General features: G+C 44.3%; 1 protein-coding gene across 3 annotated transcripts; it reads right to left on the reverse strand.

The window, feature by feature from the left end:
- Positions 1–3,770: 3,770 nt before the first annotated feature.
- LOC142776592 (uncharacterized) lies at positions 3,771–25,740 on the reverse strand. Of its 3 annotated transcripts, XM_075880512.1 has the most exons (3): positions 24,446–25,740; positions 24,292–24,381; positions 3,771–4,220 (listed from the first exon to the last, which is right to left on the reverse strand). In XM_075880512.1, the coding sequence occupies exons 2-3, from the start codon at positions 24,329–24,331 to the stop codon at positions 3,877–3,879; spliced, it is 384 nt and encodes a 127-aa protein (XP_075736627.1). In that variant the 5' UTR covers positions 24,332–24,381; positions 24,446–25,740; the 3' UTR covers positions 3,771–3,876. The 3 variants fall into 3 exon arrangements, with proteins under 3 accessions (XP_075736627.1, XP_075736628.1, XP_075736626.1); XM_075880513.1 differs by lacking the exon at positions 24,292–24,381 and having other exon boundaries at positions 24,787–25,740; XM_075880511.1 differs by having other exon boundaries at positions 24,292–25,740.
- Positions 25,741–72,089: the final 46,349 nt, after the last annotated feature.

Consider the following 72,089-nt stretch of genomic DNA (forward strand, 5'->3'; position numbering starts at 1 on the left):
TCCCAAATCATCTGATAAAGGGTGGCTGTGTTACTGGCGCAGAACCTGCACTGTGGCGCGTGTGTGTCGGGATCTATCTTAGACAGTATGTATAAATGATGAATCCTAGGACAGGAACTGTAGGTGACGCCGCGCTACCTGTGATTCCTTACTGATGTTTGGCCCAGGGGGCGGAAATTTCTGTCTTTCAAGTCTTTGGTGTTGCGGAATTTCCGAGTGCAGCACGAAATTTGGCGTTATCTGGCAGTAATGTGAAGAAATGATTTTTTTTTAAACGGAGAGCTGCTTGTAGGTGACAGCACCGTGCCGTTTCAGCGAAGCGCATAGGGAAAAACTGCCATGTTGTTGATAGCAGCGCATGGTTAGCGTATCATATTAAAGATTGCCATCTTTTTAATTGCGTATCTATGCATTTTGATTATAAAAATACAAACTACCTAGTACTGAGGTATTGATGCTGCACCTCAAATATGCGTTATATTTGCTGTTTCAGTGATATTTCGTCAGTGCAAAAGCAGATACCAAATTTAGATATATGGACGTTGAGTACGAGCCTAAACTTTCTCCGGGTGGCTGAATCGTTAGACAGAGGGACAGACACACAGAGATATCTGCGTTGAAGTATTCCAGAAAGACTATCGTCCTTAAAATTTCGTAGTGAAGGGGAATTCGAACACGAGTACTCACGGTCAAAGAAACGCAAGCGTAGGAACTACTTGGCTATAAGAGTATAAATCTATATATATATATATATATATATATATATATATATATATATATATATATATATATATATATATATAGTGGGAGTAATAATTCAATGGGCCATTTAGTCTATTTGAAGGTATGGGATATGGCACAACGGGAGCGTTGTCAACAAGGATAAATATATTTATCCTTGTTAACAACGCTCCCGTTGTGCCTTATACAATAACCTATATATATATATATATATATATATATCTATATAGGTTAACTATAACTATATATATATATATATATATATATATATATATATATATATATATATATATCATCATCATCATCATCAGCCTGACTACGTCCACTGCAGGACAAAGGCCTCTCCCATGTTCCGCCAGTTAACCCGGTCCTGTGCTTGCTGCTTCCAATTTATACCCGCAAACTTCTTAATCTCATCGGCCCACCTAACCTTCTGTCTCCCCCTAACCCGCTTCCCTTCTCTGGGAATCCAGTCAGTTACCCTTAATGACCAGCGGTTATCCTGTCTACGCGCTACATGCCCTGCCTATGTCCATTTCTTCTTGATTTCAGCTATGATATCCTTAACCCCCGTTTGTTCCCTAATCCACTCTGCTCTCTTCTTGTCTCTTAAGGTTACACCTACCATTTTTCTTTCCATTGCTCGCTGCGTCGTCCTCAATTTAAGCTGAACCCTCTTTGTAAGTCTCCAGGTTTCTGCTCCGTAGCTAAGTACCGGCAAGATACAGCTGTTATATACCTTCCTCTTGAGGGATAGTGGCAATCTACCTGTCATAATTTGAGAGTGCTTGCCGAATGTGCTCCACCCCATTCTTATTCTTCTAGTTACTTCAATCTCGTGGTTCGGCTCTGCGGTTATTACCTGCCCTAAGTAGACATAGTCTTTCACAACTTCAAGTGCACTATTACCTATCTCGAAGCGCTGCTCTTTGCCGAGGTTGTTGTACATTATTTTCGTTTTCTGCAGCTTAATTTCAAGACCCACTTTTCTGCTCTCCTTGTCTAACTCCGTAATCATGAGTTGCAATTCGTCCCCCGAGTTACTCAGCAATGCAATGTCATCGGCGAAGCGCAGGTTACTAAGGTATTCTCCATTGACTCTTATCCCTAACTGTTCCCATTCTAGGCTTCTGAAAACCTCCTGTAAGCACGCGGTAAACAGCATTGGGGAAATTGTGTCCCCCTGCCTTACACCCTTCTTGATTGGTATTCTGTTGCTTTCTCTATGAAGCACTATGGTAGCAGTTGATCCCCTGTAGATTTCTTCCAGAATGTTTTTATATACTTCATCTACGCCCTGATTACGCAGTGTTTGCATGACGGCTGATATTTCTACTGAATCAAACGCCTTCTCGTAATCTATGAAGGCTATGTATTGTGGTTGGTTATACTCTGAGCATTTCTCTATTACCTGATTGATAGTATGAATGTGGTGAATTGTTGAGTAGCCTGTTCGAAATCCTGCTTGTTCCTTTGGTTGATTGAATTCTAATGTTTTCTTTACTCTGTTAGCAATTACCTTTGTAAACAGCTTGTATACTACAGAGAGCAAGCTGATCGGCCTGTAATTCTTCAAGTCCTTGTCATCTCCTTTCTTATGTATTAAGATGATGTTAGCGTTTTTCCAAGACTCTGGTACTCTTCCCGCCAGGAGACACCTCGTAAACAGGGTGGCTAGTTTTTCTAACACAATCTGTCCTCCATCTTTCAGCAGATTTGATGTTACCTGATCCTCACCAGCAGCTTTGCCCCTTTGCATGCTCTCCAAAGCTTTTCTGACTTCTTCTATCAATACTGGTGGGGTGTAATCTGGGTTACTGCTAGTTCTTATAGTATTAAGGTCGTGGTTGTCTCGGCTACTGTACAGATCCCTGTAAAACTCCTCCGCTATCTTAACTATCCTATCCATATTGGTAGTTATTTTGCCTTCTTTGCCCCTTAGTGCATACATCCGACTTTTGCCTATCCCAAGTTTCCTCTTCAATGCTTTGACACTTCCTCCGTTTTTCAGAGCGTGTTCAATTCTCTCCATGTTGTACCTTCTTACATCGCATACTTTACGTCTATTAATCAACTTCGAAAGCTCTGCCAGTTCTATTTTGTCTGTTGTACTTGACACTTTCATGATTTGACGCTTCTTAATTAGGTTCTTCGTTTCCTGTGAAAGCTTGCCAGTGTCCTGTCTAACTACCCTGCCTCCAACTTCCACTGCACACTCCATAATGATACTCGTCAGATTATCATTCATTGTATCTACGCTAAGGTTGGTTTCCTCGCTGAGAGCCGAGTACCTGTTCTGCAGTGACACTCTGAATTCCTGTACTTTCCCTCTCAGTGCTAGCTGATTGATTGGCTTCTTGCGTATCAAGTTCTGTCGTTCCTTCTTCAAGTCTAGGCGAATTCGAGACCGTACCATTCTATGGTCATTCTATATATATATATATATATATATATATATAAAATAAATATATATTTATATATATATATATATATATATCACAAGAAAAAATTGCCGTGACACACCTGTACTCGGAATCAAACCAGTGATCCCTAGCGGTGCCTCCTGGTGAAATCCATTGGCGGATACAAAGTGGCCGACAAACTCTCGACCAGAACACTCCTCCCTGGCGGAAGGTAACACGCTGTGGAGGTTACATAACGAAAGCGCCTGTCTGCTACCACGACAAAATGCAAATCGTGCATAGCTGATAGTTTTGTCATTAGCGTTGCAAAAATGACTGATTTGGGGAGTTTACGTCCCAAAACCACCATATCAATATGAGAGACACCGTAGTGGAAGGCTCCGGAAATTTCGATCACCTGGTGTTCTTTAACGTGCAAACAAATCTGAGTACGTGGTTCTACAACATTTCCGCCTCCATAGGAAATGCAGCTGCCACAGCCAGGATTCGATCCCGTGACCTTCGGGTCCGCAGCCGAGTACCTTAGCCACTAGACCACCGCGGTGGGGCGGCGTTGCAAAAAATTCTTTTCTTCATTTGTTATGAAACTCAAACAGTCGCGGGAAATCGTAGGTAAAATACAGTTTTTGTTAACTTTTCGAAAATACATTCTCATTTTTTTTTATTCCTTAGAAGGCACATCTTTTTTAGCCAACTCGTTTTGTAGCCAACCTCAAGCAGCTGATGAACGACGGCGACCGCTTGTTTGAACGTCATCTCCAACGTCGTGCGCTTTGCACAGGCCCTCTTCTGCAAAGCTCACCAGTGATGCATGCCCGCTAAGCTTTGGCAGTTCCCGCAGTTCCAGTTCGGCGTAGAAGAGGACCTCATTCAAGGCCGAAAGGTGGTCGACGATATGGCACGTGTCGTCGGACATGGCCTTATACGTTGGAAAAAACTCCCTCGCGTCCAGTACTCCATATTGAGCCATGGTGGGGTAGAAGCCGTTCAGCCCCGCCATTATTGGCAGGGCTGCTCTTGACAGGGTTGCCCTTGAGGCAGCGTTGCCTTTGAGGCCTGCGTCAAGCAACAAAACGACACATATAGTGCTCGCTTGTAGTTGGAATCTGAACTAAATGCGTTGAATATTCGTTATGCTGAAATCACAATGGTGCAGTCGACGAGCCTAGGTTGTGGTACGACGGGCTGCGAAATCGCCTGGCACGCTCTTTTAGCGTAGCCGGTACTAGTTTGATAAGAAAACAGGCACTGAACGGAGAATTTGCTACAAGCTACAAGCTCTCCTGCGACAGAAGATTTCGAATACTTGCAAATGCATGCAAACACTTGATATATATATATATATATATATATATATATAGAAACGATCGTGTTCACGTAAAAACACTTGTTATTATTCAAGATTGTCAGTGTGTGAGTGAGAATTTATTAGAAGGCAGATAGGTCGGCCTGAGCTAGTTCGTTCTAGCCTGCTACTCTACACAGGGGATAAGGGAAAGGGGAAGAAAAGAGGGATGAAGGGTGATGATGGGAACAAGAAGAGGTAGTGGGTATGTACAGTAGCCACTTAGCATAGTACCCTACAGTCTAGTTTCTAGTCCAGTGGTTTTTATAAAGTCTAGAACAGCCTTTGTAGCAGTTTGTGACACTGTTTGGTCGTTCATTGCTTACAATATGTGGCTTTCACTTAATGGTGTTCGTCCAATGCTTGCCAACGTTGCAGTTAGCATTTTTCTTTGCGCCACGTATAATGCACAGTCACAAAATATGTGAGCTATCGTTTCACGCACTTGGCAGCGTTCACAATTTGGGCTGTCCGCACGACCGATTAGGTGGGTGTAGTGGCGAGTGAAGGCGACGCCCGGGCGAATTCGGTGCAGTATATTAGCATGTCTTCGGCTGATTTTATCTAGAAGACACAAAAGTGATACCGGGGTCTGTTTCCCGCAGGTGCTTGTTCCGGTGATCTGATAGCGACCAGTAAGTGGCAGCGTATTCGCGCATCACTGATCTCAACAATGTGTTGATGTCACCTCGCGAGTAGGGTACTTTGACGTACCTAGGAGCGTTGTATATTGCCGCTCTTGCTTCGCTATCGGCTGTTTTGTTGCCAACCAGGCCGCAGTGTCCAGGAATCCATTGGAGTGTAATCAAGTGACCGCTCCTGTGTGTTAGGTCAAATGCTTGGACGATTCCTAACGTTAACTCGTAAAATTGGCCTCTTCTTGAGCAAGAATGGATAGCTTGAAGCGCTGATTTTGAATCAGACAGAATCGTCCATTTACGCGGTGCTTGGTTGTTCACAAATTTTATGGCTTCTTGTATAGCAACAAGTGCTGCAGCTGTCGAAGATGACCTATGATCTAATTTGTACTGTCGGGAAATACCGAGTTGAGGGATCACCAAGGCTGCAGCTGAGGCGGATGAAGTTACGGATCCATCGGTGTAAATGTGCACAGAGTCGCTGTATCGGTCATCTAAATGTGCCAAGGTGAGTTGCTTGAGGGCAATATAAGAATTATGCGACTTATACGAAATTCCACGTATGTGAAGGCACACCAGTGGTTTAGTCAATGTCCACGGAGGCATTGCAGGGATTACGGCAGGTGCAAAGCCTGATGGGATAATGTGCCTATGCGTATCGAGGCATCGCGAATAGATACAGCCTGGTCGGTCCACTTGTTGCGAAGACAAAGGGTGCTGTGCATGTCGGGTAAGCAGACGAAGGTGCACTCGAAGAGGCTCACAGAACGTGTAAACCTGTATAGGGTAGGTTCGTGACTCCTCTATAGTGCCAGAGGTAGATGTGCACCGTGGCAGGCCAAGACATATTCTCAGTGCTCGTGCCTGAACGCTCTCTAAAGTACGAAGGCACGTTGCCCGCATGCTGGAACGCACAGGTGAGCTGTACCTTATATAGCCTACAAACAATGCCTTGTATAACTGCAGAATACTTTTCTCCGAAGGGCCCCATCTCAGTCCTGCTATAACACAGACATACACAAAACTGATTAGTTTGTCTCGCAGCACAGTCACATGCTTTGACCAGGACAGGTTGCGGTCAATGACGACCCCTAAATAGCGGTGGTGCTTGACCGCAGGAATCACTGCTCCGTCAGCGAAGATTAGGTACCGCAATATTGATTTCTTCGTAAATGCCAATGCAGCACATTTTGCTATTGAAAGTTCCAGGCCTTGACGACGTAGGTACTTAGATGTTATTGATGCGCCTTGTTTTAGCCTTGCTCGTCAGCCGCAGCAAGCTGGTACAGGCAGGCACTCGGCAAGCACGAGCCACACGCACCTCAACATAATCTTTCACACTGGCACAGAGCTGGCGCAACTATGCTCCATTACAATAACTCCCCGCACAAAATGAAGCCAACCTGGCGACCTAGGCAAATGACACGACCGGGGTTCATAGCACGGTTTGAGGCGTGATACGTGTACTGTTTCACGCCCACGGCAGCGTTGGTCCGAAGGTGGATCAATGGGCTCAACAGGAGAGATATTTGACAGGAGATGTTTGTCGTACCACACGGTAGGGGCCATGGTATTTCGACGAAAGCTCCGGGACACGCTGGGAGGGGTAGACGGGCCCAGAGCCAAACCAACATTCCCTGATTAGAGTGGACACTAGACGCTGATGCATCGTGGTCAGATTTCTGGCGCCATTGGTTTTGCGCGGTAAACAAGCGAGCGATTTGACGACACTCTTTGGCATAAGCAGCTGCTTCGGAAACAGGCGTCGCTTCGAAAACATCAGGTTTGTATGGAAGAATGGTGTCCATGGAGCATGATGGTTCACGTTCGTACAGGAGGAAGAAAGGAGAAAAGCCGGTGGTTGTTTGTGGCGCAGAGTTGTACGCGTACGTGACAAAAGCGAGCACTGGGGCTCAATAATTGTAGTCGTCAGACGCGTACATGGCAAGCATATCTCCAAATGTACAATTAGAGCTTTCTGTCAAGCCATTTGTTTAAAAAGGGTATGCTGAGGTTTTCTGATGGACAGTGTGACATTCCTTGGGCAGCTCGTCGACGGCGTTTGAGAGAAACACGCGTCCATGGCCACTCAGTAATTCACGAGGGACACTGTGTAGCAAAATGAGATGGTGAAGAAAAAAGGAAGCAACGTCTTTTCCAGTGGTAGCAGGCAGCGCAGATGTTTCAGTGTAGCGCGTCAGGTGATCTAAGGCGACGATAATGCACCGGTACCTCGACGATTGTTGGGTAGAGGACCATAAATATAAATTCGACGCGATCGAATGGTCTCACTGGACAAGATGAGGGTGGCAAAGGGCCAGCAGTGTTGTAAGAAGGCGTCTTGCGGCGCTGACACGTGATGCATGACCAAAGGTACTGGCGAAGGTGCCGATACATCTTTGACGAAGGCGAGAGCAAGTCTTGAATACTCCGGCGTGACCACACTGGGGTCATCGCGAAAGGCAGCGCACATGTTCGAGCGCAAATGGCGAAGGATGACAAGGAGCCACCTACGGCCATCTGTCACGTAATTGCAGTGATAAACAAGCCTTCACGGACAGCAAAGTGTCTCGCTTGACGAGAGAGGGAGCGTGAAGTCGATTCTGAAGAACTGTGAGAGAGGACGCCGAGTGAAGAATTTATTCAGGGATCCTTGCGCTGCTCGGATGCCATGCCAGTAATGCTCAACAATGACGAATCGCAGATGGCAGTTGGTAAGCAGGTGAGGTGCGGAGGCAGCGGAGAACGGTATAGGGCATCGGTGTCTGAATGTCTGCGTCCTGAGCGATAAATAACTCGGATGTCGTATTCCTGAAGGCGTACAGCCCAACGAGCGAAGCAGCCAGTAGGGTGTTTCATGGACACTAGCCAGCATAAGGCATGGTGATCTGTGGCAACATCAAACTGGCTTCCGTAAATGTAAGTGCGAAATTTTCTTATAGCCCAAATGACAGCCAAGCACATTTTTTCCGTGACGGAATAGTTGCACTTAGCATTCTTTAGGGTACGGCTGGCTTAGACGACAACGTACTCGTCGCAGCCATAGTTACGTTGAGCGAAAATGGCACCGAGGCCGACACCGCTAGCATCCGTGTGAATTTAAGTAGGTGGATTGGGCTCAAAGTTGAGGAGAACTGGCGGAGACGTGAGTGGCCGGTGCAGCACCGTGAATGCGTCATCGCAGTGGGAACTCCAGCCTGAGAAGTCTGCGCTACAAGAAAGAAGCTTAGTCAGTGGGCAATTACAGAGGCGATAATGCGAATGAAACGCCGAAAATACGAGCACAAGCCTGCCAAACTACGCAGCTCCTTTGGGGTCGTGGGCTTGGGGTACTCGGCAACGGCACGCAGTTTGGCAGGGTCTGGCGATATTCCTTCGTTTGAGACGTCGTGTCCAAGAATTGCGAGTTGGCGAGCGCCAAAATTACACTTCTTGAAGTTCAGTTGCAACCCGGCAGCCGTAAGGCACTGGGGAAGTTGTTCCAGGCGGGAAACATTAGTTTCCAAATTTGCAGAGAATACAACTATGTTGTCTAATTAGTGAAGACAGACGTGCCATTTAGGTCTCCTGAGGACACTATTCATCATTCTTTCAAATGTATCAGGTGCATTGCAAAGACTGAAGGGCATTACATTAAATTCATATAAGCCGTCAGGGGTTACAAACGCTTTTTTTGGGCGGTCTGGTTCAACCATTGGCACTTGCAAATATCCAGAGTGCAGATTCAGTGAAGAAAAAAACTCCTCACCTTGAAGGCAATCCAAGGCGCCATCAATGTGTGGCTGGGGATAAACATCCTTGCGTTTGATCTTGTTTAGTCGACGGTAATCCACGCAAAATCTATAGGAGCCATCCTTTTTTCGCACGAAGACAATTGACGAAGCCCAAGGACTGTGCGAGTGTTGAATAACACCACAATGCAGCATCTCGTCGACGTGTTTAGTGATGACGTCACACTAGGCCTGCGAGACGTGCTAGGGGTGCTGACGAAGCGGATTATGATGACCAGTGTCGATATTGTGAGCAATAACTTATGTGCGTCCAAAGGGAGGTTGTCCGTAGTCAAAGGAAGCGCGGAAATGGTCAAGTAGTTGCGCTGGTCCTGCGTGAGCAAAGTGTCCAAGCTGCGCAACAGAACGTCTTTGTCAGGTAGTGAGAGTGCCGTGGCAGCTGTGACAGCATCCACGGACAGCGGCGTCGTATCAGAAGGAGCATCGAAAGGAATGATGTCGTCATAAGTGTCAAGACTCCCAATACATTCGCCATGCATTAAGGTAGCAGGACAAGGGAACGGATTGCACATGGACACGGCACTAGAACCATTGGCAAGTGTTACGACGGCAAACGGGACGACAAGGTTCCAGCGACGAGCGCATTCTTGCGACGTTATCGAGAGGGCAGTTAAATCGGAGACGGAGTTGCACAAAATAGAGACCATGGCGACCGGAAAAGCAGAGATGACGATGTTAGCGGCGACGATCTCCTTTTTGGGTGAGGAAAAGAGATCTATGAATGTCGTGGTGAATGAAGACAAAACGAGTTGAGCACGAGCGCAGTCGACAACCACATGATTAGCAAAAAGAAAGTTCGATCCCAGGATGATTTCATGAGACTCAAGCGGAAGGACGATATATTCAACAATGTAAAGCACTCCTTGAATCAAAACACGAGCAGTGCATGTGGCAGAAGTTTAGACGTGCTGCGAACTCGCTGTGCGTAAAAAAATGTCAACCAGTGGAGTCATCACTATGATGTGTTAGCGGCATAACACTTCACTGATTGCACAAATAGTGGCACCTGTGTCGACAAGAGCAGTTGTGGCGAAATCATCCACAAACACGGATATCTCGTTAGGGAGCGAAAAATGAACCCTTGCAAACTTGTAGGTGGCGCAGCTCTTGCCTAAGGAACTGCGACTTTTAGTTTTCGTCATGGGTGAAGTTGGAACGGCAAATCATGGGGGAAGGAGACCGAAGACGAGGTGAAGGAGAGCGACGTGGGCTGAAGTCTGGTCGACGTGAGCGGGGGTCAGGAGCATAAGGTGTCTCAAGCGATTCTGACATAAGATATACTGACTTCATGTCAGTATAACTCATCCCCTGATGAAGGGCGGACCCTTCCCGAAACTGTTGGGAAATATATTTATCCTTGTTGACAACGCTCCCGTTGTGCCATATCCCATACCTATATATATATATATATATATATGTGTGTGTGTGTGTGTGTGTGTGTGTGTGTGTGTGTGTGTGAGATCTACCAGACAATATAGCCAAGCAATGTACAGGAGAATTTATTAGAATCAATCTTCAATTCAAGGTGTTCTTGAATTCAAGCAACACAAGTTATTATCCGCCACCCACTCCCACAATTTCTTACCGCATGCATCATTTCGGAAACCCCGACACGTATGATGAGAATAAAATTCGCCGACCAGAGTTCTATTTTGAGCACAAGATGTAACTGGAGCGTCTAAACATCGAGTATCTATAACACCTTTAGAAAGGTATGCTTTTACCACTGAAAAAGGCATGCAGCCTAGTAAGTTTATTTCTAAGGCGATAATTTCACTGTCAGGTGACATGCGCTTATACGAAAATTTAACCTTGAAACTTGTTCCATTAATAATAAAAATTTTTTTGGCGGTAACTTCATCGTCGATGGCGCATCGAATCGTGACGGGTGGTGCCTAGAACGTGACTGGATGTTTTGTGCGCCAAAATGGAATTTATCAGCCAATCTAAAAGAAGATCAGACAAAATGTTTCATTGTTTGAATGTGCTCTACCTACATTTCTTGCACTAGCTATTTTTATCCTATAGGAGGAATCTTGCCATCAGCTTTTGCAAAAAAAAACACCTACAACTCGGCCAATCCCCTGCATTGGGTGTGAGCCTTGAGAAAAGGAGGAGGAGAAGAAGAAGATTCCTTGCTTGGGCAATCTCCACCGATACTATAGAAAAAGTAACTACATGAACAGAATATAATCACTTCAAGTATCAATGGCGACCCCACTGGAGCCAGTCCAGAAAGCTCGAAGTTTTCATTACTAAATTTTGATGTTGTGCCCCCCCTAAGCCTGTATTTACACAGAGCTGTTTAGACAACATCACTCCTCTTCGCGTTCTGCGGAGAAATGGAATCAGTAGAAAACTATTTTTTGTATTGTCGCCGCTATGCTATACTTCAAAAATGGTTACTAGTCATTCATATTCTCAAAATATGCGTACGATTGACGGCGGAAACTGCGCTAAGCTTTGGTGCCTCAATTTTGGGACATTGCCACAGGGATGCTTTCAATGCCATTTGCGATTATATTCAAGCAACCAAGCGTATACCTTAATGATCGTCAATCTCATAATTATTATTTATTACTCCCCATGGCAAAGTGAAGTAAACGCAGCTGAGTGGTAATCACAACACCTGAAATCTCAAAATTGCTCAACTTGACTTCTCTAAATTTTTTCTCGCTTGCTTTTTTTTATGTGGTTTCACTTACATTAGTCATACCATAATACATATTCATTACACATAGCTAAATTTATCACAGAAAAACTGCACTACACTTTCTTGGCCAATCCCCTTGAGTGAGTGTGAGCCATCAGCCTAAACCAACAAACAAACGGTGGATCGTTTAACGGGTCGTCAGTAACACTTCCAGGACCAGATGGACTCAACAACTTTGGCGGCCAAGAGCACACCCCCGTTCCGGCTACCGGATTGTCCCAACCTCGGCGTACTATCGCCTGTGAGCGATTTGCAGAGCTTCTTGTCCCAACGCCAATGGTCATATCGCAGCGCCAGAAAAACCCTGATAGCCATCAACGCGTCGGTGGCAGATTCGGTGGAGGGGCGCCGTCGTGGCTGTCTAGAAACCCAAGACGACCTTGAAAACTGGAGCACCCAGAGGCTGGGACCTAAATGGGTCTCGAGCACGGAGATCGAACCCACTACTGGCGATTACATTGTGGACGTAGAGGTGGTCGTGATCAGGCGTCGTCATCACGTTACCGCGACGTATACACGATGCCTCCTCGACGCCGATCACGTGAAGTTGAAAGGGAAAGCGTTCGCTCGAAATATTTTCGGCAAGATGAGGACGACGCGGAAGGCGTCTGAACTTCAGGAGGGCGTCTTCGGAAATGCCACCAAAACCAAAAGAAACAAGAGGCGCTGTGAAATAGGGCCCGCCAACGATGCCGGCTTCAGGACGAAATGCCAAAGCCCCAAAACCCGCATCTTGAACTCGAGGAGTTCGAGGCTGGTGGACCTGTGCACCCTTGCGATGCGAGCGTGACAATCCAAGTGGATGTTTCCGGGAACACAAAGAACAACAACACGGTATAAGAGACGCCATGGTTTCTGGGTCGGGGAACCATGCCGCCATCGTCTAAAATGCGTGGGTGGCGGACGCGAAGACGGTGCTGGTCAAGTGTAGAGTTCCGGAACTTGCCAACGTGCCGTCACGAATGGCCTTCTTCGAAAGACACCGAAGAAGTTTCGAGCCTACAGCCTGCACTGATTGGCACCGATATTGCTCAACGACGTCAGCATAACGTTGAAACAAGCCGGCACAGGCAACAAGGATCACCCTCGTAAGGCCCACGCATGAGAAAGGGTGCGCCAGAATATCCTACTTTACCTGTCCAGCAATCGACCCCGCAGGGACTTCGTATGCCCTCGATTTACCCAGCATGTGGAAGGCTTTTCTAGATTGCATATTATAACTTTTATTACTGAAGCGAACATGTCTATGTCTGTTTTGTTTGGTGTAAAAACGCCCGATTGAAGAATGTCAACTTTTTTGCATACAAGCCTTGATTTTGAAGATGCATAAATATTTTTTGTTCTTGGAATAAAGTATTAACCTCACTATATAAAAACTTGTGGATATATTCTCCCTAATAGAAGTGACAGAAGACAGAAACACACCTAACCTAAACTGTGTTAATAGAAAATGCATTTCACTCGGTGCCATCACATCGAAATGTTGACCTCCTTACCACTTGGCCCCGCCACGGTGGTCAAGCGACTAAGGCGCTTGGCTGCTCACCCGCAGGTCACGGGATCGAATACCGGCTTTAGCGGCTGCATTTTCGATGGAGGTGGAAATGATGACGGCCCGTGTACTCAGATTTGGGTACACGTTAAAGAACCCCAGGTTGTCAAAATTTTCGGAGCCCTCAACTACGGCATCTCTCATATACATATGATGGTTTTGGGACGTTAAAACCCACAAATCAGATCAAATTCATACCACTTGAGTTGTAGAAGTTACTGCACCGAGAATGCAATTAGCTTGTAGGCTGCAGACACAGACGGTACATGTTTTGAGAAATGGTTTTTATACATAAACAAGTGAAATCTGATCTCTGTTCGTGTGAGAACAATAATGATTGTCGTATAAAGCTACCTTCTGGCTAGTTAGGCTAATCAGCAAATTCTCTAAAGACAAACTTGTTTAGCCACGCGCCCAACTCATGAGTTATATAACTTTTATTTCTTTGACTCTGACTTGTGTATGAACAGCCTGCTCAGAGAAGCTCTTGTTTCATTGTAGAGAAGTTCTATCGAGTCAGTTACAAGGCTGAATTGGCACACAGCAATGTTTTCATGTTTACACTGTTTACGCTCTCTCTTTCTCTCTTTCTCTCTCTCTCTCTCTCTCTATATATATATAAGGGAAAGAAATGTATACCTAAGAGCATATTATATATACATATATATATATATATATATATATATATATATATATTGACGCGTAGATATAGCTGTAGCTATTTTCTTTCAACTTTTGGCTGTCGCGGGTCTGCCTAGGAGCAGGGTTTGCGGTGGGGTCCTTGAGTGGCTCACCGGCTTTGTTGTAGGAGCGCGTTATCTTCCTTTCTGCGAGGGTCTGTTTCCCATTTAGGGGACCGCAGACGGCTTTGTATCCGCGGCGCCGGAAGGTATGTAGGGTGAGCTGTACGGTAGGAGCCTAACGGATGTCGCGGTAGCTTGTCGTAGGTTTTTACTTTAGTTTAGGTCATTTGTGTTTAGACGGACGGCGGTCAACGAGTGCAAACTTGGTGGAGACCGCCCACTATTGGGTGTACCTCTTGAATTCGTCACGCCTGATTGGGTGGGGTGAACGGATACTTCTGAGTGGTTCTTTTTGTTTGTCTCGGGGGTCACTTCGGGACGCTTCGAGGAGAGCCGAGAGAGAGTCGCAGCGGAGACGCCACGAGAGCAGGTTGCAGCGGGTGCTGCTCCGAGTTATTAGAGTTATGCCACGTACGAGTGTGTATGACGTCGATTATGAACACCAAGCCAAATAAATCGGTTTAGGAGCAACTCTATGGATCTTCTGTGTGTAGGTGTCATCTCTCCGGCGGCGACCAAGTAGCGACCAGAACATTACGCTACAAAGTGGTGGAGGCTGCGCGGTAGCGAAAACCGCCTGTACGGTGATGCCCACTCTGAGGAGCCAGAACAGCGCGGACGATGTTGCGAGAATGGCCCACCTTCCAACTGGTGCGACCTCGAGACCCTTCATTGGGCCCCCGATCTTCAACGGTACACCTGAGGAATCCGTATCGGAGTGGGTGACCTGCTACGAACATGTATCTTCACTCAACTCATGGGACGACGATACAAAGGTGAAATTTATTTATTTGGCTTTGTAGGGCGACGCAAAAAAATGGTATACAACGAAAGTCATGACCGGCGCTCCTAATACGTGGGTTGAGTGGACCACCTTGCTTGAGTCTAGCTTCACTGGCCGCCACGCAGCAGAGATAACCCGCCTGAGACTAGAGAAGCGACTTCAACTGCCGTCTGAGAGCCCAGAGCAGTATTATTACGGCGTACTGCAGCTGTGCGCCCGCGTAGACCAAGCTTTGAAAGAGGAAGATCGCGTACGTCATCTTTTGCGGTGACTCCGCGCCGATACTCTAGAGAAAATGGTCCTCGCCAACCCGACAAGTTCAGAAGAATGTTTACAAATTCTGCAACGGATGAACCATGCTGCGTTAATAGCCCGTGCCCATTTGAGTCCTCTGAACAGCTACCTCCCAGCCAACTTTACGCAGCCGTGGTCAGCGGCCATTCCTGGTGAATCAATCGCGACACAGCCCACTCTGGTGAGCGCTCCCGTTCGCGAGCACCAGGACGCCGTGACGACATGCATTTCATACGCCCAACATCACCGACGCGACGCTGCGGGCAATCTGGAATTGAAGGCCCTCGCCGAGTCGATTAAGTCACTTGCCAACAGGTTGAAAGCTATAGAGGACGAGGTTTGCCGGCCGCCTGCCCAGTGGCCTCCTTGAACATCCCGCGGCGGCGATGGGCGCCCCCGGTGCTACTAGTGCCATCACCTCGGCCACATCGCGCGACAGTGTCACAGGCAGTACGAGGACCAGCAGCGACAGAAAAGGGACGAACAAAGCGGCAACGGTGAGCGGCATTTCGACTCGGGAAACGGGAATGGCCAGGCATAGAGGGCCAGCCTGGCCGTTCAGTCTGCACATTGGCGGTAAACAAATTAATCTATCTACCTGTCAAGACACAATCTATCTACCTGTCAAGTGACAGACTAATCGTCGGCACCGGCTCTTCTGTAAATGTTGTCTCCCTTGATTTTGCGCAGAAGATCACTTCAGTTCAAGAATTGAGAGAAATTGGAATTTTAATTAGAGGCATTGGAGGAAATATCCTATTGCCCATGGGAGAAGCGGAAATACTTCTTGAATTCGGCACCGTGAAAATAAGTCAGAAATTTCTAATTGTCAAGAAATGCCCTTACGAGCTGCTGAGTGGGCTCCCGTTTTGCCGAGCAGCTCGGTTAGTCATCGGTTTTTCTGTGGAGAAAAGGCATATTGGGGGAGAAGCATTTGATCTTCAAATAGGGCCGAAGAATGTAACTCACGTCGATGTCTCAGTGAGATGCCAGGAGCAGATCCGCATAGAGCCACGCACCGAGGCGATTGTGCCTGTACAGCTTCCCATAGACGGCGTCCACAATATCGAGCCAATTGTTAATTTGAGAAACGGGTTGTGTGTGGCACGAACCGTAACGAATGTGTTGAGTGGTGTCGGCATTGTCCGTGTGGCTAACCCTACCATGTCGCCAGTAACTTTGCATTGCGGCACAAAGCTTGGCTGGGCTGCGTCTATTTATGATGCACAGCTCGGCGTTGCCGCGCCGCACTGCCCAGCGGGTAGCGGTGACTTTGAAGTGGACCTTGGGGACCATTTGCAACCTTCCGAAAGAGCGGAGCTACTCTCACTTGTGAATAAGTTCCGCCATTTGTTTACGGGAGAACATAACCCAATTCAGAAAACTGACGTCGCGGAGCATGTCATAGACACAGGTAACGTGGCTCCCATTTATCAACATCTCTACCGATATTCCACCTTCGAAAGGGAAGTCATTGGCCAGCAGATTGATGATATGCTTCATGACGGAGTGATCAGAGAGCCCAAAAGCCCATGGTCGTCCCCTGTGGTTCTGGTAAACAAGCCGAACGGCGGCTGGCACTTCTGCGTAGATTTCAGAAGAGTCAATGCTGTCACGAAGAGAGACGTGCACCCTTTGCCGAGAATCGATCGACGACATTCTTGATGTGCTGCAGGGATCCCGTTACTTCACGACATTGGAATTGACATCAGGCTACTGGCAAATTGGGATTCGAGAAGAGGATAAGCTTAAGACAGCATTTTCATGTGGGTGTGGACTTTACGAATTCAACGTTGTCCCATTCGGTCTGTGTAACGCACCCGCCAGATTTCAGAGAATGATCAACAAAGTTCTCAGTAGTCTGCTCTGGAGGTTGTGTTTGGCCTACTTGGACGACATCGTGATTTTCTATAAGACCATGGCAGCCAATTTGAGAGAATTGCAGAGTGTACTTACGGCTTTGGAAGCAGCGAACTTATGACTGAGGCCCGAGAAGTGCAGTTTTGCGTGAAAGGAGATCACGTATCTCGGACACATTCTTACGGGCGAAAACATCCAACCGGATCCCGACGAAGTGGCAGCGATCAAAAAATTCCCCAAGTCACGGAACAAGAAAGGTGTGCAGAGCTTTCTTGGTATCTGCAACTACTATCGGCGATTCATTAGGGATTTTTCTAGTATTTCTCGACCTCTGACCAACCTGACCAAACAAGATGTTCCTTTTCTCTGGGATGCGGCCTGCGAGGTAGCGATGGAGTCCCTCAAAGAGAAACTTGTCACAGCCCCCGTTCAGCGTCAGTTTGAGCCGGGACGACCAATAGAGGTGCACACGGATGCTTGCGATTACAGCATTGGAACCGTGCTCGTTCAGAGAATCGCAGCTCAAGAAAGAGTCATCGCATATGCTAGCCGGCACCTTAATAAAGGTGAGGTTAATTATAGCACCACTGAGAAGGAATGTCTCGCCGTCGTGTACGCCTGTGCAAAGTTTCGGCCGTACGTTTTCGGGGCTAAATTCACAGTTGTGACCGACCAAGCTAGCCTTGCTTGGCTTATGAAGGTCCGGAATCCAAATGGTCCTCTCATGCGGTGGTCGTTGTTGCTGCAGGAATTCGACATAACGCTGAGACACCGCCCAGGCCGGAAGAATGGAAATGCCGACACGCTTTCTCGCCTTCCTCATAACCGCGCGCGAGCAAGCGAAGAAAATAATTACCGTTGCTGGCTCTCGATCGAGTGGATATTGGGGAACGACAGAGGGCAGATCCATGAATGGGAGAAATTATCCAGCACCTCGAGCGGCCAAACGCGCCCGTTGTCAGAAAAACTAAAAGAACGGCCCGGAGCTTTCGGTTAATCGATGGTGTTCTGTATCGGAAGGCAAAAGGGTTTCAGGAAGACCGCGCGGCACTTGTTGTCCCCAGGTGTCTGAGACCGGACATCCTAAAGCACTGCCATGACGACACCATGGCAGGCCACCTTGGTGTCAAGTGCACATGGGGAAAAGTACGCTGCCGGTATTTCTGGCCAAAGATGTTCGCATACGTGAGCAAGTATGTCCTCACCTACCCAGACTGCCAGAAGAGAAAGCCACCACCCGGCAAACCTGACGGTTTTCTCCAACCTATACTCCCCGTGGGGCGGCCATTTGAGCAAATCGGCATGGATTTTCACAAAAACAGCACACATATGCGCGAAGTACTCCTTAATCAAGAATACCCGCCAGCTATCATCGATGCCGCCATTAAAAAAGCTGAAAATCTGGACCGCCAGATTCTTCTCAACCACCAGAAAAACGCCGACCAACACCGCAACAAAAACTTGCTATTAACTTTCACGAGCAACCCACCGAACATAAAGAAGGTCCTAAGAAAACACTTTAACATATTGGAACAGAGCGTGCGACTATCCAAAATTTTCACTTCTCCTCCTTGTGTTGTATACAGACGGCCGAAAAATATAAAGGATCATTTATTAAATTGAAAGATAGGTGTGAAACCTCAAATTGGGTGTCACCCTTGCAAAAAAAGCAGATGCAAGGTATGCAAACACATGCAGACAACGACAGGGGCGAAAAGAACCCACTCGGATTTTAAGCACAGGATAAGAGGTGCACTACACTGTGACTCAGATAACGTCATATACCTCCTGGAATGTGAGGTATGTAACAAGCAATACGTGGGCCAGACAGACACTCCGTTTAGAATTAGATTCAACAACCATCGGGCACATGTACGATCTCTGCCAGGCCTTCCACTTTCAAAACACTGCACATTAAAAAACCACAGCTTTGATGACATCAGGGTTACACTACTAGAAAACAACTGTCGAACATTCAGAGACTGGGACCAACCGGAATCTTATTTTATCTACAAATTTAACACGATAAAATACGGAATAAATGAACACCCAGGCACTCTGTCAGCGTTACCACCGGTAAAAGACGCAAACGCTTCTCTCTAATCAGTCCGGTTTCATTACGACAATAATATTACCCGTTAACAAAGCTTTTGGTCTATGCATCTGACAACATAGAAATGATTTGCCTCATCAAGCACAGCCGGAATGCACAGATAAGTGGTCCCGGATGTCGTACGGTCCCCCCCCCCCCTTTTTTCTTTTTTTCTTTTTTTTCTGCTTTGAGTTTTAACGCACATTCTGTTCCTTCGCTGACAAGGAGCGGACAGCTAGGTGGTTTTGTAGACTTTTTCACACATGCGCGCATGTCTTCCCAGTGAGCCGCAATTGTGTGGTGACTGTCCCAGATGTCGTACAGTCTCCCCCCCTCCTGTTCTTCTTTTTTTTCTCCTTTAATTTTTAGCGCAAATTCTGTTCCTTCACTGACAAGGAGCATTGCATATAATGAATATCGATGGCGGTGCCTAATTCACCAGCTTTTTTATTCCTCCCGACTCCACCAGCACGCACTCGAAGCGCTTAAGCCCTCCTTCCCTACTGAAAAGTTCCGTATGAAATCTTACGGAAAATATATGGACTCCGTAACATTTCCTTATGTTACATACGGAAAACATATAGAGTTTTATGGAAATATACGGAGGTTGTATGGCATTTACGGAAAGCTTCTTATGGAGTATATGGAAGGATAAGGAAATTGTATGGCGTATACGGAACGCTTTTTATGGAGTATACAGAAAGATCAGGAAAATGTATAGCATATATGGAACGCTTTTTATGGAGTATATGGAAGGATAAGGAAGTTTTATGGCGTGGACGGAGTGAGTTTTATGGAAAATATGGAAAGATAAGGAAACTTATGGAGCAAACGGAGAGTTCATTATGGAAGATATGGGAGGATAAGAAAATTGTATGGAGTGTACAGAAGCTTTCATAAGGAAAATACAGAACGTAAGGTCTTACGGAAATATACAGATTTTGTAAGGTGCTTACGAAAATGTGCAATAGTGTATGAAAGGAATGTGGATTGTTGCAAAAATGTGGAAACTCTACAGTTGTTGTCACATTTTCTGCAGGAAATCCGAGCTCTATAAAGTTATAAATGAATGCACAGTGACATATATAGTACAAAAGAATAACGCAGGCTAGTCTGTGTTGTCAGTCACCACTGTTCGCCCTTTTCCAGAATGAATACAACTTCTGCAGATGACCAGGTGCTAAAGTCTGTCACACGGAAAATGTGTCATTCAAAAGGAATGACAATAACTGTCATTTTACTTGCATGCTGTCACACGAAAACAGATCAAGCAAGAAAAGCATAACTTCAAGGGCTCATTTCTTGGTAGAAACAATAATAATGAGAACTAAATTCAATGTGAATGAACTTGTCAATATTAATGAAACTGTTCTCATGAACATTGGCAAAGAGAAATGTCGTTTCAAAATATCGACCATGAGCTTAGCTCTCCTGAGCACCGACAAAAGATATGAAAATCTATGAAAACTAATTGCATGTAGCCTAAAAATAATTTTTTATTGATAGTATATGTACTCCTACATTATAAATACAGTTATACACTACTTGCCACAGCTTCACGACAGAAACGAGGTAGGGGCAGAGGGAGTGGTCAGAAAAATAATTAAGTATGAGAGCACAACTGATATGTACGGACACATAATGGTGTTTATCATTGATGCACGGATGGTCGTGTATAGAGCTGGGTTGTTTTGAGATCTTCAAAAGCATTGTTTCGGACCACCATGCAGATTACGCTTCAATTGTAGTGCTACATAAGACACAGCTTATGGGCCAGCTTTAATGAATAAGAAGATTATAGATTAAACAAATGCTTTAAAATATATCATATCATGGCTGCATGGACGCATACAAGCTATGTGAAGCGCAATGAAGTGAGGACGCATGAGCTTCTCTTGATGCTTCAGTTCTACATAGATGCTTCAACTGTGCTGCAAAGAAATTTAACCAATGTCTGTGTGTGCAACATTGTCCATTTTAAACTATCTATATGTATATATAAAATTTCTACTGCGGGTTAAGCTATGTAGCACTCCATAACTCTTCCTTTAATAAGGGCAATTTTTCAAACAATCAACACTATTCATTTTCTGTCTCATGACTTCGTGCCCACAATTCTTGGTTTGGCTCGATCACAATTGTGCAGCCCTTATTTTGGAGGAATAAGAAAAAATCAACCAAAATATATTTTGGAACTGCTTCTCGGTGATATTGACTTCCCTCAACTGCCACAGCTTGAGATGAGTCATATAGCAAGTCTCGCCCATACCTAGGGCCTACCCTTGAAGAAGCTGACCCGGCTGTGAAATGCTAAGTTTTTTCTCAAATAAACTTTTTGGTTTGAGTTTTCTCACTTCTCGAGTCCCTTCACAATCAAGCAGACCCAATGTACCCCTTAGTCCTTAATTTTGTTATATTATAAAATAAATAAAAAAAATAATAATGAAAATAAAAATACTAATAACTGTTGCACAAAAAAACACAGTCCCACATACGTACTTGAACGCAATATTGCTTTTATTTTGTTTTAGAACCTAAGGCATTAGAAAAAGTAGCAGTACAATTAAAACGTTGAAAAAAAAACAAAAAAAATTTGACTTGGCGGGACTCGAACCTGCGCCACTTAATTGTGCGCGCGGACGTGAACTGAGTGCTAAGCTATTCGTGAACTTGCTAAGCTATTCGCGCAGAACGTTGCACTTGCGTTTAAGTTATGAATATAAATTTGCTTTTCGCACGCTATGTGTTGGTATATTTAAGTACGATATGCGATCGTATCTATTCTTGTGTGCATATGTTTTGTGATTGTATATACGTCACATGCTTTTCGCATGTCTTTCAACTATAGATTGCTGCCCCGCCGCGGATGAAAACAAGTATTTTTACACCCACACACAAGCTTGAGCAGTTGAAGGTTGTTTCCCGGGGCTCTCTTGCGATTGAGTTGGCCACCACAGGGAATTAGAGTGATACGCCATTAATCCCTGCATCTAACTGTATTCCACTTTGTAGCTCTATCGCTTGATGACAAATCGAGCGCGGGGCGCGACGCTATTGCGCACGACCATGCCTCGCGTAGTGGCGACATCAGCTGATTGCGCCGGCCAGCTTGCTTCGATTTGCTTCAGAGCAAAGAAATGTCATACCTTGAAAGATTGCGTACTGCACTATGTCGAAATGTTACTGCTTTTAGCCATCCTACGATTCATTGAGAATTGATAACTCTGATATCACTACTGTCGAGCTTTGCGTCGGCGACACGCACCGAACGTGAAACCGCACTACGTCTGTCGTAGAAGCAGTAGGAGGCTGTCGTCTGCTAGAACAAAAACAAAACAAAGACCTGCGAAAATATTCATTAGTTGTAACTTGTTTTTTCAATAACCGTTTATCACTTTTAAAGTTATTTTGCCAGATAACATACAATTTTTTTACTTTATAGCAGTGACAGATGTTTTTTTTTATTTTCTTCACACAGATATCCAAGCCAAACCCATTCACAGCTAAAGCCACATGTTGTTTGTCTTTGTCTCCGTGGGCATGCTCTCTCTTGTGTTCGCGCTGCTACACACGAGAGCACGAAATGTTAAATTTACGCAAGGAAGCGCCGTTCCTCGTTCGTGTGATGTGCTAAGATTGCGCCCTATTCCCGTGGTTGTTCGAGTGCGGATCAAGTGCGAGTCGTCCAAGAAATCGGCGGGTTGGGCGGGCGCTCGAAGGACTCCGAGGTGACGGCTGACGCCTGTGGTTGCTTCCCTCAGGACAGTGTGAAAGAAGCTACAGGTAAAGTGGCACTTTTTTATGTAGACCAAGTATGCCACTCAGTGCAAATGTGTGTTGCTGCACTCGAAGGAGGCGTCGTGAAACGGCAACCTTATGCGCCATTGCGAGTGCGGTTGCCGATTCGCTTTGACAACGCTAACGCTAGCAGAGCCATGGCGCATCGGCGCGGCCATACTGAAGCTAATTCGAGACAACTGCGGCAACATGCATGTGTATGATGATCGATTTTTTCATATGTGCAATGTAGTGAGGAAGACGCACACGGCGCTTGCTACGTTGTTGATCAAACGAAGCCTGCAGTGCCATTTGATGGAAAGCAGCAATTTGTTTACGTTCGCGGGCGATACAATTTGTAACTTGGCTCGATTCACCTAGCCAACCGCCTAAGTGGGTTGATTAGCATTCGTTCACGGTAAAGCTTTATTATGCCCCTAAACAGTGGCGTGTGCTTGTTAAAAGATATAAGGTGTGTGCCTAGTGTAGAGAAAGAGGTGTTCGTGCAATCTGCATGTGTACCTGCAAGACGCCTTTGCTTGTAACTAATAATGTACCGGCCAGCACCTACATTGTACGCCTGACTTTGAAGGAAACTTGCATGCACAATGTGAGATTTTGTAATCTGCCAGAGTTGCTTTTTATAAAATAAAACACTGCCAGCATGTTCAAAATATGTTTCGCTGCTGTGTGGCAGGGGTGCGGTTATCACGCTGTTGTGTAGTTGCTGATGCAAGCACTTATAGTTTTGACGCGTTAATATTTCTCATCTAACTCATCAGGTGTTTGGCTGTTTCAGCACAAACAAGGCAAAGAGAGAAGGAAGACGGGTAATGACAGGACCAGTGCCGACTTTTGTTTGCAGGAGAATACCCATGGTGGTGTATTTATTGTGACAGCCTTTCTGTGTTGCTTTTTTGCCCAATTTATGCAACAACACAGTTGTCAGCAATATGAGAGAGAACACTGAAATTAGCTTTTAAAGATCATGGTGACTAAATGCCTAGTAATTCACAGCACAAAGTAACAACAAAAGACATCAGTATGATCAATGTGGACGAGTACAGTCTTGCATTTAAAAAATATATTGTGCAAAATGTTGCCTAAGTAAGAAACCTTTCTATGTTTGCAAATAGTGTGACGTCACTTCGAGCGCCATGCCAGCCATTCCCTCCCTCTGTGCAAGGGCTGGTTGGCAAGGAAGTTGTTTGTGACGTTCCTGATAGACCACTGAGATGTATGCGATTTTAAACCTGTAGCCTAATATATACATAATCTTTTGCGCAGTTACATCGCTGCATCTGACACCTACAACTTATTTGCATATTTACATTGCTCCCTTAGGACCGAACACGCAAACTTGTTGTTTGCATTGTCACTTCATGAATATCGAGCGGTAAACGTGCTGAGTATATGTGAAACAAGAATCTCTGCTTATTACATAAGACATATGAGGCCTTCGATAAAACGAGTTATACCTTGATTGAGCTTGCGTACTCGTCGGGGCGATTCATACATGCAGCTTCAGTAAATGGTATCTTCCAGCCCGGTGACCTTGCAATTTTTTTCTGCACACAGCGCAAACACCGAGATGTACCCACTCGCAGATGGTCACGTCAAGTGCATATTTACCTTGACTAAAATGTCGAATCAAGTTTTTTCATCGACAGGTCCCTGCCATGAGTGCTAACGTCTTCGCAAACAAGACACATTGTTATTGACACTGCACACACCACACACAATATTCTCAGTTGAACCAATATTCTCAATACCTTTCAATGCACACTACATGCCGCAATCAACAGTGCACATTTTTGAAGACTATGCCACTGTTCCTCGCACAGGCCACCACGTGTGTTCACTTCTTCAAGATAAACAGACAGCGTGACCACACAGCTAGATGTTTGCTGACACATACTACAGCTAATGTCGACATTGTAATGAAGTGTAAGCTTTGAAAAAATAAAACTTGCCCCAAACACCGCACGACTGTACCGGGCTGAGCCACCAGCAGGAGTGTTTTTCCAGCCACACCTTTTACATGTGCCAGTGACATGATGCTGTGACGTACCTCGGTAGGGGCCTATCGCTGCATACTTTATGTGAATGAGGGTCCTGTTAGTGAAAGCAGGCATTGTTGATTTCGTAACTTGTTCATTCCCAACTGGACCTTCATTTGCACGAGTTGTCTGTCTGATATTCAGGCGAACTTTTGTGCAATAAATTATACAGTTGGCAGTCTGTGCTTGCTCCATACTGTTGTTACTGCTGTTTCTTGTTGTTACTTTGCACTGCTCATTACTGCTCTCCTACAGAGGCTAGCCAATCTTGCTGCTGTTTTGGACAAGATGCAGCTGGAAAGTGCGATATTGTTCATAACTCTGAATTCTCAAGGAAAAATTGTCGTTTCATATACAGTTAGTTGCATTCTAATCAGTACATTATAAGAAATCATTGATTAAACATTAATCCGTGTTCCTTCACATAATGCTAACAACTTTTATATCAAATTGAATGTTGTTTAGAAAAAACATGGGTTTTAGCTAAACTTCATGCTCTTTTCTTGAACAGCTGACAAAACGCTATTGAATGCTTACTTGCCATGAATTGGACTGTGTTTGAAATACATTGCAATTCTTCACCGGACTGCCAGTACACTTCACATTGGAGGAACATTTATTAACCAAGGGTTGATTAATTAAGAACGGAAAGAAAGAAGCGGCAGGCCGGGAAACTTCATATTGGCATCCGTTTTGCTACCCAGTGCATTATTATGCAAACTTGCTATAGAGTGGTTATGCGTCTTGCATGTGTGTCTGTAAACCAAGAACTTTGGGTAGAACTATATTTATCTTACAAATGGTTGCAGGACTGTGGAGGCTGTAGGGCTGCTTAGGAATGGTGGAATCCCTGGACATGTGTTCAACCTTGCTGCATCAGCTCCTTTGTGTTTTCACGGCATCTTTACAGATGTGTTGGATGAGTAAAGCAAGCAGGTTTCAACACAAAGAAAAGTATAATATGGCAGCACCTCTTGTGCGTGCCTTACATCCCAAGTATATCAAATATTTATCTTGCACCTTGTGGCCTGTAATTTTTAAAGAGACACTTCTTTTTGCTTTATATTTGAGCCTTGATGCTTTGACAGCAATGTATTTGTGTTTGACAGCAAGTGTTCTTGAACAAATAACTGATCTTAATAATGAGAAAACACCCTTCATACTTGGTCCTTAGCATAATCTAGCACATACCTGTAGCAGATTCAATTATTCATTTTTTGCTGGGATGATAATGGGCAAGTAGCAAAGGCAAGTTCAGATTGGAGTGGTCGGTGACGTCTGTTTAGGCTCTGCCATATTGCTTTGCAACCAGAGTTACTTGTGGCCCCATATACAATGAAGCCACATGACGTGCATATTAAATGAGATTACCATATCACATTTTGCTGCATCTCAATGTGTGCCAAACAAATGCAGATATCATTAGCTTGCCACTATAAAGGGATACTAAACCAACACAATGTTGAAATTCAGTCGTGGTGTTGCAGCTGTGTATGACTCTACAATGGATGGATAGCCGTGATAATTTGTTTCTATGTTGTCGCAATAGTAGTGTTACACACATTGTACGATACTAAAGAGGTCCTCGCTTATTTCGCTTTTTTTCGCAATGCTTCTTTCTTGTCTCTTCTTGTCATGTGCTTCTCCTCACTGTACAAGGAGCAAGAGTAGTGGGCACACAAGCACGTATTTAAAAAAAAATGTTGTAAGGTGAGCACTGAGAAGCTGAACACTTCCGAAAGGCTCAAAGAGGTAAAAGTATTGTTTCTAGCTACTTTTTGGGCACCCACAGCTAGTTGTGCTGCTGCAGTTAAAAATGAGTTAAATGTTAAAAATTAATTGGAGGCGGTTTGGCACCCATAATTGCAGTTACATACAGAACTAGGTTTGAATGCGTAAGCAGAATCTGTTCACTCTAAATCAATCCTAATGATATCTGAAATTCAGGAAATATTCACAGAAAAGCTCAGGAAAAGGCTAAGTGGTTGCCCCTTGAACGTGAAGGAGATACCCTTCTTCTAAAAGGTCAATAGACAGTCTAGTACTCTCGATATTACATGCACTATAAAATATTCTGGTGTGGTGCTTTTCATGCATGTTATAATGAGATGGGTTTTTAATAGAACTGTTGTCACTTTGCCCTGCGTTGCTGAAATTGTTCACATAGTTATAATACTTGAATCACTTTATGCCTTTTGATTTTATGCATATTGTTTGCTTACCCAGTCGGTTTAACTTGATTTGGATAAAAACATAAATGCTCTAAACTTTTTTTATTATACAGCAGGTTTATTTTTAAAATACGCGACCATTGATGTGAACACAGTTGGTGGCGTGCTTGATTAATCCTTCACTATCACCACTCTAACTACACCTGCTACAGTGCATAGTGTGACAAAAGCAATGGTACTTAACATTACTGGCAGCATACACTTTTATGTCTCAAAATGTGTTAAAAAGCCTGGTAAAAATGTGTGTACGTTTTTTTTCGCTCCAAATAAATATTCTGGTCTACTCAAAGTAGCTTCCGCTCTTTTAAGGTCCTCAAACTATTAGAAGTTCAAAAGAAGTATCAATGCCATATATGCTTTCTTTGTCAGCCTACTCACCACTCTAATAGTGAGAATTACCCAACAACATTACCCAGTAAATTATAGGGATGGTATAAAAAGTAATGTCAATTCAATTGTCAAAAAACGTTGCCAAGTTACGTTTTTGTTCACTTTTCTTTTCACAATTTTTTTAAAGTTACTTTTGATAACATCCCCTATAGTTTGTTTGGCATCATTTTCTGCTAGTTCTCATTATAATGTGTTCAACAAAGACAACAAGCCCATAAATTTATAGTTCTTTCCTTTACTCATGAATCTGAAACAGTGAATCTCAGTAATCTTAGCGGTGTGTGACTTGTTGTTTTTTTTTTTGATCAGTTGTGCATGTGTTCAAGTACATGTATTTAGGTGGAAGGGTGAACCATTGCCACCTCCTGTGACTAGCAGATTTTCTGAGAACTGACAGATGCATAATGCTGCCAAAGAAGTATAGGGATATTGGAAGTAATCGTGATGTAATTGCAATCGTAATGTAATTGCCAGTAGGCAAAAACCCTACTGAAAAGTTCCGTATGAAATCTTACAGAAAATATATGGACTCCGTAACATTTCCTTATGCTACATACGGAAAACATAAGGAGTTTTATGGAAATATACGGAAGTTGTATGGCATTTACCGAACGCTTCTTATGGAGTATATGGAAGGATAAGGAAATTGTATGGCGTATACGGAATGCTTTTTATGGAGTATACAGAAAGATAAGGAAAATGTATGGCATATATGGAAAGCTTCTTATGGAGTATATGGAAGGATAAGGAAAGATAAGGAAACTTATGGAGCATACGGAGAGTTCATGATGGAAGATATGGAAGGATAAGTAAAGTGTATGGAGTGTACAGAAGCTATGATAAGAAAAATGCAGAATGTAAGGTCTTACGGAAATATACAGATTTTGTAAGGTGCTTACGAAAATGTGCAATAGTGTATGAAAGGCATGTGGATTGTTGCAAAAAATGTGAAAACTCTACAGATGTTGTCACATTTTTAGCAGGAAATCCGAGCTCTATAAAGTTATAAATGAATGCACAGTGACATATATAGTACAAAAGAATAACGCAGGCTAGTCTGTGTTGTCAGTCACCGCTGTTCGCCCTTTTCCAGAATGAATACAACTTCTGCAGATGACCAGGTGCTAAAGTCTGTCACACGGAAAATGTGTCATTCACAAGGAATGACAATAACTGTCATTTTACTTGCATGCTGTCACACGAAAACAAATCAAGCAAAAAAGCATAACTTCAAGGGCTCGTTTTTAATAGAAACAATAATAATGAGAACTAAATTCAATGTGAATGAACTTGTCAATATTAATGAAATTGTTCTCATTAACATAGGCAAAGAGAAATGTCATTTTAAAATATCGACCATGAGCTTAGCTCTCCTAAGCACCGACAAAAGAAATGAAAATTTATGAAAACTAATTGCATGTAGCCTAAAAATAATTTTTTATTGATAGTATGTGCTCCTACAATATAAATACAGCTATACACAACTTGCCACAGCTTCACGACAGAAACGAGGTAGGGGCAGATGGAGTGGTCAGAAAAATAATTAAGTATGAGAGCACAACTGATATGTACAAACACATAATGGTGCTTATCATTGATGCACAGATGGTCGTGTATAGAGCTGGGTCGTTTTGAAATTTTTAAAAGCATTGTTTCAGACCACCATGCAGATTACGCTTCAATTGTAGCGCTACATAAGACACAACTTATGGGCCAGCTTTAATGAATAAGAAGATTATAGGTTAAACAAATGCTTTAAAATATATCATATCATGGCTGCATGGACGCATACAAGCTATGTAAAGCGCAATAAAGTGAGGACGCATGAGCTTCTCTTGATGCTTCAGTTCTACATAGATGCTTCAACTGTGCTGCAAAGAAATTTAACCAATGTCTGTGTGTGCAACATTGTCCATTTTAAACTATCTATATGTATATATAAAATTCCTACTGCGAGTTAAGCTACGTAGCTCTCCATAACTCTTCCTTTTATTAAGGGCAATTTTTCAAACAATCAACATTATTCATTTTCTGTCTCATGACTTCGTGCCAGCAATTCTTGGTTTGGCTCGATCACAATTGTGCAGCCCTTATTTTGGAGGAATCAAAAAACATCAACCAAAATATATTTTTGAACTGCTTCTCGGTGATATTGCCTTCCCTCAGCTGCCACAGCTTGAGATTAGTCATATAGCAAGTCTCGCGCATACCTAGGGCCTACCCTTGAAGAAACTGGTCCGGCTGTGAAATGCTCAGTTTTTTCTCAAATAAATTTTTTGGTTTGAGTTTTCTCACTTCTCGAGTCCCTTCACAATCAAGCAGACCCAATGTTCCCCTTAGTCCTTAATTTTGTTATAATATGAAATAAATAAAAAAGTAATAATGAAAATAAAAATACTAATAACTGTTGCGCAAAAAACACAGTCCCACATACGTACTTGAATGCAATATTGCTTTTATTTTGTTTTAAAACCTAAGGCATTAGAAAAGATAGCAGTGCAATGAAAACGTTGAAAAAAAAACAAAAAAAAACTAAACTTAGCGGGACTCGAACCTGCGCCACGTAGTTGTGCTCACGTACGTGAACTGAGTGCGTTAGCTTGTTAAGCTATTCGCACTGAAGGGAGAGCACGTGTTTAAGTTACGTATATAAATTCGCTTTTTACACGCTATGTGTTCGTATATTTATGTACGATATGCGATCGTATCTATTGTTGTGTGCATATGTTTTGTGATTGTATATACGTCACATGCTTTTCGCATGTCTTTCAACTATACATTGCTGCCCCGCAGCGGATGAAAACAAGTATTTTTACGCCCACACACAAGCTTGAGCAGTTGAAGGTTGCTTCCCGGGGCTCTCTTGCGATTGAGTCGGCCACCACAGGGAATTAGAGTGATACGCCATTAATCCCTGCATCTAGCTGTATTCCACTTAGTAGCTCTATCGCTTGATGACAAATCGAGCGCGGGGCGCGACGCTATTGCGCACGACCATGCCTCGCGTAGTGGCGACATCAGCTGATTGCGCCGGCCGGCTTGCTTCGATTTACTTCAGAGCAAAGAAATGTCATACCTTGAAAGATTGCGTACTGCACTATGTCAAAACGTTACTGCTTTGTAGCCATCCTATGATTCATTGAGAATTGATAACTCTTATATAACTACTGTAGAGCTTTGCGTCGGCGACACGCACCGAACGTGAAACCGCACTACGTCTGTCGTAAAAGCAGTAGGAGGCTGTCGTCTGCTAGAACAAAAACAAAACAAAGACCTGCGAAAATATTCATAAGTTGTAACTTGTTTTTTGAATAACCGTTTATCACTTTTAAAGTTATTTCGCCAGATAACATACATTTTTTATTTAGTTTATAGCAGCGACAGATGTTTATTTTTTTATTTTCCTCACACAGATATCCAAGCCAAATCCATTCACAGCTAAAGCCACATGTTGTTTGTCTTTGTCTCCGTGGGCATGCTCTCTCATGTGTTAGCGCTGCTACACACGAGAGCACGAAATGTTAAATTTACGCAAGGAAGCGCCGTTCCTCGTTCGTGTGATGTGCTAAGATTGCGCCCTATTCCCGCGGTTGTTCGAGTGCGGATCAAGTGCGAGTCGTCCAAGGAATCGGCGGGTTGGGCGGGCGCTCGAAGGACTCGGAGGTGACGGCTGACGCCTGTGGTTGCTTCCCTCAGGACAGTGTGAAAGAAACTAAAGGTAAGGGGGACACTTTTTTATGTAGACCAAGTATGCCACTCAGTGCAAGTGTGTGTTGCTGCACTCGAACCAGGCGTCGTGAAACGGCAACCTTACGCGCCTTTGCGAGTGCGGTTGCCGATTCGCTTTGACAACGCTAACGCCAGCAGAGCCATGGCGCATCGGCGCGGCCTTACTGGAGCTAATTCGAGACAACTGCGGCAGCATGCATGTGTATGGTGATCGATTTTTTCATATGTGCAATGTAGTGAGGAAGACGCACACGGCGCTTGCTACGTTGTTGATTAAACGAAGCCTGCAGTGCCATTTGATGGAAAGCAGCATTTTGTTTACGTTCGCGGGCGATACAATTTGTAACTTGGATCGATTCACCTAGCCAACCGCCTAAGTGGGTTGATTAGCATACGTTCACGGTAGAGCGTTATTATGCCCCTAAACAGTGGCGTGTGCTTGTTAAAAGATATAATGTGTGTGCCTAGTGTAGAGAGAGAGGTGTTCGTGTAATCTGCATATGTACCTGCAAGACGCTTTTGCTTGTAACTAATAATGTACCGGCCAGCACCTACATTGTATGCCTGACTTTGAAGAAAACTTGCATGCACAATGTGAGATTTTGTATTCTGCTAGAGTTGTTTTTTATAAAATAATACACTGCCAGCATGTTCAAAATATGTTTCGCTGCTGTGTGGCAGGGGTGCGGTTATCACGCTGTTGTGTAGTTGCTGATGCAAGCACTTATAGTTTTGATGGGTTAATATTTCTCATCTAACTCATCAGGTGTTTGGCTGTTTCAGCACAAACAAGGCAAAGAGAGAAGGAAGACGGGTAATGACAGGAACAGTGCCGACTTTTGTTTGCTGGAGAATACCCATGTTGGTGTATTTATTGTGACAGCCTTTCTGTGTTGCTTTTTTGCCCAATTTATGCAACGACACAGTTGTCAGCAATATGAGAGAGAACACTGAAATTAGCTTTTAAATATCATGGTGACTAAATGCCTAGTATATCAAAGCACAAAGTAACAACAAAAGACATCAGTATGATCAATGTGGACGGATACAGTCTTGCATCTAAAAAATATATTGTGCGAAATGTTGCCTAAGTAAGAAACCTCTCTATGTTTGCAAATAGTGTGACGTCACTTCGAGCACCGTGCCAGCCATTCCCTCCCTCTGTGCAAGGGCTGGTTGGCAAGGAAGTTGTTTGTGGCGTTCCTGATAGACCACTGAGATGTATGCGATTCTAAACCTGTAGCCTAATATATACATAATCTTTTGCGCAGTTACATCGCTGCATCTGACACCTACAACTTATTTGCATATTTACATTGCTCCCTTAGGACCTAACACACAAACTTGTTGTTTGCATTGTCACTTCATGAATATCGAGCGGTAAAGGTACTGAGTGTATGTGAAACAAGAATCTCTGCTTATTACATGAAGACATATGAGGCCTTCGATAAAACGAGTTATACATTTATTGGGCTTGTGTACTCGTCGGGGCGATTCATACATGCAGCTTCAGCAAATGGTATCTTCCAGCCCGGTGACTATGCAATTTTTTTCTGCACACAGCGCAAACACCGAGATGTACCCACTCACAGATGGTCGCGTCAAGTGCATATTTACCTTGACTAAAATGTCGAATCAAGTTTTTTCATTGACCGGTCCCTGCCATGAGTGCTAATGCCTTCGCAAACAAGACACATTGTTATTGACACTGCACACACCACACACAATATTCTCAGTTGAACCAATATTCTCAATACCTTTCAATGCACACTACATGCCGCAATCAACAGTGCACATTTTTGAAGACTATGCCACTGTTCCTCGCACAGGCCACCACGTGTGTTCACTTCTTCAAAATAAACAGACAGCGTGGCAAATATTTTACAACACAGCTAGATATTTGCTGACACATACTACAGCTAATGTCGACATTGTAACGTGAAGTGTAAGCTTTAAAAAATTAAAACTTGCCCAAAACACCGCACGACTGTACCGGGCTGAGCCACCAGCGGGAGTGTTTTTCCAGCCACACCTTTTACATATGCCAGTGACATCATGCTGTGACGTACCTCGGTAGGGGCCTATCGCTGCATACTTTATGTGAATGAGGGTCCTGTTAGTGAAAGCAGGCATTGTTGATTTCGTAACTCGTTCATTCCCAACTGGACCTTCATTTGCACGAGTTGTCTGACTGATATTCAGGCGAACTTTTGTGCAATAAATTATACAGTTGGCAGTCTGTGCTTGCTCCATACTGTTGTTACTGGTGTTTCTTGTTGTTACTTTGCACTGCTCATTACTGCTCACCTACAGAAACTAGCCTATCTTGCTGCTGTTTTGGACAAGATGCAGCTGGCAAGTGCGATAGTGTTCATAACTCTAAATTCTCAAGCAAAAATTATTGTTTCATATTCAGTTAGTTGCATTCATATCAGTACATTATAAGAAATCATTGATTAAACATTAATCCGTGTTCCTTCACATAATGCTCACAACTTTTATATCAAATTGAATGGTGTTTATAAAAAACATGTTTTGGCTAAACTTCATGCTCTTTTCTTGAACAGCTGACAAAACGCTATTGAATGCTTACTTGCAATGAATTGGACTGTGTTTGAAATACATTGCAATTCTTCACCGGACTGCCAGTACACTTCACGTTGGGCGAACACTTATTAACCATGGATTGATTAATTAAGAACGGAAAGAAAGAAGCGGCAGGCCGGGATACTTGATATTGGCATTCGTTTTGCTACCCAGCGCATTATCATGCAAACTTCCTATAGAGTGGTTATGCGTCTTGCATGTGTGTCTGTAAACCAAGAACTTTGGGTAGAACTATATTTATCTTACAAATGGTTGCAGGACTGTGGAGGCTGTAGGGCTGCTTAGGAATGGTGGAATCCCTGGACATGTGTTCAACCTTGCTGCATCAGCTCCTTGGTGTTTTCACGGCATCTTTACAGATGTGTTGGGTGAGTAAAGCAAGCAGGTTTGAACACAAGGAAAAGTATGATATGGCAGCACCTCTTGTGCGTGCCTTACATCCTAAGTATATCAAATATTTATCTTGCACCTTGTGGCCTGTAATTTTTATAGAGACACTTCTTTTTGCTTTATATTTGAATCTTGATGCTTCGACAGCAATGTATTTGTGTTTGACAGCAAGTGTTCTTGAACAAATAACTGATCTCAATAATGACAAAACACCCTTCATACTTGGTCCTTAGCATAAGCTAGCACATACCTGTAGCAGATTCAATTATTCATTTTTTGCTGGGATGATAATGGGCAAGTAGCAAAGGCAAGTACAGATTGGATTGGTCGGTGACGTCTGTTTAGACTCTGCCATATTGCTTTGCAACCAGAGTTACTTGTAGCCACATATACAATGAAGCCACATGACGTGCATTCTAAATGAGATTACCATATCACATTTTGCTGCATCTCAATGTGTGCCAAACAAATGCAGATATCATTAGCTTGCCACTATAAAGGGATACTAAACCAACACAAGGTTGAAATTTAGTCGTGGTGTTTCAGCTGTGTATGACTCTACAATGGATGCAAAGCCGTGATAATTTGTCTATATGTTGACGCAATAGTAATGTTACACACATTGTACGATACAAAAGAGGTCCTCGCTTATTTCGCTTTTTTTTCAATGCTTCTTTCTTGTCTCTTCTTGCCATGTGCTCCTCCTCCTCACTGTACAAGGAGCAAGAGTAGTGGGCACACAAACACGTATTTAAAAAAATGTTGTAAGGTGAGCACTGAGAAGCTGAACACTTCCAAAAGGCTCAAAGAGGTAAAGGTATTGTCTCTAGCTACTTTTTGGGCACCCACAGCTAGTTGTGCTGCTGTAGTTAAAAAATGAGTTAAATGTTAAAACTTAATTGGAGGTGGTTTGGCACCCATAATTGCAGTTACATACAGAACTAGGTTTCAATGCGTAAGCAAAATCTGTTCACTCTAAATCAATCCTAATGATATTTGAAATTCAGGAAATATTCACAGAAAAGCTCAGGAAAAGGCTAAGTGGTTGCCCCTTGAACGTGAAAGAGATACCCTTCTTCTAAAAGGTCAATAGACAGTCTAGTAGTCTCGATATTACATGCATATAAAATATTCTGGTGTGGTGCTTTTCATGCATGTTATAATGAGAGGGCTTTTTAATAGAACTGTTGTCACTTTGCCCTGCGTTGCTGAAATTGTTCACATAGTTATAATACATGAATCACTTTAAGCCTTTTGATTTTATGCAAATGGTTTGCTTACCCAGTCGGTTTAACTTGATTTGGATAAAAACATAAATGCTTTAAACTTTTTTTATTATACAGCAGGTTTATTTTTAAAATACGCGACCATTGATGTGAACATAGTTGGTGGCGTGCTTGATTATTCCTTCACTATCAGCACTCTAACTACACCTGCTACAGTGCATAGTGTGACAAAAGTAATGGTACTTAACATTACTGGCAGCATACACTTTTATGTCTCAAAATGTGTTAAAAAGCCTGGTAAAAATGTGTGTACGTTTTTTTTTTCGCTCCAACTAAATATTCTGGTCTACTCAAAGAAGCTTCCGCTCTTTTAAGGTCCTCAAACTATTAGGTGTTCAAAAGAAGTATCAATGCCATATATGCTTTCTTTGTCAGCCTACTCACCACTCTAATAATGAGAATTACCCGACAACATTAGCCAGTAAAATATAGGGATGTTATAAAAAGTAATGTCTATGCCATGTCAATTCAATTGTCAGAAAACGTTGCCAAGTTACGTTTTTGTTCACTTTTCTTTTCACAATTTTGTTAAAGTTACTTTTGATAACATCCCGTATAGTTTGTTTGGCATCATTTTCTGCTAGTTCTCATTATGATGTGTTCAACAAAGACAACAAACCCTTAAATTTATAGTTCTTTCCTTTACTCATGAATCTGAAACAGTGAATCTCAGTAATCTTAGCAGTGTGTGACTTGTTTTTTTTTTGATCAGTTGTGCATGTGTTCAAGTACATGCATTTAGGTGGGAGGGTGAACCATTGCCACCTCCTGTGACTAGCAGAGTTTCTGAGAACTGACAGATGCACAATGCTGCCAAAGAAGTATAGGGATATTGGAAGTAATCGTAACGTAATTGCAATCGTAATGTAATCGCCAGTAGGCAAAAAAAAGCTGTCCCACACTCGCCATAATGGTAACAAGCAGCGCTGACTGACTCTTTCATGTATAAATGCACATATATACCATACAAAATGAAAGTGTGATAGCCGCCATGGTAGCTCAGTTGATAGAGCATCGGACATGTTATTCGAAGTTCGCAGGCTCGGTCCCTGTACAGGGCAGGTTATCTTTTTTTCCTTCTACTTTTCTTTCTTCACAATTACAACACTTCTATTCTTCTTGAAGACTTTCTGGTGTAAAAAAGGTACCTTATAATCTGAAGAGGGAAACAGAATGTGCCAGTGCACGAGTTAGCTCTTGTAGTGGTTACAAGTAAGATATGTTTTGAAGAATAAATCATTCTGCCACTTGCCTAAAGAATGGCTACAGGACATGGCACTGGATTCACTTGGTTATTTTTGAATCAAGCTATATTGTACCGTATTTACTCGATTCTACCGCGCCCTCGATTGTAACGCGTACCCGATTTCCACCGCGAAAAAAAAAACGTAAGACATCGATTGCAACGCGCACCCATTTTTTTTTTGCTGGCCCGCACGATCACACCACTCGAAAAAACGATTCCTTTCGGGATTGTCTTCCATCTAAATATGAGGTACGGGCGAAGCTTGTACCCATCTGACGTGTAACAGAGCATTGCCGCCACTGTAGTTTTACCGTGGACCGATGTCAGCACGCGAACTTGCTTCGCCCCTTCTTCTCGACAGTTGTGGTGCCAGGCATGTCGAAGTAAAGAGGCGTCTGCTCGGCATTCCAGATTTGCCCAAGCAGGTAGCCGTTGTTGCGCCGCAAGTTTAGGACGAACCTCTGAAAACTGTAAAGCTTTTCATCGTACTTCTCCGCAAAAGTTTTCGCATATGCATGTTCCCCTTCGGAGGGAAGAGCCTTTCCTCTTCATATAGTTAATTAGCCAGCACCTGCTCGCTTTAAACAGGCTCCGCATTAGACTTTTTTTTAAGACTAATTGCATAGCCCGCACTTGGAGCAGTTCTGTCGTCATGGGCCGCTGTGCCGCTCGCTCCTCAAGCACATACTCGCGGAGCAGCTCTTCAATTTGTGGAAACCGACCCTGCTGTGGTTCACTGAAGCCTTTGCGTGAAGCTTTGCTGTCGACAATCTTCTGCTTTTGTTTCCGCCGGTCCCGCACGAACGTTTCGAGAAGGACCGCGATGCGGCCCGATTTCCGTCCGTTTCTGCACACGCGATGACTTTTCTTTTAAAAGCGGCATCGTGGTGCACTCGAGTTTTTGGAGTCGGCCATTCCACGCCGTCGATACTAATGCACTACTAGATGACGAACTCTTCAGCACACGTACGAAGTGCCGCACATCAGAAACACATAGGCAGAAATGGACGACGCGCCATGCCGACGCACGTAGGGGGCGGCCATTTTAGATTTGCCGATGGCAATAGATTGGCCGTAATTTTTTTGTTCGTACTCGATTCTAATGCGCATGCGATTTATGAACTTGCTTAACCGGAAAAAAGGTGCGCGTTAGATTCGAGTAATTACGATATTCTATTTTTATAAATTACATGGGATACACATGACGGTATCACACACTTTAATGCCACAAATAATATGCAGCGAACAATGTTATAAATGCGAAATTGCATAAGGATAAGGTGAAAACTGCACCCTCAACGAGAATGTACAGGGAGCACAGGGTGCAGGCGTCATTCCTTCTGCCCGTGCTTTTCAAGTGCGAGCTGTTTTCACCTCGTTCTGACCTACTAACTAAATTGAGATGTGTTGTTATAGTGCAAGAGGATGCTCCACGGGAAACTAGGTTTGTCTCAAACTCTGTGTGTGTCTTTCAATCTATATGGTGCTCGGTTCAAGAGTTCATGCAGACCAGATCGTGTAAAACAGGACCGTGTAAAATGGACCGTGTAAATAAAATAAAATGGACCATGTAAATAAACAGGATCGTGTAAAATGTCGTTTTCGTGTGCAACTGTAGTTGTGGTTGTGCTGAATGACCTTTCTTTATATACACTAATTAACAAACTTGCTCCTTTAGAGTCGAGTGCATCTTCGGATCGATTGTAAATGTTTGCATATGCGAGGCCTTAAGTTTTATAAGAAATTCCTCAGTGTGCCACGAGGAAATGTGTGTTCAGCGAAAATTTGCATATCATTATATACAACTCTTAAAGCCTCGTCTACAACTTTGTGCAGGTTGACCTTGAGCAGAAAACGAGGAGCGGCAGCAGCCCCCAGAAAAGAGCAAGCGCCCTCCAAGCTCCCGAAGCTCTCTTCGACAGGAACATCATGGTCACTTTGTGACATTGAAAACCATTGCAAGGAGTGCCTTATCAGTACACTGTGCTGCTCTTTCATCGCAGAAGACGAAGTTGACCACTCCAGAGGAACTTCACGCTGTGTATTGTGAGTGCTTCAGTGATTTTGTTTTTGTCCAGCCAGCAGCTAAGAAATCATGTGTCAGATTCAGCCGGGATGGCTAGAGGGAGTCGGGCAGGCATGTTTGGACATTTGTCTAGCCACGTAGTGCCAATTTTCGCATTGGTCCTGTTGGAGTTACTGCCACAATCACAGAAGCTACGTCACCTCTCTAAATGTACAGATGTGTCGGGGAAGATTAGCTGCATTAGGTTTTTCTATAACTGATAGCTGCCAACATTCTTCATTATACAGGAGTTTTGTTCCTCACTTATGGGTTTAAAGCCCTCCACAGAAAAAATGCAACACGTCTACTTCCGGAAGGCTCCAAGGCCCTACTTGTAGGTTTTTTCGGCTTGTATCATAAGCACCTCGTTTGGGTGTACATGAACATTTTATAAACATGTACAGCGAAAAATTTGGGTGGCCGGTCGTTTTGTCGTTATCATGTTCCTCGCAGTATTCTTAAGCATGTTGTGCATTACGTTGTCAATCTGGTTCATGTGCATAGAAGACATTACGAAGTTTCAGGCTACAGTATAAAAAGCCTGGAAGCAAGCTATCAATAATTTTTTTACAGAGTTGCTTAATCTCATACATGATACATCACTAATATTTCATGCGTATTCATTAATGTAAGCTCGTCTTAGTGTTATCCAAAATGAAGATGTGAGTCGACAGATGGAAACATCTAGTGGGGTAATCAGGGTGAACAGTGGAAGTGCCTCAGACAGGCTGGCCGATGTTGCGATAGGAGGACCTATTTTTTTAGAAGTCACCTTGTCATCCTTGGCGTGTTAGTTTAAATGGGGTCAGTAACGACATCATCTTTTGGCATAGGCGTGTGTGCCTGTTGGAAATCTTTGTCTGAAAAAAAAAAACCTATAACGCAGAAGAGTGCAGCCCTTGCTTCTTTTCAAGTTAGGTTGCGCTGATACAAAGTGTCTCCTGTCGGAGGTTGGGGGTAAGGGAAGCCAAAAAAGATAAATGATAGAAAATAAGAAAAAAGAAGAAAGAAAAGGGGGATGCAAAGTAAAAGTAGTGCTACACTGCTCCTACTTTGCATCCCCCCTTTTCTTGTTTTTTTCCCTTGTTTTCTTTTTTCATCTTTTTTGTTACATTTGCATTGTCCCATCTAGTGCATGAATCAATGACACATGGCTTTGCTATAGCAAAGATGCCTATGTGGTGTTGGATTGAACAGTGCATTGTACTTCATTCAGTTAATTACAGACTGATCAGTCTTGCAATAAGTGCTTCCTGTCTATCACCACACATGTTCAAATGAAAAGTTTGTGCTTGGCTCTTAGTATGCTGGTATATAGCTTGTGTCTTGGACTACTCAAAATGAATGTTATTTTGCTGCTGTTTATGGTAATGAACTTATCCAACATGAAAATATCTTGCCTTGCGAACTTTGTCGGACCTGCCTTTCTTTTTCTCTCCTATGCAGGCATTGTATGTGAGGGAGGCAGTAACAGAGAGGTGATAGCTTGAGCTTCGGAAGAATAAATGCTGGCAGTGAAGCAATTACACATCAAACACCCCAGCCATTTTGCCAACCGTACTAAATGTGTTTTGAAAAAAAATATTGTGCTCGGTTACCAAATTGAAAACAGCAAAATGCTAAAATATATCGCAGAGAACAAAATATTAGGCTTGTTGGTGCCTTCTGGACTTCCCAGGATGTCGTCTGGGTGTTGTTTGTAAAAAGTAAAAAGTGTTTCAAAAATACTGCCTCTTCTACACCAAATTCGGTCTAGGTATTAAGTAAAGGTGATTGTGTGTAGTGCATGAAGCTCAGTAATATTAGTGCAATTTTTTTGCCACATCAAAAGCAAGGAAGCAGTTCTCTTTATATGGCAAGTTATATGATTACACTTTGTCTTAAAGTAGAAATGAATTTTTGAAGTTTTCTTATGATGGCTGTTTTCTGCATTTGATATACGACAGCTTTCGTTCCGAAGTTCTCCATTGCCCTCAATAGGAGACTTCAAAGATCATTTTCCTCATTTAAACAAAAATTGTAATGATAACACTTGCCATATAACAAGAACTGTTTATTTGCTTTCAACTTACACATAAAAGTAATTTTCAATCAGACAAACACACAGCTCAAGTTGCATCTCAATGTGGACAAAAACGATTATATAGTGATATTTGTAATCTGGACCTAACATTATTTTTTTTCGTGAAATATAACTTCTGTGTAGTGAGTATTTGTGGCTCAAATATTCATACAAAGTGCAGTATTGCCATACAATAAATGCAAACGATAAACAGTTTAGCTGAATTCTTCAAAGCCTATGTAGGGGGAAAATTGCACTAATGTTACTCGGCTTCAAATACTTTAAGAAGCACCTTTACTTAATATGTAGATCAAATTTGATATGGCAAGAAAAAGCGGTACTTTGAAATTTTTCTCACAAATAACACCCGCACGACATTCTGCGAAATTCTGAAGGTACCCACGTGACCACTACTTTTTTCTCTTCAAAACATTTCTGCAAATAGCTATTTTCAGAAGAGTAAATTACATCATTTTTTAAATTATACATCTGTGATGGTCACCAGGCAGTATGGTTTGTATGTTTGGTGTAGAATAGCCCAGTGCGAAAAACAACAAATGTCTGAGCATCCTTTGACGCTCGGGCAATTTCGGAAGCATTTGTTTGTTAGCAGCAATTCAGTTAAGCCCTTGTCTTTATGCTTAGGCCCAGAAACAAAACACAAGTAACCAAAGTAGTCCTAAGAGTCATGCAGTCTCGCTGTTCCAAGGCTTGTGGAGCCTAATTTAGTGCAAGCTTCACCATTTTTTAAAAATTCAGACTCAACCAACAGGTTTTGGAGGCACAGTGCATTTTCAGCTAACTTGTTTTACACCAGTTACTTTGATAAAAAGCGGGAAGTAGAGGTAAAAGTACCATTTTAAAGGCATTGTAGGTAATAATAAAAAGGACTGCTTTCTTTTTTTGTGTGGTGCTTTGCCTGAACGCTGTGCTTTTTGTGGTATAGTTCATTGTCTAGTGAACGTAGGCCTTAAAAACTAACATTAGCCATGTTGAGGTCGATTTCTTGGTTATAGTCATAGTAGCCATATTAAAAATATATGACTTCAAACTTGATTGTTCTTTTGAAGATGTTTTCTTGCATAATGATATTTCAGAGTCTTAGTCAATTTTGTTATAAGAAAACGTGATGTCATAATAGGGTCACTTTTTGTAGAGTCGTTCAGTTCTACCTTACCTTTTACATTCCTAATAAAGCAGTTATTTTCAATATCGGTATTTAAAATGGAATGAGCATGCTGTATGTAGTAAGGTGTAAGCACTTACAGATAGCACATGCACTCAACTTTTCTGTTGGCAGTTTATTTCTGTTATTCTTGATTTATATGTAGGGTTTCACGTCCGAAAACCACGATATGATTATGAGAGACGCCGTAGTGGAGGGCACTGGAAACTTCGACCACTTGGGGTTCTTTAACGTACACCCAAATCTGAGCACACGTGCCTACAGCATTTCTGCCTCCATCGGAAATGGAGCCGGGATTTGATACTGCGACTTGCGGGTCAGCAGCCGAATTTCTGGTACTCTTGCTCCCCTATATGTGTGCAGTTCGGTTATAGTGATCTGGCTTGCACAGATTTTTAATGGCACCTGCCTTGTCCTGCTTGCTTTCATGGTGATTTTAACCTTCTTAAGCTGCATAGGTTTAACTCTCAATATTGTTCAAGATGCCAATTTTGTGCACAAACTGTATAGTATAAAGGCAGCAGATGTACATGCACACAGTATTAAATGTACATTGAGAGCTTTCACTTGCAGTTTCTAAAGTTTTACTGTGCAGGAAGCATTTAAACCATAATTTCATAAGGACATATTAATCGATTATCTCTACCATTGAAAATCGTGACAACCTAGTTATTTTCACTGTGATAAGCATGCTGTTTTCTTTGATGTGGCAGAACTAATTTATACACTCATTCCTTCTATTATGCACATATGCATAACATGAAGGATTGTGTGCCTTACATTTTCAGTTTCATTCTGTGTGTTATATTTCTTGCGCATGTGAACTAATGTGCTAACATGTGTCTCTGACATTATTTGTGCCAATTATTTTCATTTCCAGGTGCCTATGAAGGACACATAAGTTCTATGGCAGTGACCTTCCAAATTTACAGTGGTGCCGGAGCCTCAAGCAGCATTTCGCCGATCTCCACAAGGCGTTCATGAGACACCGTGCCACACTTTCACAGTGCTATGATTATTATTTATGTTTGAACATTTCGTTCTAAAATTGCTGTTACATTGTGTTTTGTGCCACCATCCTGTGGCTTAGGTGGAGCTCGTGAAATTACGGTGTAGTCACCTCATTTGTGTACCATCAACACTGCAATGTCACCACTCACAGCTGAAGCGTACAGACAAATAAAAAAATATATTGATTGTAGCAGGGCTGGTGTGTACAATAATGCTTCTCTATTGATAATAATAACTTTATAAGTTCTTTAGGTCTTGCATAGAACACTGCATTAATGTGTTGCAATGTAACCACCATTTATGATCGCTAGCATGTTAATTCAGTAGTTTTGTAATGTATTTTATTTGAAAGGTAATTTTGCTTCCGCATCACGACAATTAGAAAGATGCCGATGATTCAATCCCTCATTAAGTAGCTTCTTAACACATTTGTTTCTTTCAAGCCTTTGTTTACTCATCAAGGCTGTTTCAGATAGCAAACATATTTCACTTTCATGCAACATATTAAGAATGAAATATTCATATATATTTCTACACAGTACTTGCTTTTGCAAACAACGTGAATGGCCAATTGCTTTTACTCGAGATCTAGGATGTCCATTTGATCTTTGCAAGATGCAGCAGATAGATGCATGGTTTCTGCATTATGCTGATTTCCGTAAGCTGCCTATCGGGTAATTTAGCATGATATGGCACTTTCCGTAAGCTGCGGATGTCCGCATCTTTCTGCATGATATGGCGCTTTCCGTAAGCTGCAGATGTCCGCATCTTTTCGCATGATATGGCGCTTTCCGTAAGCTGCGGATGTTCGCATCTTTCCGCATGATGCGGCTTTCCGTAGTCCAATAATGTCGTATGTACGGATCCGTATATGCGGAACGTTTCAGTAGGGAAAAAGCTGTCCCACACTCGCCATAATGGTAACAAGCAGCGCTGACTGACTCTTCCATGTATAAATGCACATATATACCGTACAAAATGGAAGAGGGATAGCCGCCATGGTAGCTCAGTTGATAGAGCATCGGACATGTTATTTGAAGTTCGCAGGCTCGGTCCCTGTACAGAACAGGTTAACTTTTTTTCCTTCTACTTTTCTTTCTTCACAATTACAACATTTCTATTCTTCTTGAAGACTTTCTGGTGTAAAAAAGGTACCTTATAATCTGAAGAGGCAAACAGAATGTGCCAGTGAACGAGTTAGCCCTTGTAGTGGTTACAAGTACGATATGTTTTGAAGAATAAATCATTCTGCCACTTGCCTAAAGAATAGCTACAGGACATGGCACTGGATGCACTTTGTTATTTTTGAATCAAGCTATCTTGTATTCTATTTTTATAAATTACATGGGATACACATGACGGTATCACACACTTCAACGCCACAAAGATTATGCAGCGAACAATGTTATAAATGCCAAATTGCATAAGGATAGGGTGAAAACTGCACCCTCAACGAGAATGTACAGAAAGCACAGGGTGCAGGCGTCATTCCTTCTGCCCGTGCTTTTCAAGTGCGAGCTGTTTTCACCTCGTTCTGACCAACTAACTAGATTGAGATGTGTTGTTATAGTGCAAGAGGATGCTCCACGGGAAACTAGGTTTGTCTCAAAGTCTGTGTGTGTCTTTCAACCTATATGGTGCCCGGTTCAAGAGTTCATGCAGACCAGATCGTGTAAAACAGGACAGTGTAAAATGGACCGTGTAAATAAAATAACATGGACCATGTAAATAAACAGGATCGTGTAAGATGTCATTTTCGTGTGCAACTGTAGTTGTGGTTGTGCTGAATGACCTTTATTTATATACACCACATAACAAACTTGCTTCTTTAGAGTCGAGTGCATCTTCGGATCGATTGTAAATGTTTGAATATGCGAGGTCTTAAGTTTTATAAGAAATTCCTCAGTGTGCCACGAGGAAATGTGTGTTCAGCGAAAATTTGTATATCATTATATACAACTCTTAAAGCCTCGTCTACAACTTTATGCAGGTTGACCTTGAGCAGAAAACGAGGAGCGGCTGCAGCCCCCAGAAAAGAGCAAGCACACTCCAAGCTCCCGAAGCTCTCTTCGACAGGAACAGCAAGGTCACTTTGTGACATTGAAAACCATTGCAAGGAGTGCCTTATCAGTACACTGTGCTGCTCTTTCATCGCAGAAGACGAAGTTGACCACTCCAGAGGAACTTCACGCTGTGTATTGTAAGTGCTTCAGTGGTTTTGTTTTTGTCCAGCCAGCAGTTAAGAAATAAAGTGTCAGATTTAGCCAGGATGGCTAGAGGGAGTCGGGCAGGCATGTTTGGACATTTGTCTAGCCAAGTAGTGCCAATTTTCGCACTGGTTCTGTTGGAGTTACTGCCACAATCACAGAAGCTACGTCCCCTCTCTAAATGTACAGATGTGTCGAGAAGATTAGCTGCATTAGGTTTTTCTATAACTGATAGCTGCCAACATTCTTCATTATACAGGAGTTTTGTTCCTCACTTATGGGTGTAAAGTCCTCCACAGAAAAAATGCAACACTTCTACTTCCAGAAGGCTCCGAGGCCCTACTTGTAGATTTTTTCGGCTTGTATCGTAAGCACCTCGTTTGGGTGTACATGAACATTTTATAAACATGTACAGCGAAAAATTTGGGTGGCCGGTCGTTTTGTCGTTATCATGTTCCTCGCAGTATTCTTAAGCATGATGTGCATTACGTTGTCAATCTGGTTCATGTGCATAGAAGACATTACGAAGTTTCAGGCTACAGTATGAAAAGCCTGGAAGCAAGCTACCAATAACTTTTCAACAGAGTTGCTTAATTTCATACATGATATCTCACTAAACGTTCGTGCGTATTCATCAATGTAAGCTCGTCTTAGTGTTATCCAAAATGAAGATGTGAGTCGACAGATGGAAACATCTAGTGGGGTAATCAGGGTGAACAGTGGAAGCGCCTCAGACAGGCTGGCCGATGTTGTGATAGGAGGACCTATTTTTTAGAAGTCACCTTGTCATCCTTGGGGTGTTAGTTTAAATGGGGTCAGTAATGACATCATCTTTTGGTGTAGGCGTGTGTGCCTGTTGGAAATGTTTGTCTGAAAAAAAACCAGTAACGCATAAGAGTGCAGCCCATGCTTCTTTTCAAGTTAGGTTGCGCTGATACAAAGTGTTCTCCTGTCGAAGGTTGGGGGTAAGGAAAGCAAAAAAAAGATAATTGATAGAAAAGAAGAAAAAAGAAGAAAGAAAAGGGGGATGCAAAGTAAAAGTAGTGCTACACTGCACCTACTTTGCATCCCCCATTTTCTTCTTTTTTCCCCTTGTTTTCTTCTTTCACCTTTTTTGTTACACTTGCATTGTCCCATCTAGTGCATGAATCGATGACACATGGCTTTGCTATAGCAAAGATGCCTATGTGGTGTTGGATTGAACAGTGCATTGTACTTCATTCACTTAATTACAGACTGATCAGTCTTGCAATAAGTGCTTCCTGTCTATCACCACACATGTTCAAATGAAAAGTTTGTGCTTGGCTCTTAGTATGCTGGTATATAGCTTGTGTCTTGCACTACTCAAAATGAATGTTGTTTTGCTGCTGTTTATGGTAATGAATTTACCCAACATGAAAATATCTTGCCTTGTGAACTTTGTCTGACCTGGCTTTCTTTTTTTCTTTTTCTTTCCTGTGCAGGCATTGTATATGAGGGAGGCAGTAACAGAGAGGTGATAGCTCGAGCTTCGGAAGAATAAATGCTGGCAGTAAAGCATTTACACATCAAACATCCCAGCCATTTTGTCAACCGTACTAAATGTGTTTTGAAAAAAAAAAATATTGTGCTCGGTTACTGTATTGAAAACAGCAAAATGCTAAAATATATCGCAAAGAACAAAATATTAGGCCACGTTAGTGCCTTCTGGACTTCCCAGGATGTCGTCTGGGTGTTGTTTGTAAAAAGTAAAAAGTGTTTCAAAAATACAGCCTCTTCTACACCAAATTCGGTCTAGGTATTAAGTAAAGGTGATTCTGTGTAGTGCATGAAGCTCATTAATATTAGTGCAATTTTTTTGCCACATCAAAAGCAAGGAAGCAGTTCTCTATAAATGACAAGTTATATGATTACACTTTGTCTTAAAGTAGAAATGAATTTTTGAAGTTTTCCTATGATGGCTGTTTTCTGCATTTGATATACGACAGCTTCCGTTCCAAAGTTCTCCATGGCCCTCAATAGGAGACTTCAAAGATCATTTTCCTCATTTAAACAAAAATTGTAATGATAACACTTGCAATATAACAAGAACTGTTTATTTGCTTTCAACTTACACATAAAAGTAATTTTCAATTAGACAAACACACAGCTCAAGTTGCATCTCAATGTGTACAAAAACGATTATATAGTGATATTTATAATCTGGACCTAACATTATTTTTTTCGTGAAATATAACTTCTGTGCAGTGAGTATTTGTGGCTCAAATATTCATACAAAGTGCAGTATTGCCATACAACAAATGCAAACGATAAACAGTTTGGCTGAATTCTTCAAAGCCTATGTAGCGGAAAAATTGCAACAATGTTACTCGGCTTCAAATACTTTAAGAGGCACCTGTACTTTATATGTAGATCAAATTTGATATGCCAAGAAAAAGCGGTACTTAGAAATATTTCTCACAAATAACACCCGCACGACATTCTGCGAAATTCTGAAGGTACCCACGTGACCACTACTCTTTTCTCTTCAAAACATTTCTGCAAATAACTTTTTTCACAAGAGTAAATTACCATCATTTTTTAAACTATACATCTGTGATGGTCGCCAGGCAGTATGGTTTGTATGTTTGGTGTAGAATAGCCCAGTGCGAAAAACAACAAACGTCTGAGCATCCTTTGACGCTCGGGCGATTTCGAAAGCATTTGTTTATTAGCAGCAATTACGTTAAGCCCTTGTCTTTATGCTTAGGCCCAGAAACAAAACACAAGTAACTAAAGTAGTCCTAAGAGTCATGTAGTCTCACTGTTTCAAGGCTTGTGGAGCCTATATTTAGTGCATTCTTCACCATTTTTTAAAAATTCGGATTCAACCAACAGGTTTTGAAGGAACAGTGCATTTTCAGCTAACTTGTTTCACACCAGTTACTTTGATAAAAAGCGGGAAGTAGAGGTAAAAATACCATTTGAAAGGCATTGTAGGTAATAACCAAAAGGACTGCTTTCTTTTTTGTGTGGTGGTTTGCCTGAACGCTGTACTTTTTGTGGTATAGTTCATTGTCTAGGGAACATAGGCCTTAAAAACTAACATTAGGCATATTGAGGTCGATTTCTTGGTTATAGTCATAGTAGCCATATTAAAAATTATGACTTCAAACTTGATTGTTCTTTTGAAGATTTTCTTGCATAATGATATTTCAGAGTCTTAGTGAATTTTGTTATAAGAAAACGTGATGTCATAATAGAGTCACTTTTTGTAGAGTCGTTCAGTTTTACCTTACCTTTTACATTTCTAATAGAGCAGTTATTTTCAATATCGGTATTTAAAATGGAATGAGCCTGCTGTATGTAGTAAGGTGTAAGCACTTACAGATAGCACATGCACCCAACTTTTCTGTTGGCAGTTTATTTCTGTTACTCTTGATTTATATGTGGGATTTCACATCCGAAAACCACTATACGGTTATGAGAGACGCCGTAGTAAAGGGCACTGAAAACTTCGACCACTTGGGGTTCTTTAACGTACACCCAAATTTGAGCACACGGGCCTACAGCATTTCTGCCTCCATCGGAAATGGAGCCGGGATTTGATACCGCGACCTGCGGGTCAGCAGCCGAATTTCTGTTACTCTTGCTTCCCTATATGTGTGCAGTTCGGTTATAGTTATCTGGCTTGCACAGCTTTTTAATGGCACCTGTCTGGTCCTGCTTGCTTTCATTGTGATTTTAACCTTCATAAGTTGCATAGGTTTAACTCTCAAAATTGTTCAAGATGCCAAATTTGTGCACAAACTGTATAGTATAAAGGCAGCAGACGTACATGCACACACTGTTAAATGAACATTGAGAGCTTTCACTTGCAGTTCCTAAAGTTTTACTGTGCAGGAAGCATTTAAATCATAATTTCATAAGGACATATAATCAATTATCTCTACCATTGAAAATCGTGACAACCTAGTTATTTTCACTGTGATAAGCATGCTGTTTTTTTTGATGTGGCAGAACTAATTTATACACTCTATCCTTCTATTATTCATATATGCATAACATGAAGGATTGTGTGCCTTACATTTTCAGTTTCATTGTGTGTTATATTTCTTGTGCATGTGAACTATTGTGCTAACATGTGTCTCTGACATTATTTGTGCCAAATAGTTTCATATCCAGGTGCCTATGAAGGACACATAAGTTTTATGGCAGTGACCTTCGAAATTTACAGTGGTGCCAGAGCCTCAAGCAGCATTGCGCCGATCTCCACAAGACATTCATGAGATAAACACAGCGCCGCACTTTCACAGTGCTATGATTATTATTTATGTTTAAACATTTCGTTCTAAAATTGCTGTTACATTGTGTTTTGTGCCACCATCCTGTGGCTTAGGTGGAGCTCGTGAAATTACGGTGCAGTCCCCTCATTTGTGTACGATCAACACCGCAATGTCACTATTCACAGCTGGAGCATACAGACAAATAAAAAATATATTGATTGTAGCAGGGCTGAAGTGTATATAATGCTTCTCCATTGAAAATAATAACTTTATAAGTTCTTTAAGTCTTGCATAGAACACTGCATTAATGTGTTGCAATGTAACCATCATTTATGATCTTTTGCATGTTTATTTAGTAGTTTTGTAGCGTATTTTATTTAAAAGGTAATTTTGCTTGCGCATCACGACAATTAAAAAGATGCCGATGATTCAATCCCTCATCATGCACATTTAGGAATATTGTGATTTGTACACAGTATTGCATGTACTCAAGATGTGGACGTATATTTAATTTACACATTATATTGCTTTGCACTAGATTCAGACGTAACATGCACACATTTCAGTAATTTCCGCATGATACGTCTTTCCATTAGATGCGGAGTCCGCATAATAAGTCTTATGCGGAGTCCGCATCAAACGTCTTATGCGGAGTCCGCATCATACGTCTTCCATATTCCAATAATTCCGTACTTGAGGTCTCCGCATCTTACGGAATGTTTCAGTAGGGATAAGAGGACACGGAACATGTGTAAATAGTATTATGCCTTGAAAAAGACGGGGTTCCCGTCGAAACGCCGGCCCAATAAACAGTTGTTATGTTAAAGCGCATCTACTTCCATATATATATATATATATATATATATATATATATAAATATATATATATATATATATATATATATATATATATATATATATATATATATATATATATATATATATATATAAAGTGGTCATTTGTTACTTACATCGTCCTCAATCCTGCATGATCACAATCACCATCATCTGCTTGTCTCTTAGTCCTCATTGCCACTCGGGGTCACCATTATCGTCATAGTCTGTGCACTGGCTCGGCCCGTTCGTTTTGCGAGATCTTTCCTCAATTAAACGCGGTCGCAACCAAGACTTACAATACTTCATACGTGGTGGAGGTGGATTTTCAGTCCTCTTACCTCCCGCAGATTGCGCCCACTGTCAGGCAGCATGTCCCAGACCGAGCTTACCGGAGCTGATGTCATCAACCACGCACCGACGCAAGCTGCCCCTCCTATTTACATACACGGACATCAGCGGGAACCCCCGCTCTTCGCTGGCCTTCGTGGAGAAGACGTAGAAGACTGGCTCGACGACTACAACCGCGTAAGTGTCGCTAATCGATGGGACGAGGCCGCCAAACTGCGTAACGTCCCTTTTAATCCAACCGGAGTCACAAAGACGTGGTATTTCCAACACGCCATTGACCTACCCGACTGGGCTACCTTCCAGCAGCAGCTGCGACACGTTTTCGGGACACCGGACATTCGATCCGCCGTCGCGAAGAGGACACTTGATACTCGCCGACAACATCCTGGTGAATCGTACACTTCATACATCGAGGATGTCCTCGCACTGTGCCTGCGTGTCAATCAATTCATGCCGGAATCGGATAAAGTGCGCCGCATATTGAAAGGCATTAGGCCTGTTGCTTTTAATGCACTTGCTGTCCAAAACCCAGCTACCATCGCTGATGTCTTGACGACATGCCAGCGCCTTGATACGCTAGACTCTGTTCGCCTCCAACCGGACTTTGACGACCATCACTCTACGTCTCATGGCCACCTGCGTGACCTCATCCGGGACATTATACGTGAAGAATTGCGGTCTACCGGCTTTACATCTCCTACACCGCGTCCTACACAGTCTTCGGGAGTGCCCTTGCGTGACATCGTCACGGAGGAACTTACATCGCTGACCGGCGTTGCGCCCATACAGCCACCTGCTCCACGCCCCATACCCACGTACCCTGAAGTTGCTGCCGTGCCTCCCAGCAATGCCCAAGCGACATTGCTGTGTCCATCCTACGCATCAGTTGCTCCCACTCCCCCGGTAAACTACCATTCCGCGCTGCCTGAACCTCCGGCCCACCTGACCGCACTATCTTCAGGTGCCCCGAATGCCTTCTATTCCCCACATTGGCGCTCCTCTCGCCCTGTATGCTACTACTGTGGCTATCGCGGCCACATATCTCGTTTCTGCCGAAAGCGCCAGCAAAATGAGCGTCGGAACGACGTGCGCGAACGGGAATCGTACACTGGGGCGTCTTATCAAGGTCGGCGTAATTCGTCTCCCCCTCACCGGTCTCCATCTCCTCCGGCATCGACTGCACCACGAAACAGCCGAAACACGAGACGCCGCTCGCCTTCGCCCTTCCGCCGTTCCACTTCTCCACTTCGGCGCGTCTCATTCTCATCTGATATTCGTTCGGGAAACTAAATGATGCAGTTCGTGGAGGAAAAACTGCATTCGGAATTAGAACTGAAATTCCTCCATCAGGCCCGTGTAACACGCTTTCTGTGGAAGTGGAAGGAGTGCGAGTCGATGCTTTGGTGGACACAGGTGCGACATTGTCTATGATGCGTGCGGATTTGTGTGAACATTTAGGGAAAGTCGTGAGGCCTTACGATGGCCCCACGTTAGTTGCTACCCAAGGGAACGTCATTCGCAATTCCGCGTTTAGTACTCTGCGTGTGTACATCGACGGCATCCGCCATCATGTCCAATTTGCTGTCCTGTCCCGCTGCTCTCACCAACTAGTTTTAGGGTGCGATTTTCTATCACCCGCTTCCACGGCGATTTGTTGTGTACAACGTGTCGTTCACCTCGCTTACACCGACTACATGCTTGACGACGACAATCACAAGCCACTTCGTCTGGTCGCTGCGAAAGACATCGAACTGCCTCCACTACAAGAGCAAATTGTCAGCAGTATGTCCAATAACATCTATCATGGTGATGTATTGGTCTCACCGTCACCACTTTACGTTCGTAAAGGTATAGTTCTTCCGTCCGGTGTCGTTCGTTTTTGCAATGGCTCTGCACTTGTCACCGCTGTAAACTCTACACCGGAGAAGATGTTACTTCCACAGGGCACTACTACGGCCCGTGTTGCCGACTTCGAGCCTGTATTTGTCACGTCACTTCAGGCCATCGCAACAAAGGAACCTTCCCTCGGTGAGCATGTTTGTTCCTCCGCCTTTACCACCGCTATCAGCAGTGAATTGACATATTCACAGAGGCAGAAGCTGCTCGCATTGTTACAGAAACATGCAAATTCTTTCGATGTTTGCTCGTCTAAGCTGGGCTGCACTAATACTACAGCACATCGAAATCAAACTGTTGGGACATCTATCGCATACCACCGACCCTACCGCATGTCCCTTGCTGAAAGAAAAATTATAGAAGAAAACGTTGCGGACATGCTTAAACGGGAAGTCATGCGTCCTTCATCTAGCCTTTGGTCGTCTCCTACTGTTTTGGTCCGCAAAAAGGATGGCTCTGTGCGTTTTTGCGTGGACTACCAGGCGCTCAATGAGATCACACACAAGGACGTGTACCCTATGCCACGCATCGACGACGCCCTTGATTCCCTACAAGGCGCGGAATTCTTTTTAGGAATCGACTTGCGTTCTGGGTACTGGCAGATCCCCATGCAAGGAGTTGATAAGGAGAAAACGGCGTTCGCAACCGCTCACGGGTTATATGAATTCAACGTGATGTCTTTCGGGCTCTGCAACGCACCCGCGACTTTTGAGCGCATGATGGATACCGTGCTGCGCAGCTTGAAATGAAAAATTTGCCTTTGCTACCTGTACGACATTATTATCTTTTCGTCAACGTTTTCTGAGCCCCTAGAACGACTGGATCAAGTTCTGACATGCCTTGGTGGCGCCGGGCTTCAAATAAACACTAAGAAATGCTCTTTCGCTAGCAAATCTATCAAGGTCTTAGGACATGTCGTTAGCAAAGATGGCATCCGGCCCAACCCTGACAATATTTCTGCAGTCCTTCACTTTCTGCGTCCTGAAAAACCAAAAGAGCTTCGTAGTTTTCTTGGCCTCGCCTCCTATTTTCGCCGGTTTATCCAGAACCTTCTATTGCTGCTCCTTTACACCAACTACTTGCTTCCAACGTCCCCTTTCTGTGGTCTCAAGAATGTGAAACAGCATTCGACCTGTTGAATCGGGCACTCACGTCTGAACCTCTACTCTGTCACTTTGACGAAGCCGCACCGACTATCCTCCATACCGACGCTAGCGGCCTTGGTATAGAAGCCGTTCTTCTACAACGCGACAAATCTTCCCTAGAGGAAGTTGTTGCATATGCCAGTCGCGCACTCACCCCTGCCGAAAAGAACTACACGATAACTGAGAAAGAGTATATGGCTGTGGTTTGGTCGGTGCAGAAATTCCGTCCCTATCTCCACGGCCTTCACTTCACAATCGTTACGGACCACCATGCCTTCTGCTGGCTTTCTACACTGAAGAACTTCTCCGGATGCTTCGTTTGGTGGATACTACGCTTGCAGGAGTACGACTTTGATATAACTTACAAGTGAGGCAGAAAACATCAAGACACCGACGCTTTATCTCGTTGCCCACTTCCAACTACCTATATCAGCGTTAGTGAGAACTCAACTGCCACATCTACCAAAATTCATACACTTGCATCAATAAGGTCAGCCTTTTCGGACGACGTGCCAACATTTATCTCCCGCCAGCAGTCCGATTCATACTGCAGACGCATGATGGACCACTTTTCGGGAGTTTCTCATCCACCAAACGCGCGACTCGGTCGTTAACTCCTGCACTTGAAGCTGGACATTAGGGCTCTCTGCCGCCACGTCTACCACCCTGACTGTCAGCACTGGGTTCCTGCACTGCCACGCTCTCTTCGACTTCAGGTGGTCGAAGCCTTCCACGATGACTTGTCTCCTGGTCATCTTGGTTTTAAAAAAACTTGACCGCATTCGAAGTCGTTATTACTGGCCTGGCCTTTCTAGTAGTGTAGCGCGGTACGTCGGTTCCTGCTACCCATGCCAGCGTCGTAAATTCCCCACGTCTGCACCTGCTGGACCTCTACAGCCCCTTCCGTGCCCTTCGATGCCATTGGAGGTTGTAGGTGTCGACCTTTACGGGCCTCTTCCCGTCACATCTGCTGGAAAACGATGAATAGTAACCACCTTGGACCACCTGACACGCTATGCTGAGACTTGCTCAGTTATTTCTGGCTCAGCTGTGGAAGTGGCAGACTATTTTTCACGCCAAAATCCTAGGTCATGGGGCTTCTCGTGTACTGCTTCGTGACCGCGGCAAAGTGTTCCTGTCACAACTGGTAAATGAAGTACTACGCGCTTCTCGAGCTTTTCACAAGACAGCTTCAAGCTACCCCCTCAAACAAATAGCGCCACAGAAAGATTTCATCAAACCCTTGCTGACATGATAGCCGTTTACGTCCAACTCGACCACAAAATCTGGGATACTCTTTTACCATTCCTGACATTCGCTTACAACACTGCCTTTCAGCGAACAACTTGCTACTCACCATTTTACCTCGTTTACGGACGCACCCCACAACCTTTCTGCCTTGAGAATTTTTGTCAGTCTTCTAGCGAGAATACCTTGCCTGCCTGCCCCATTTCGCCATTGGGCTCGCATCAATACTGAAGTGAGACAGCACGAGCGGAAGGTCGTCTATGACACATCCAACCGCGTTGTGTCTTTCCAACCTGGTGACGAGGTGCTGCTTTTGACATCTATTCGCACTCCTGGTCTCTGTGACAAATTTCAACCACGCTTCATCGGGCCATACATTGTTTTAGAACAGACTTCGCTGGTCAATTATTGTACGACACCACTCGTCGCCCCAACAGACTGCCGCTACCGCAGCACAGAGATTGTTCACGTTTGTCGTATGAAACCTTTCACGCGACGTTCTCCATCACTTTGACTCACGGTGGCCAGGGTGTCCGCTTCAAGTGGGGGGAATTAGTGTGGACGTTTGTTACATCATTCTCATCCCTGCATGATCACAATCACCATCATCATCTTGTCTCGTTGTACTATTGGCCACTCTGGGTCATCATCATCATCATCCTCGTCTGAGTACTTGCTCTGCCCATTCGATTTGCGAGGTCTTTCCTCAAATAAACGCCTATGCACCTAAGACTGCCACGAATTCACAATATATATATATATATATATATATATATATATATATATATATATATATATATAATAAAGAAGTGTATACCTAGGGGCTATTTTTTTACGTGTTTTGACACTTTACTAATGAGATCTAACAGACAATAGTGCCAAGGAATGTATAGGGAAACGTGTTAGAATTAATGCAATGTAAACAAGAAGAAAGAAATGTGTGCGAAAAAATTAATTGCTGTGGGCAGTAATCGAACCTACAACCTTCGAATAACGCGTTAGATGCTCTACCACTAAGCCGCCGTGGTAACTCAGTGGTAAAGCATAAAACGCGTTGTTCGATGGTCGTAGGTTCGACTATTGCTCACGGCAAGTTATTTTTTCACCCACTTTTCTTTTTTCTTTTTGCATTACATTGGTTCTAATAACTTCCCCTATACATTCTTTGGCAATATTGTCTCTTAGATCTCATTAATATTGTGTCAAAACACGTAAAAACAAGCCTTTAGGCATAAAAGTCTTTTCCTTATTCATTGACGAGCATCTCGTACTGGTGCCTGCAGGGGCTCTTGCACAAGTAGGCGTTTGGTGTGTAGCGACACCACAGACCCGAGCTAACGGGGGAGTTTCTGCTCCCTCTCAGGCCTAGCCCTGCGTGTCTTTGCCGTGTCCGGGGAAAAGAGGATCCTGGGGGTTGAGCTGACGCTGTATGATTGGACCTTTAAGGCCCCCCGGTAGAGGCAACACACCCCTTTGGCCCCGGCTTCGCGTAGACGGCACCACTGGGCTGACCCAGCCAGGGAAAATCGGCAGTCGCCTTTTCCTATCTTTCTCTTCCTACATCTTCGTCTTTATGTGTGACTTTTTATCGGTCCTGTCATCTTCTCTTTTCCGTTTACTTCCAAATTCCTGGCGGCAAGGGTTAACCTTGTGTAGTTACCCAACCTTGGGTAGTTATATCTGGTTATAGCGGCGCCTTCAAGTGTTCAACCTTGTAGCGTCCCCCTGTTGGGCTCGGTGGTGGGTGGTCACCATCGCCGCCGAACATGCTATGCACCACATGTGAAAATATTTTCCCCTTCTTAATGATCGGTCCCTGAAAAGGAACCGCACCGATGAAAGCTGCAAACGAACCGGAAGCGATTGTGACCACTTCCCACGCTTTCTAGTCATACACTCTCTGGCAGATAATGCTCTTTTGCAGGACTGTCGGTTTCCTTAATAGCTAAAACCCTTGCTAACCTAATAGGCAAAAAGTACGACGCAAAGAAATTGTCATTCGATGAACTTCTTGTTGAAGTAAACCAGAAACATCATGCAAACACTTTCCTTAAACAGAAGCAGTTCGCCCACCTGGTTGTGTCTATCATCCCCCATCGCAGTCTTAACACTGTTCAAGGCGTCATTTCACAACGGGATCTTATGCGAGAAACTGAAGCTGACCTCCTTGAAGGCTTTCGAGAGGAAGGCGTAGTCGCCATCCGTCGAATAACCATCAGGCGAAACAATGAAGAAGTGGGGACGCCCCATACAGTACTAACATTTAACCGCTCCATCCTGCCAGAATCCGTTAAAGCTGCGTTCCTTCACTGCAAAGTCCACCCCTACATACCCAACCCTAGAAGGTGCTACAAATGCCAGAAATACGGACGTGGGTCGAACACCTGTCGCGAAAAACAAACGTGTGCAAAATGTGGTGATCATGAGCACCCAACAGAGAGCTGCACTTCCACGCAAACAGAGTGGCCTAACTGTCACGGGCCACACGCAGCGTACTCGCGGACGTGTGAAATTTTTAAAAAGGAAAAGGAAATCATCCAGATAAAAGTAATGGAAAACATCACATTCTCTGAAGCCCGGAAGAAGGCGTTGCTCTTCTCCGGAAGAACGTATGCTGACGCAGCGCGCCGGGGGGCCGGGCGGCGTCTAGCAACGGTGGGCACGCCATACTGCTTTGCTAATGCATGCACATCTCGGCCCCCCACCAAGCAGCCGCAGGCTGCACTAACGTTCGAAGTCTCGCAGGTCCACCTCCATCAGACCTCCGAGATAAAAGAGACAATCCAAACCCCGCAGGTCAACCTCCGTGAGACCTCGGGGAAGACGCAGACAACTGAAAGGGCACCTGCACCTCTTGAGAAACCTCCGTCAGCCTTCGAGTGTTCACAGGGGGCAACGGATGTGACGCCGGCGTCCTCAGCGTCTCCGATGCTCATGGAATTCATCCTAGAGAAGCGAAGCCCAACAGAATGCCTAAGAGGGAAGAAACACTCTCCAGTCTAGGCGCCTGACAAACGCGGCGAAGTCTGAATAACCCTCCTACCTTTCTTCCTTCTTAAAAATGGCTGCCGAGAGTATCATCTACTGGAACCGTCGAGGTCTGCTGAAGAACCTTGGTGACATTTATGAAATACTTGCGCAACACCAATCTAACATACCTTGCCTGCAGGAGACACACTTAAACCCAACACACACTAACTTTCTAAGAAGATATGTGGTATACCGAAAGGACAGGCATGGCACTGCCCATTCATCTGCGGTGTCACTATCTTGGTGCAGAAAGCACTCCCGTCCCAAAGCCACACTCTGGCTACCGACTTAGAGGCAGTGGCATTACGAACCCTTATCTTTAGACGAATGACAACTGTGTGCTCATTATATATCCCTCCAGACTATCACCTGTCTACTAAAGAGTTTGAAACTTTAGTCGACCAGCTCGCGCATCCATTCCTCTTGGTTTGATATTTTAATGCGCACAACCCCCTATGGGGATGCAGAAGAACAGATTCTCGAGGCTCCTTAATCGAAAACTTCCTCTTGTACTCCGGCTCCTGTATATTTACCAAAAAAAACCAACGTACTTTAACGCAGCGTGCATCTCATACACAGCCATAGATCTTGCTATCGGCTCTCCTTCACTCATGGCAACCACAGATTGGTCTGTTATTCATAACCTCTATGGAAGTGATTATTTTCCTGTCTCCCTAAAACACACAGGAAATACAAGTAAGACGACTACAAATGTATTCAGGTTTAGAGAACAGGATGCTGACTGGACAAAATTTCGTGAACTTACAGAACTGTCGCTTTCTTCTATTGAAAACCTAGACACTCATGACTGTGAAGCATTGGTCGTACTTCATATCATACAGGCCGCAGAGCGATCGATCCCACAGACATATGACAAGACGCGAAACAAACGACGGCCCTGGTGAATTGCGGAGTGCAAAATAGCTCGTGAGAACCAATACAAAGCTTGGTCAAAATTTCACAAGTACCCGACAGCTGACAACCTGATGAATTTCAAGCGTGCAAGAGCAAATGGTAGGCGTATCCGACGAGAATCAGAGGCAGAGCTGGCAGTTCTTTCTCTCGTCAGTTAACTCCTACACTGATACACATAGGGTGTACAACAGATTAAAAGCACTTCAAGGGCACAACACTCATCTGGTCCCTCTCGTCTGTACTGCTGGTGATACTCTGGAACACCAGGCAGATGCCATAGGCCAACACTTTGAGCATATCTTCAGCTCAGCGCATTATAAAGACTCCTTTAAACGACACAAGTTGCTGAGAAACGTAAGCTTATCCGTGATAGAAGTCCATCTGCTGGAGGCTACAATACTCTGTTTACCATCGACGAAATGAAGGCAGTGCTGGCAACATGTGGCAACTCAGCTGCAGGCCAAGACAAGACTACATATGGCATGCTGAAACACTTACATGAACACACGCTTGATGTCATTCTCTTACTGTTCAACAGCGTATGGTCCTCCGGGCGTCTACCTAAGGCCTGGAAAGAGGCAGTTATAATACCCATCCTCAAACAAGGAAAAAAAGCCACACTTGTCGCTAGTTATAGGTCTATCGCCCTGACTAGCTGCTTGTGCAAGGTATTTGAAAAAATAGTAAACCGCCGCCTCATGTACTACCTTGAATATAATGGCCTCCTTGACCGTCGCCAAGCTGGATTCAGATCAGACTGGTCGACAGCTGACCAACTCGCAGCATTCGAATCCTACGTCAGGGATGCCTTCATTCTCAAACAGCACTGCCTTTCTGTATTTTTGACTTGGAGAAGGCTTGTGACACGACATGGCATTATGGCATTCTCCGTAACTTGCAATCTCTTGGAATGTCAGGGAACATGCTGAATAGCATTCAAAGCTACCTCTCTGAACGTACGTTCGTGGTTCGTGTTGGAAATGTCCTTTCAAGGTGGTTTGTGCAGGAAAATGGTGTCCTCCAAGGTGGCGTACTTAGTTGCACACTATTCATCGTAAAAATGAACTCCATAAACACTATACTGCCTAAAACAATTTCCTACTATGCATATGTGGATGACATTCAGATCAGCTTCAAATCGTGCAACCTAGCCGGTTGGGAACGTCAGATTCAGTTGGCAGTAAATAAGCTCTCAAGCTGGGCAGACAAAAATGGTTTTGAGTTTAACTGTAACAAGACTGTCTTCCTACTCTTTTCAAAACTACGTGGCATAAGGCCGTCCCCCGACATTTCAATGAACGGACACACCATTGCTACCAAGAAGGATCATTATTTCTAGGTGTTGTGATGGATGAAAAGCTCAGCTTTGTCCCACACATCAAGCAGCTGCGACTGAAATGCTTGAAAGCCTTGAACTTGCTCAAGATTCTCTCGCATCAGTCATGGGGTATATATCGTGACTGTCTATTAAACCTTCTCAGTAGTGTTGTGCCCGCACGTATTGATTATGGCTCGGTTGTGTATGAATCAGCATCAAGATCCGCACTTAAGATGCTCGACCCAGTGCATCACCATGGGCTTCGTCTGGCTAGTGGCGCTTTCCGAACCAGCCCAATAGCCAGCCTGTATGTTGATACAGATCGGTGGTCATTAGAACGACGACGGCAGTTCACAAGCATCAAGTATGCAACCAAGGTGCTCTCTCATGTCGACCACCCATCTCGCGAGCTATTGCAGGATACATCCAATGCCCACCTGTTCTTGAGGCAACCATCAGCTACGCCAACGTATCCCATCAGAGTGGCCTCACACTTTGAAAATCTTAATATACTGGTCTCCAATCTCCAACTAAGTTCCCACAAGGACACTGTGGCAACATGGGAAATGCGAGCTGCGACTAGTCCTTTCTAGAGGTAGGAAAGCATGACCTCCCAGTCGCAATCGATCAGCACTTTATGTACTTACAGGCAAAATACAGGTGTTCTGAGTAGTACAATGATGCTTCCAAGTCCTCGGCCGTCGCATGTGCTGCATACGGCCCAGCGTACTCTGAATCTGCAACAATGATTGAACATACCAGTATATATACTGCTGAGTGCTATGGCATACTGCTAGCTATAAGGCACATCTTAAAGAAGAAAGAACCAGCCTCCATCATATACACAGATTCCCTCAGTGCAGTGACTGCGTTGTCTTCCGCAAAGACACATAAAAATCCAGTGACTAATACCCTTCTAAACTGCCTCATGTCAGCCTACAAATCTAAGCTTAAAATCACGCTATGCTGGATTTCGGGACACTGCAACATAGCTGGCAATGAGGCAGCAGACCGACTTGCGAGGTTCACTGCACCGCGCCCAACAGTAGACGTAGTCGTCAACCCTTATGAGGACTTGAGGCCGCTAACCAGAAACCGAATGCATAAGCAATGGCGAGAGGAATTGAACGCAGCAATTGAAAACAAACTGCACACAGTAAAGCCAAGAATAGGTAGATATGCTCCTGAAGAAACGTAACAGGCATCAAGAGGTTGCACTGTGCAGACTCAAGATCGGTCATACACATGCAACACACCCGCACCTTTTAAGCAACTCTCCTGCGCCGTGTTGTGAAAAATGTGGTGATGTGCTATCTGTCGTTCACGTTTTAGTTATGTGCCCGTACCTTGAAACACAAAGACTGAATCACTTCCGAGAGCTATACAAATGCCACATACCGCCTCACCCTTTATTTTTTGTTGGGGACGATCCCATGTGTCCCATAAAAGTAGTTTCAAATTTCTTAGCTGATGTTGGATTCCTGCACTTAAATACATATTCTCGCTAATCTCAGCCCTCTCTCAATCCTGAGAGAACCGCTGGGACTTCTTTACCAAATGTCATGCAGCACGCACTCCTTGTCCTGACAAGGACCACTGCCGCCACTGCGTGACTTTTAAAAACCCATAGGTTTAAACCATTTTAAACTCATCACACATAGTCATTACACTTAAGTTTAATCTCTATGCACCACTATTTTATATTTGCCACCCTGAAGTTTTTTTCTATAATTGAATCAACAAAAACCCCGTGTTTGGCGCTCTTTGGACTAAGTTACCCTTGCGCCACTCAAAATCTACCATCATCATCATCATCTCGTACTGGCAGAGTTGGCACCGTTAGGTTTTATACAAGGAGCCATTGGTCAGCTGCCAGCTCGTAATAAGCTCACGTGCCAAGTGACGCCATACAGGCTGCTAAAAAGAGTGTGCCACACTTGCCGCCATGGCTACAGGAGGCCCTGACTGACACTCTCTCGTTTAAATTCACATATAAGCCTAATAAAGTGACTGCGGGGATGACCACCGTGATAGCTCAGTGTTAGAGGATCGAACAAGTTATTCGAAGGTCGTAGGTTTCATTTCTGCTCACGGTGAGGAATTTTCACCCACTTTTCTATGTTTTTATTACCACTACATTGGTTTTAATGTCTTCCCCTGTACATCTCTTTGCTATAATGTCTGGTAAACCTTATATATATATATATATATATATATATATATATATATTTATATATACGGTCAGCGCTGGGTTCCCGTTCTACCCCGATCGCTTCGGTCCGAAGTCCTCAGAGCACTTCATGACCATCCGACGGCAGGTCACCTTGGTTACCACAAAACCTACGATCGCCTTCGAAGTCGGTTTTATTGGCCAGGTATTACCACTAGTGTAGCTCGGTACGTTGGGTACTGCACTACCTGTTAATGTAGAAAACTACCCACATCTGCTCCAGCCGGAACACTACAGCCTCTTCCGTGCCCAGCCACACCATTTGAAGTTGTAGGCATCGATCTTTATGGCCCCCTTCCAGTCAGTGCTGCTGGAAACCAATGGATAGTAACAGCCATTGACCATTTGACGCGCTACGCCGAGACGGCATCCGTCACTACCGGTTCAGCTTCTGAAATTGCTGATTTCATCCTCCGAGCCATTATACTGCGTCATGGTGCTCCACGTGTATTGCTCAGTGACCGTGGAAGGGCCTTCCTTTCACAACTAGTGAACGAACTTCTTCACGCTTCTGGCACAACTCACAGGACTGCCTCTAGTTATCATCCCCAAACTAACGGCCTCACTGAGCGATTTCACCGCACTCTTTCTGACATGATCGCCGCCTACATTCAACCAGACCACAAGAACTGGGATGTAGTCCTACCATTCGTCACTTTCGCCTACAATACGGCTATTCAGCGGACAACCGGCTACTCACCATTTTACCTAGTTTATGGACGCTCCCCTACATCTCTCCTGGACGTCTCTTTCTTTACCTGCCATGTGGATTCATCTCGATCCTCTTCAGGAGAATACGTTTTACGGCTCGCAGAGAGCCACCAACGTGCTCGTATAAACACTGAAGCCCGACAGCAAGACAGAAAGCTGGTTTATGATGAATCCCATCATGCTGTATCCTTTAAACCTGGAGACGAAGTGCTTCTTTTGACGCCTATTCGCACACCTGGTTTGTGCGACAAATTCCATTCACGGTTTATCAGGCCGTACACAGTTCTTGAAGAAACTTCACTAGTGAATTATCGCGTGACGCCACTTGTAGCCCTAGCTGATCGCCGTAATCGAACTGCTGAGGTCGTCCATGTCTCCCGTATGAAGCCCTTCATGCGACGTTCTTAGTCCCCTTGACTTGCCGTGGCCAGGCTGGCCGCTTTCACGTGGGGGGAAATAGTGTGGGCATTTAGTATACCAATCCTCTTCATCTGTACATTATCATCATTATCATGTGTTGCTCATGCATCCTCATAGTTATCACGTAGCCTCATCATCTTGGTCCGTTCATCTCAGCTGTCCGCTGCCGGTTCTTCGGGCCTAATAAAGGTCTTCCAAACCAAGACTTCATAATATATATATTGTAGGCATTCATTAGGCACATCTAATATCTTTACAAATATTCATCATTATGAGTGGTCGTGATCTTCATCTGCTGTGGGGACTTGGCTTAACTGAGTTCTGTGCCTTGTATGTGGTTGCTTACTCGTGTCTTCTGAGCCTAATAAAGGTTGCTTTCACCGTTACATCGCAAGTTGTTGAGTGTGCTTTACGATCTTCCTTCCTCTCCTAGCCCGATCTGCCTCCTAGAGCTCCGCTCAGGTCGTCGTTCGTGCCAGATGTCCGGTAACATGCCTCAGGATAAGCCAACCGGCACTTCTGCTCCTACCTCCACGGCCCCGGCTACCACGGCCTATCCATCGTTGATTATCACTGCGCACCAGCGTGAGCCGCCTACGTTGGCCGCACTTCGAGGTGAAGATGTGGAGGATTGGTTGGACCAGTTCAATCGAGCGAGTTCCACTAACAACTGGGATGATCCTACCAAGCTTCGCCGTGTTTCTTTCTATCTGACAGGCGTAGCGAAAACATGGTTTTTCAATCATGAAACGGACATTACGGACTGGACACGTTTCAAGCAACAGCTTCGCCAAATTTTCGCACCCTGGTGGTTCATTCAGCTCTCGCGAAGAAGACACTGGATGCTCACAAGCAACAATGCAGTGAGTCTTACACATCGTACATAGAGAATGTGCTTGCTCTCTGTCACCGTTTCAGCACGTCCATGTCTCAATCAGAGAGAGTTCATCATCTATTGAAAGGGATCGGCACGGTCGCGTTCAATGCCTTGGTCATACAAAACCCGACCACAGTCGCTGACGTTGCCACTTGCCAACGCCTAGAGGAACTTGAGTCCCAACAGTTACCGCCGGACAGCGCTGAAAACACCACCACGACTGATGCCTCATTGCGTGGCATGACACGGGCGATTATACGAGAACAGCTGCAATATTTCGGCCTCTCAATGACACCAAGTCCACCTCCCCCCTCCAACACTGTTTTGCGCGACGTTATCAAATAGGAGTTGGCATCCATGACCGGGCGAGCATATGTAGATTCTCCAGTACCTTGACTCCAGCCGACGTACGCACGAGTCCTCGCTGGCTCACCACCCGTCGTACAATCGATGCCCGCACACTCAAGACCTGTCCCGCTGGCTTCGTTAACTCCGAGTGCGCCTCGCCAGTCCTTTCACCCACCATGGCGGCCGCCTCGTACGATCTGTTATTACTGCGGCTATCGGGGCTACGTTGCACGCGTCTGTCGGAAGCGACAGCAGGATGAGCGTCGTGGATTCGACACCAATGGACGGAATGATGAGACAAGCTGGTCCGCTTTCCAAAGTCGTCCTTATGATCCGCCGCTAAGTCGCTCACCGTCTCCAACTGTGACATCTCAGCCAACCACTTCTTACCGCTCCACTAGACGCCGCTCACCCTCACTCCTCCGCCGCTCCACGTCTCAATTGCGGCCTGTTTCGCGATTCACCAACCAACGCCCGGAAAACTAACTTCTGCAGCTTTTGGAGGAAAAGCCGCACCGAACGCAAAGACAGAAATTCCTCCAGTGCGTCCATATAATACGATATCTCTTTTAATAGAAGGTGTGTACGTGGACGCTTTAGGACACTGGTGCTTGTTTGTCTGTGATTTATCGTTCCTTGTGCTCACGTCTGCGAAAAGTCACCACCCCTTATGATGGACCTACACTGATCGCTGCTCAAGAGCATGTCATTAAACCCGCCGCTATGTGCACCGCTCGTGTTTTCATAGCTGGTCTTCTTCATTTTGTGCAATTTGCTGTGCTGTGTTCGTGTGCCCACCAGCTTATATAGGCTGGGATTTTCTGTCTACGACGAAAGCTTTCATCTGCTGTCGAGAAAAATGCTGTTCATATGATGGAAACTGACTATGCCCTGTATGCGGATGACAAGCCCGTTCGCTTGCTTGCTGCTGAAGATACCGACCTACCACCTGGTCATCAGCGAATAGTTATCCTCACTTCTAATGTGATCGACTCTGGTGACGTGTTTGTCCAACTATCTGCACGCTGTCTCGCAAGAGGTATATTACTTGCTTCAGGTCTAGCGCGGTTCCACAATGGTACCGGACTTCTCTACGCTACAAGCCAGACGTCTGAGAAAATTCTCATTCCTAAAGGCGCAACAATGACTTGCGTCACTGAATCCCAACCTGCCTTTGTTGTCCCGCTTATGGGAGCGTGTTCCGACCTTCCTACTATTGGACGTTCATCAAGCGTTTCTGTTCTTGCTGCGACTATTAGTCCAGAACAAACTTCTTCACAGACAGATGAGTTACTTGCCTTACTACAAAAGCATAGAAGATTGTTTGATGCCCATTCCTCTTCTCTGGGACAGACGTCCATTATTAGGCATCGTATCCAGACCGATGGCACTTCCATCGTACGCCGTCGACCATATCGCGTCTGTTCATCCGAGCGTGAGATCATTGAACAAAATGTAGCCGATATGCTGCAACGGAACAATACATGTCCCTCCGCGAGTCCTTGGTCATCCCCTGTTGTTTTAGTAAGGAAAAAAGCAGGCTCCGTGCGATTTTGCGTGGCCTACAAAGCACCTAATAATATTACCCACAAGGATGTTTACCCGATGCCGCGCATAGACGATGCTTTGGATTCACTGCAAGGTGCTGAGTACTTCTCAAGCCTAGACCTGCGTACAGGTTACTGGCAAATACCCATGCACGAGGATGACAAAGAAAAGACAGCGTTTTTAACACCAGATGGGCTGTACAAATCCAACGTCATGCCATTCAACCTTTGCAATGCTCCAGCAACATTCGAGAGTATGACCGACACAGTTTCACGAGGCTTGAAGTGGAAGACTTGCTTGTGCTATATAGACGATATCGTTATTTTCTCGTGAACCTTCCCTCAGCACTTGCAACGACTGGACGAAGTTCTTATGTGCCTTGCAAACGCAGGCCTTCAGCTGAACACAAAGAAGTGCCGTTTTGTGAGCAAGACGATTAAAGTGTTAGGCCACATCATAAGCAAGGATGGTATTCGTCCCGATCCTTACAAGATTTCCGCTGTCCAACACTTCCCCCGTCCTGAAAAAGCCAAAGATTTGTGCACTTTCCTCGGCCTCGCTCCTTATTTTCGCCGATTCATTCGAGACTTCGCCTTAATAGCTTCACCATTGCACAAGTTGCTCGGATCAGGCATCACCTTCGTGTGGTCTCCTGAATGTGAAGCGGCGTTTGTCCAACTAAAGTGTAAACTAACATCCGAACCACTCCTCTGCCATTTCGACGAAACCATGCCTACGCTCCTGCATACAGACGCTAGTGGTCGAGGCATTGGTGGAATTCTCCTACAGCGAGACAAATCTTCACGTGAGAAAGTCGTCGCATACGCGAGCCGTGCACTGACCCCTGCCGAAAAGAATTATACCATCACCGAACAGGAGTGCCTAGCAGTCGTATGGTCGATACAATAGTTTTGACGTGATTTCCATGGCAGCCACATTACTGTGGTTACGGACCATCACGCCTTGTGCTGGCTCTCGACAATCAAGAACTTGTCCGGCCGCCTTGGCCGCTGTATTCTTCGCTTAAAAGAGTACAACTTCACGATCACATACAAGTCGGAAAACAAACATCAAGACGCCGACGCACTTTCGCATTGCCCGCTCTCTTCGGAGAAACTTAAACCCTCCACTGCCGCACTCGAGAAGCTTTCGGCCGTCTCTTCCCTACATGTTTCGTCATTAGCTACTGTGGACCGAACTTCTCTAAGCGAGTGTGGTTTGTTCTTGTCTCACCAACGTGCTGACACTCACTGTCGCGGCATCATGGACCGTCTTGACGGGACTTGCCGGCCCTCGAACGCCCGTCTTCGCCGACAGCTGACGCAATTCAAGCTCAGCAACTACGTCCTGTACCGTCATATCTGCCACCCTGAAGGTCAATGCTGGGTGCCCGTTCTACCTCGCTCTCTTCGGGCTCAAGTCCTCAAGACATATCACGACGACATGTCTGCTGGACACATGGGCTTTCAGAAAACATATGACCGCATAAGATGTCACTACTACTGGCCGAGCTCCTCCACCTGTGTCGCCAAGTACGCTGCCTCATGCGCCCTTTGTCAGCGTCGCAAGCTACCTACATCAACTCGAAGTGGACAATACAACCGCTTCCGTGTCCCCTGCAACCATTCGAGGTAGTTGGTGTTGACCTGTATGGTCCGCTTCCTATGACTGTCACGGGCAATTGATGGATAGTTACAGCTGTCAACCACCTGGCCCGCTATGCCAAAACAGCTCCCGTGCCTTCTGCATCAGCTTCGGAAATGGCCGACTTCATCCTTCGAGCAATATTCTTTCGACACAGAGCTCCTCGTGTAATCCTGGGCGACCGTCGAAGAGTATTTCTTTCAGAACTCGTTGAAGAAGTGCTCAAGGCATCCGGCACTACCCACAAAACAAGACGAACGGCCTGACTGAGCGCTTTCATCGTACACTGTCAGATACGATAGCGATGTATATCGAACACGACCACAGAAATTGGGACACCATTTTGCCATTCGTCACTTTTGCGTATGATACCTCTGTACAGTGCACAACCGGTTACTCGCCATTCTACCTCATCCACGGTCGCTTCTCCTCTTCTTTCCTCGATGTTTCGTTCTTCTCTGCGCCTGTCAAACTATGTTCAACTTCAAGTGAAGAATACGTGTCTCGTCTACTTCAGTGCCGCCAGCTGGCTCGCGTCAACAATGAAGCCAAGCAACAGGATCGCAAGCTTGAATATGATGCTTCTCATCGTGCCGTGTCCTTCAGCCCTGGCGATGAAGTCCTCCTTCTTACACCCATTCGCACTCCCGGCCAGTGCGAGAAGTGTCAATTACGTTTTATTGGCCCCTACACTGCCTTGAAGCAAACGTCTCCTGTGAATTATCGCGTGGCACCCGTTCTTCTTCCGACGGACCGCCGCTACAGGGCAGCAGAAATGGTCCATGTATCCCGTATGAAGCCTTTCATACGGCGTTCCTCTTCGCTTTAAACTGCGCCCAAGAACTGCGGTCAGGATGACCGCTTTTACGTGGGGGGGGGGAGTTAGTGTAGGCATTCATTAAGCACATCTAATATCTTTACTCATACTCATCATCATGAGTGGTCGTTATCTTCATGTGCTGTGGAGACTTGGCTTGCCTGAGTTCTTTGCCTTGGGTGTGGTCGCTTCATCGTGTCTTCTGGGCCTAATAAAGGTTGCCTTCACCGTTACATCATAATATATATATATATATATATATATATATATATATATATATATATATATATATATATATATATATATATATATATATATATATATGACGCTATGATGACTGGGCGACGTGGCGTGGCTCATACCCCATGTCTATTCGAATCTGCACTTCTTCCTCCTCTGCTTCTACCAATCATCCCTTCATACGTCACACGATTCCCCCTCCCCCCGAAAGAAGGCATGGATTATGAACAAGGAAAAGTACACAAGGAAAGGCTGAGAAGTCACAAATGTCAAAATGCACAATTGGTTTCATGGCCCCGTAGTGTTCCGTAAACTCGCAAAACTTCGGGAAAGAGTGCAGCTGTCCGGTTAACGCAGGAGTTCTGGTGGACGAGGCTGATGGTTGCGTCCTGGATAACACAAGAATGCTTTGGACGTGGAGATAGCGGAAATCGCAGCCGGCATTCTTCTGAAAAACAAACGAGGTTCGAACACCTTGCAGAATGGACAGTTCAGATATCGTAGGCATCGAATTGTTCGTCGTGGCACAGGTCATGCAGGCAGCTTGCGTGCGCGTGGATCGAGGTTGATTGGGCGCTGCCTGTGTTTCTGCCGAGTACAAGGGGTGCTTTTGTGGCTTTTGGAAATTTTTGTATGGTGATGTCGCAGATGGTTTGATGAAAGGCACATTCTTGACCTTTGGTGGAGAATGTATCCACCACGATGGGCCTTTTTGCAATGTTCTTCAAGCCCTAAGAGTGCACTCGATGAAGTTTTGTTTCGCCGTTGACAATGTTGAAGTATTCGTTGACGTTGTAATTTCTTCGTTTTGTCAACTTGCTTGTGGTGTGACATTGATCGTGTTGCGCCGAGATTCTTAGCAAGTCCTCCGCAGGCTTCTACGACGCCAACCAATGCAACTGTTTCCGGCGCAAGATAATGTGGCGGGTTTGATGCACTTGAATCTTCTGTATTTATAAACCGTTCATTGTTGGTCGTTGCCTGAAGCGTACTTATGTCATCAGAAGTCGCACCTGCGGTTTTGCTTTCAATATATGCAGTGAGGTTGTATACTGGATTCACGTCGCTTCGATCTTGTGATTGATGAACACTCGACGCTTCTGCAGAACACTTTTCTTCACAATATGCTGATTGTGAATGCTTCTTTCTCCGTGGAACTGCCTAACTGAATACTTTGAACAAATGAGATTCCTGTGAACATTCGTTGACTGCGTTGGTTTTGTGCTGATTTACAAACTCGTCGTGCGTAAATGCCGTCACGCGTCCGAAGCCGTGTGGGCCATGTGTGCGACACGAAGCATCAAGTGATTTGGGTTGTTCAGTAATACCTGAAGTATTATGGTGCCGTAAATACATTGGAAATGCCGATTTATTTGCCCGTGAAAAATCCACCCGTAAGTCCGGTCTTTTGGCAAAATGGTTTACATTCCTATCGGCATACGGTGGCATTACCTTTTCTGCTGCGACGTGCAAGTCCCTAGTTGGGGTTGTAATGCGTGAAGACTGATTTTCACTCTTTGAGTCATCTTGCAGTTGTTTGGTATTTTCTCCATGTGTCAGCTGGTCTACCATAAACAAGGCGTCCTTATGACACGAATAGCGACCGTTAGGAGCCTTTGAAGAGCTGCGTCATAGAAAACCAGGGGGTGGACCATGTATGCGAGACGAAGCATGAAAGGCATCAGTAGGGTGTGCGACGTCTCATGTCGTATGTTGGTGCAACAACTTCGAAAATGCTGACTTTCGTGAAGAGAAACCTGGTGGAACGCCACGTTTCTTGAGAAATAAGCGTGGGCTGTGACGGCCGAGTGTGGTTGTATGCAGATGGTCGGTAATGAGGAATTCTTGGTCATAGTCATTAAAACGGGTAATCATCTTGTCTTTGATTTTTGCCATGACTCATCGTTTTCAAATATGTGAATTAGGTAAAATTTGAATGCCCCACCGGTGACGTAGTCGCTAAAGTTCGTAACCATCTCCCGTTCCGACCAAGATGCAGCGGTAGCGTGGAGTTCGAACAGGTTGAACCAGTCCTGTGTGGGTCCGTCGTCCGCTGATCCGGTGTACTTGGGGATATCGAGGTCAGCCGATGGTTCGGTCATGGTGCTGGTCGTTGTCCTCCTGGGCGATGATTCGGTAGTCAATGTACGGTCAGGGCGTCTTCTGAGGAACTGCGTCGATGATGCGTGACTGATGAAGAGGCAGGCGGGTCTCCATCCTGTCGACTTATGTGACGCTATGATGACTGGGCGACGTGGCGTGGCTCATACCCCGTGTTTATTTCGATCTGCACTTCTTCCTCCTCTGCTTCTACCAATCATCCCTTCATACGTCACACACACACACACACACACACACACACACACACACACATATATATATATATATATATATATATATATAGCCGGTGCACATCGGCGTTAGCTCTGTGCCAGGGAGAGAAAAGGTCCGCCGCGGTGGTCTATTGGCTAAGGTACTCGGCTGCTGACCCACAGTACCGCGGGATCAAATCCTGGCTGCGGCGGCTGCATTTCAGATGGAGGCGGAAATGTTGTAGGCCCGTGTGCTCAGATTTGGGCGCACGTTAAAGAACCCCAAGTGGTAGAAATTTCCGGAGCCCTCCTCTACGGCGTCTCTCATATTCATATGGTGGTTTCGGGACGTTAAACTTCACAAATCAAATCAGGGAGAGAAAAGACGCGAAGTTCTTGTGTCGCGCTTTCGTCCTGCTGTTTTCTGTCCTGCAGCAGTCTTCCTTGCCCTGGCGAGTTTCTTGCTGAAACTCCTCCGAACAGCACGCTTGTTACATTTGGTGGAGCGCTGCTAGGTTGCTCCCTTTTTTGTCCTGGAGCTCCGCAACCATACTTTACCATCTGGCCCCGGAATAGCCGAGGACACCGCTTCTTCCGAAGCACCAACTATAGTCATGTGTGCTGGGACGCAAGTCAACATGACCCTCCGATGTTCAGCGGCACCGACGAACTTGACGTC

The sequence above is a fragment of the Rhipicephalus microplus genome, chromosome X (assembly GCF_043290135.1).
Source record: "Rhipicephalus microplus isolate Deutch F79 chromosome X, USDA_Rmic, whole genome shotgun sequence".
Lineage (NCBI taxonomy): Eukaryota > Metazoa > Arthropoda > Arachnida > Ixodida > Ixodidae > Rhipicephalus > Rhipicephalus microplus.

What these genes read in the sequence shown, in the direction of transcription:
- LOC142776592 (XM_075880512.1), bottom strand. Translation starts at nt 24,331, where the DNA reads ATGTATGAATCGCCCCGACGAGTACGCAAGCTCAATCAAG. An exon ending in AGTACGCAAGCTCAATCAAG is followed by an intron (nt 4,221 to 24,291) that starts GTATAACTCGTT and finishes TGCTTGACGCAG; the next exon opens with GCCTCAAAGGCAACGCTGCC.